We start from the raw sequence: 70,443 nt of genomic DNA, 5'->3' as shown, positions 1-70,443 counted from the left end.
GTCTGGGCTGGCTGGGAGCATAAGGAGAGGGCCAGAGCCATGGCTCTGGGCTTCCCTTCCCCCAATATGGACTTGTCTGAAAGTCACTGATTTCTATGCTAACCATGTCCTGTTCTACCCTGTTGTGGGATGTCTCGTCGTCCCATCCCCTCCAGAAACTTTTCAAGCTTTTTGTGTGTCTTCACTGGCGGGCGTTCAAACTGGGGCAAAGAGTGCAGGCGATGTTTCCAGGGGAACAGTGCAGGTGAGTAGGGACAAGATTGTAAATTCTGCCACCATTTTCCACAGGCGGGGGTCATTAAAGCAGATCTCTCACTGCTGACGGGAAGCAAGGATGCATCTACTACTTGCGTGTGGTTTCAGTCCCAGTCCCTATGCTGCTCACCGGTGTGCTGCATTGCACAAGCGATTGCCAAGTGGCACGGGAAAGTTTCCTACAATGGGGAAGGAACAAAGCAGCTCTGCCCAGGAATCTCCAGCAGAGGAATGGCCAGTACCTCCGGGAACGTTTCCCAGAGAGCTCTCTGGAGGATTCCCGTGAAATCTTGGTGTGCATTAACACACTGCTTATCTGCACAGGGGAATGTGGAGCAACTCAAACCCAGCTAGCCTTGCACATTTCCATCCCTTCACCCACTTCTACAGTATACAGAGCAAAGGACACCTGTACGTCCTATAACCGAGCAGCATCGACTCAAAAAGGTCTTCAGCTGCATCTTGCTCACTGGAGACCGACTGCTGGGATGTGGTTTGCTGGGAGCTTCAGGGAGCTGGCTTTGCTCTGGCTGCGGTAGATTTGGCAGAGAAACCATCTGATGGGGAAGAAAGGGGCCGAGCGCATCATGGGCTTCCTGGGGCTGCAGCCCCAGGCGCAGTTCCTCATTCCGCTCGCACTCGGGCCTCAGGCTCGGTGGATATGCAAGAAGTGGATTCGCAGGTGGAGCTGGGCGCCAGGTCATTGGTGGCAGAGCTGAGGAGCCCCCTGCTGCCCCATCATGGCATCTGCTCTGATGGTCCTCCTCCCCAGTGAGTATTGGAGACAGCCAGGGTGTGTGCCCATGGGGGAGGATATGAGACCAGGGCTTGTGCCCATGGGGGGGATCTGAGACCAGGGTGTGGGCCCATGGGAGGGGAGATCTGAGACCAGGGCGTGGGCCCATGGGCAGAGGTGAAAGTAAGCCGGTACGCCCTGGTACGGCATACCGGTAAGAGCCAGTGTGCCTTACTGGGGCCAGCTTTCCCAGAGAGCAATTTAAAGCCCTGGGGTAGTGGTGGCAGGGCTGTGGCGGGGATTTAAAGGGTCGGGCGGAAGTGGCAGCTGGAGCTCCGTGGCCCTTTAAATCCCCGCCAGAGCCCCCCCACCCCTACCCCAGGGCTCAGGCAGCAGGGCTCAGGCAGGGATTTAAAGGGCCCCGGAGCTCCAGCCACTGCTACTGCCCCGGGGCCCTTTAAATCCCCTGAGCCCTGCTGCCGAAGCCCTGGGGTAGGGGTTGGGGGTCTCTGGCGGGGATTTAAAGGGCTGGGGTGGTAGCAGCGGCTGGAGCCCCGGGGCCCTTTAAATCCCCGATGGAGCCCCAAAGCTGCTACCCCAGGCTCAGCAGCAGGGCTCAGGCGGGAATTTAAAGGGCTCCGAGCTCTGGCAGCCGCTACCACAGCAGAGCCCTGGGCCCTTTAAAGCCCTGCCAGAGCCCAGAGTCCTGGGGTAGTGGTGGCAGCCAGGAGCCCCCAGGGCTCCTCAGTGATTTAAAGGGTAGCAGCAGCTGGAGCCCTGGCCCTAAAGGGCCTGGGGATTTAAGGTCCTGCCTCTTCTGGTTAAGGCCACTCACCCTGTTCAGGACTCTGTTGTACCGGTAAGTCCTCTAACTTACTTTCACCTCTGCCCATGGCGGGGATCTGAGGCCAGGGTGTGTGTTGGGGGGCTGGATCTGAGACCAGGGTGTAGGATCCAGTTGCTCTGGGATCTGGTCCCTAATGACCCGTCTCCTCCCCAGGCTGCTGACTGGCTGGGCGAAACAGAGTGTCAGGACATGAGTATCTGTGAGGAATGGGGAAGCTGGGGGAATTTCCGAATTAAGGATGAGGGATGTGGGTGGGGGGTGAGGGGCACAGGTCACCCAAAGGGATGATCCTGTCAGACATCTGCTCCCTTCCACACCTGGATGGGGGGACTGAGACCTCACCCCACTCATTACAGGGATGGGCCCCACACAGGATGAATTCACCTGCACTCAAAGCTCTGCCTCCCAGCAAATAGGCACCAGCCTCCCCGCAGTGACCTGAACTCGGCCCAGGGAGCTGGCAGTGGATCCAGGGAACAGGTCAGGGCTCTAAGAAGTGGACACGCAGAGGGACTGGAGCAATGCACCGTTGTTTCTCAGCCCTCGGCTTGCTGTCCACGTGTGTTTCACTGCTTTGCTTGTGGGTCAGGTTCACCCCGACCCAGCCTTCTCAAGGTCCCCCTGAATAGTTCTGGCAATATCCTGACCCCGAAGGGGCTGCTGGCACCGTGCAGAGCGGAACTAAATCCCCAATGGCTGAGAGCGGTTTGGGGCAAAGGAGCAGAGCCACACTTTGAGTCCCAGGTGTGGACAGGAAATTGTTAGAACAACCGGGGGATTTTGCAAACATGTTGTTTTGGGGGGCCTGTCCTGGGAGCCGCTTGCTCAAAAGACCCAGATTTGTCCCATGAATCCTTCCAGGGCAGATCTCAATTCACCCTCAACTGTAATGGGGACAGAGCCGGATTGTGATCTCAGCCCCCCTGTGGTCAATCTGGAGTCACCCGTGATTGTTGCTCGGGCAAGGCTGAATTGACCCTGGAGAACTGAAGGAATCCAAGATTGGAAATCTTTCCCTTTCCTAAAAGAAAAGGAGTACTTGTGGCACCTTAGAGACTAACCAATTTATTTGAGCATGAGCTTTCACTTCATCGGATGCTGTAGCTCACGAAAGCTCATGCTCAAATAAATTGGTTAGTCTCTAAGGTGCCACAAGTACTCCTTTTCTTTTTGCGAATACAGACTAACACGGCTGTTACTCTGAAACCTTTCCCTTTCCTGTGTCTCTCCCCGGCTGTGAGCCATGGGTCTGGGCCTGCACCCTAGGGATGGGTGAGGGGTAAAATGTTGGAGGGACAGACGGTCAGAGCACTGAATCAGACGGGCGCAGTTTGTGTCACCCCCATTTACTGCCTGCTTGGTTGTGAATCCAGAGGGGTCCCTCCCCAAACCCTCCATCTCCATCCGCCCCGGTGGGGTGATCCCCATGGGGGGAAATGTCACCATCCGGTGTCGGCATCATTACCAGGAAATGAGGTTCCTCCTCTACAAGGATGGAGATGGGACCTAGCTGATTTACACAGGCCCTGCTGGCTCTGAGGCTGAATTTCCCATCACCAGCGCCAGACGGGAACAGGGAGGCAGCTACACCCTGCCGTTACAGTGACAGATCAGGAGAAGATGCCTACTCGGAGCCCAGCGACCCTGTGCAGATCATTGTAGCAGGTGAGGTGCCCAGCCTGGCACCTCGGCTCCCAGCCCCACACCCAGCAAGACTCCAGGGGGGCTCCGTGAGTCCTGGCACCCAACAGACAGGAAGTCCAGCCAGTGAAGTTTGTGCGGGGGGGAGATCTCAGCCCCCTGGATGTGGGAGCAGGGAGGTGAAAGATCTCATCTGATGCCTTGGTCCCCTGGATCCCAGGGAGACCCTGACCCTGTCTCTGCCCCATTGCTGATGCTCCATGCTGGGGACGAAACATGGTGGCCAGGAACTGTGGCCAATGGGAGCTGCGGAGCTGGTGCTCAGAGCAGGGGCAGTGTGCGAAGCCCCCTGCTCACCCCCCAGGGGCCACAGGGATCAGAGCAGGAAGTGAGCCTGCCTTAGCCCTGCCTTGCTGCCAATCAGAAGCCACTCGAAGTAAGTGCTGCCAAGCCGGAGCCCACATCCCTCACTCCCTCTCGCACCCCAACCCTCTGCTCCAGCCTGGAGCTCCCTCCTGCACCCAAACTCCCTCCCAGAGCCTGCACCCAACCCTCTTCCCCAGGCCAGAGCCCTCCCTCCCAGGCTGCGAGAAAAGGCTGCAGAATCAAACCCTCCAGTGCCAGGAAATGTGACAGTTATGGTTTCCTGAACAACATTAACTCTGTCCCCTTGTGCACATCCATTACGATGCCATCCTTTAATTGCATGATCATGTTAATACATGTTAATTTTACCCACATGGATCACCAGCCACTTGAACCCACATTGAAAAGAGGGTGGAAGTTTTATGGAAATCGTGGTTAGTCGAAGATGGAAGACCAGACCCTTTGGTTTTCAGGATCCCATCCCAGTGCACCTTCCCCAAGGCTGCAGGGTACACTGAGGGTGGCCTGTCCCTCCTCCGCACAGAGACATTGACAAGCTGCAAGCTGCATGATGATTGGCCAGGCTGATGGTCCCAAGGTTTTCTGAGGTTTGCAAAGACCTCTGCTTGCTTTGACTGCACTAGATTTCACCTGCAGATTAGAGACAAGGTGTGTCGGCCGCAGGAAGAGATGTTTCAGAGTAGCAGCCGTGTTAGTCTGTATCCGTAAAAAGAAAAGGAGGACTTGTGGCACCTTAGAGACTAACCAATTTATTTGAGCATAAGCTTTCGTGAGCTACAGCTCACTTCATTGGATGCATACCGTGGAAAATATAGTGGGGAGATTTTATCAACTGAATGCATCCGATGAAGTGAGCTGTAGCTCACGAAACTTATGCTCTGATAAATTTGTTAGTCTCTAAGGTGCCACAGGAAGAGATGACAGGTTTCAGAGTAGCAGCCGTGTTAGTCTGTATCCGTAAAAAGAAAAGGAGGACTTGTGGCACCTTAGAGACTAACAAATTTATTAGAGCATAAGCATAAGCTGCATTACAGACTGTAACAAGAGTGACCAGAAAAGGTGAGCTATTACCAGCAGGAGAGCGGGGAACGGGTGGAGGGGGGGTATGGAACCTTTTGTAGTGATAATCAAGGTGGGCCATTTCCAGCACTTTACAAGAACAGTAGGAGGGGAAATAAACAAGGGGAAATAACTTTACTTTGTGTAATGACCCATCCACTCCCAGTCTCTATTCAAGCCTAAATTAATTGTATCCAGTTTGTAAATTAATTCCAACTCAGCAGTCTGTTGTTGGAGTCTGTTTTTGAAGTTTTTTTGTTGAAGAATTGCCACTTTTAGGTCTTCACTACAAAAGGTCCGTTCCCCCCCGGCCCCCGGCCCCGCTCTCCTGCTGGTAATAGCTCACCTTTCCTGGTCACTCTTGTTACAGTCTGTATGGTAACACTCATTCTTTCATGTTCTCTGTGTATCTAAAATGCCCCCACTATATTTTCCACTGTATGCATCCGATGTAGTGAGCTGTAGCTCACGAAAGCTTATGCTCTAATAAATTTGTTAGTCTCTAAGGAAGAGATGAGCCATCGTCAGCTTCCTGTAGCTGGAGCCACCATCTGAGTTCCTTATTTGGGGCTTGGTGGAGCTGGGTGAGGGGCATCTGCTCTCATCCTCTTCCTCAGTGAGTATCTGAGACAGCCAGGCCGTGTGTCAGTGGGAGGGGGGAATCTGAAACCAGGGCGTGTGCCCCAAATAAAACTTTTCATTTGAATAAACAGTTTCCTGTTGTAGAGTTAGAACTATTAGCCGATAACTTTGATGCCTTGTGTCCTGAACAGTGTTCTGAGACAGATGGTCGTTTTCTTCCTATTTTAGTGTGTCAGATCTTTAACCCGTCCTCTGCTGGCAGCTTGAAATGTGTACGTGGTGGGCGTGTGAGATTCATTGGTACGTTCAGATGCGCACTCGTGTCAGTGTTTGCATGCGCACCTCTTTGGTTATTGGGTGTATCTTCCAGGCTAATCCGTAGCTTTCCTTCAACAGGCAGCTCTGCATATCCACACAGACTAGCATTTTAGCATAATACAGATCTCTCAGGCAATGTTAATTGTATTTTCCTAATAAAACAAGTTATTTTTGATATATTTGAATGATACAAATGAAGGGTGAAAACTGCAATAAACTGAATTTTTATAAAACCCGGGATTTTTTCCATAAAAATCAGTTTAAAGTGAGAACAAAAGGGCTTAGGTGTGTTATACTTACCACCAGGGAGCCTCCTTGCAGCCGCGTCTGGGGATTAGCTCATATCCTGTCCGACGCCCCCTCCTTCGGTCTCTCACCCTGGGGTCTCGCACTCACTGCCTAGACCCCGGCTGCTCCCTTTGCATCACTCTGGGTGCCCCCTCTCTGGGGCTTGGCCTCTGGCCGGTCGCTCTGGTCCTCCCCATCTGGGGTATCAAACTCCCACTGGGTGACTGGTCCAGGCAGGCTCCTGCTCCTCTGCCCGCTCTGTGCCACTGCCCCCCTGGCTGGTAGGGGAACCCCAGCCCGCCTGCCACTCCAGGGTCCAGCCCAGAGACCTACAACCAGCAGCCAACCTGTGTCCCATCCCAAACCTGGGCTGCTTCCTCTCCATCAGGGTCCCTCTCCGCCCTCCTCCGGAGCCCCTTCCCTCGGGGCCGGCATCCAGGGCATCTGTTCTCCTCGATTTCCCCCTCCCCTCTCTAGACCGAGAGACCTTCACCACCAACCCCTGCCTAGCTCCTGCTTTTCAGGCTTCAGCCTGCCCCGTGCTCAGCCCGGCATCATCATCAATTCAGAGTTGATCGGCCCCAACTCCCACCCAGGTGCCGCCTGCCACGAGGTTCATGGGCCCCTTCTCTGGACTTGGCCCTTAAAGAGACGAGGGGAGGGAAATTGGCTTCACCCTTGGGCTGCCACCCTCTGTACCCTGGGCCGTCCGGACCCTGCTCCGTGGAGGCGTCCTGAGCAGAGCGGCTGGAGAGAGGGACCCCGACGCCATCGCCCCTCCCCCGGCTGTACCCCCAACCCGGGAGGAAACGGGGTCAGACTTTAACAGCAGCTGCGGCGACACCGGCTCCAGCCCAGCTCCGCCGGCTCCTCTGCCCCCCCAGGACAGTCGCTAGCGTCTCTGGGGCCAGTGGGGAGACGCCCAGACAGGGGGATTTTCCGGCTAGAGACTCGCTCCAGGGAATGGGCTGGAACAAACCCCTCATTTCACACGGTGCCTGCCATGGCTCCCCTGGTTCCTGCTCTGCTGTGTCTGTAACAGCTGGTCCCAGGGGTCAATGGGGCGGTTGCCGCGGGGCTGAGCAGGCTGCAGGCTTTGGACCCTGCCCCCGGCCCGTGTTTAACCCTGTTCAGTGTGGGGCGGGGGCTGGGGCATGTTTGCACCTTGGGCCCTTTATTTCATAGAATCTTAGAATATCAGGGTTGGAAGGGACCTCAGGAGGTCATCTAGTCCAACCCCCTGCTCAAAGCAGCACCAATCCCCAATTAAATCATCCCAGCCAGGGCTTTGTCAAGCCTGACTTTAAAAATATCTGAGCAAGGAGATTCCACCACCTCCCTAGGTAACGCATTCCAGTGTTTCACCACCCCCATAGTGAAAAAGTTTTTCCTAACATCTAACCTAAAGCTCCCCCACTGCAACTTGAGACCATTACTCCTCGTTCTGTCATCTGCTACCATTGAGAACAGTCTAGAGCCATCCTCTTTGGAACCCCCTTTCAGGTAGTTGAAAGCAGCTATCAAATCCCCCCTCATTCTTCTCTTCTGCAGACTAAACAATCCCAGTTCCCTCAGCCTCTCCTCATAACTCATGTGTTCCAGTCCCCTAATCATTTTTGTTGCCCTCCGCTGGACGTTTTCCAATTTTTCCACATCCTTCTTGTAGTGTGGGGCCCAAACCTGGACACAGTACTCCAGATGAGGCCTCACCAATGCCGAATAGAGGGGAACGATCACGTCCCTCGATCTGCTGGCAATGCCCCTACGCATACATCCCAAAATGCCATTGGCCTTTTTGGCAACAAGGGCACACTGTTGACTCATATCCAGCTTTTTGTCCACTGTAACCCCTAGGTCCTTTTCTGCAGAACTGCTGCCGAGCCATTCGGTCCCTAGTCTGTAGCGGTACATGGGATTCTTCCATCCTAAGTGCAGGACTCTGCACTTGTCCTTGTTGAACCTCATCAGATTTCTTTTGGCCCAATGCTCTAATTTGTCTAGGGCCCTCTGTATCCTATCCCTACCCTCCAGTGTATCTACCTCTCCTCCCAGTTTAGTGTCATCTGCAAACTTGCTGAGGGTGCAATCCACACAATCCTCCAGATCATTTATGAAGATATTGAACAATACCAGCCCGAGGACCGACCCTTGGGGTACTCCACTTGAGACTGGCTGCCAACTAGACACGGAGCCATTGATCACTACCCGTTGAGCCCGACAATCTAGCCAACTTTCTATCCACCTTATAGTTCATTCATCCAGCCCATACTTCTTTAACTTGCTGGCAAGAATACTGTGGGGGACCATGTCAAAAGCTTTGGTAAAGTCAAGGAACAACACGTCCATCGCTTTCCCCTCATCCACAGAGCCAGTTATCTCGTCATAGAAGGCAAATAGATTAGTCAGGCATGACTTGCCCTTGGTGAATCCATGCTGACTGTTCCTGATCACTTTCCTCTCCTCTAAGTGCTTCAGAATTGATTCCTTGAGGACCTGCTCCATGATTTTTCCAGGGACTGAGGTGAGGCTGACTGGCCTGTATTTCCTAGGATCCTCCTTCTTCCCTTTTTTAAAGATGGGCACTACATTAGCCTTTTTCCAGTCGTCCAGGACTTCCCCCGATCGCCATGAGTTTTCAAAGATAATGGCCAATGGCTCTGCAATCACATCCGCCAACTCCTTTAGCACTCTCGGATGCAGCACATCCGGCCCCATGGACTTGTGCTCGTCCAGCTTTTCTCAATAGTCCCGAACAACTTCTTTCTCCACAGAGGGCTGGTCACCTCCTCCCCATGCTGTGCTGCCCAGTGCAGTAGTCTGGGAGCTGACCTTGTTCATGAAGAGAGAGGCAAAAAAAGCATTGAGTACATTAGCTTTTTCCACATTCTCTGTCACGAGATTGCCTCCCTCATTCAGTAAGGGGCCCACACTTTCCTTGACTTTCTTCTTGCTGCTAACATACCTGAAGAAACCCTTCTTATTACTCTTAACATCTCTTGCTAGCTGCAACTCCATGTGTGATTTGGCCTTCCAGATTTCACTCCTGCATCCCCGAGCAATATTTTTATACTCTTCCCTGGTCATTTGTCCAATCTTCCACTTCTTGTAAGCTTCTTTTTTGTGTTCAAGATCAGCAAGGATTTCACTGTTAAGCCAAGCTGGTCGCCTGCCATATTTACTATTCTTTCTACACTTCAGGATGGTTTGTCCCTGTAACCTCAATAAAGATTCTTTAAAATACAGCCAGCTCTCCTGGACTCCTTTCCCCCTCGTTATTCTCCCAGGGGATCCTGCCCATCAGTTCTCTGAGGGAGTCAAAGTCTGCTTTTCTGAAGTCCAGGGTCCATATTCTGCTGCTCTCCTTTCTTCCTTGTGTCAGGATCCTGAACTCGACTATCTCATGGTCACTGCCTCCCAGGTTCCCATCCACTTTAGCTTCCCCTACTAATTCTTCCCAGTTTGTGAACAGCAGGTCAAGAAGAGCTCTGCCTCTAGTTGGTTCCTCCAGCACTTGCACCAGGAAATTGTCCCCTACAGTTTCCAAAAACTTCCTGGATTGTCTGTGCACCGCTGTATTGCTCTCCCAGCAGATATCAGGGTGACTGAAGTCTCCCATGAGAACCAGGGCCTGCGATCTAGTAACTTCTGTGAGTTGCTGGAAGAAAGCCTCATCCACCTCATCCCCCTGGTCCGGTGGTCTATAGCAGACTCCCACCACTACATCACCCTTGTTGCTCACACTTCTAAACTTAATCCAGAGACACTCAGGTTTTTCTGCAGTTTCATACTTGAGCTCTGAGCAGTCATACTATTCCCTTACATGCAATGCAACTCCCCCACCTTTTTTGCCCTGCTTGTCCTTCCTGAACAGTTTATATCCATCCATGACAGTACTCCAGTCATGTGAGTTATCCCACCAAGTCTCTGTTATTCCAATCACATCATAATTCCTTGACTGTGCCAGGACTTCCGTTCTCCCTGCTTGTTTCCCAGGCTTCTTGCATTTGTGTATAGGCACTTGAGATAACTCGCTGATCGTCCCTCTTTCTCAGTATGAGGCAGGAGCCCTGCCCTCTCGCACGCTCTTGCTCGTGCTTCCTCCTGGTATCCCGCTTGCCCACTTACCTCAGGGCTTTGGTCTCCTTTCCCCGGTGAACCTAGTTTAAAGCCCTCCTCACTAGGTTAGCCAGCCTGCTTGCAAAGATGCTCTTCCCTCTCTTCGTTAGGTGGAGCCCGTCTCTGCCTAGCACTCCTCCTTCTTGGAACACCATCCCATGGTCAAAGAATCCAAAGCCTTCTCTCCGACACCACTTGCATAGCCATTCGTTGACTTCCATGATTCGACGGTCTCTACCCAGGCCTTTTCCTTCCACGGGGAGGATGGACGAGAACACCACTTGCACCTCAAACTCCTTTATCCTTCTTCCCAGAGCCACGTAGTCCGCAGTGATCCGCTCAAGGTCATTCTTGGCAGTATCATTGGTGCCCACGTGGAGAAGCAGGAAGGGGTAGCGATCCGAGGGCTTGATGAGTCTCAGCAGTCTCTCCGTCACATCGTGAATCCTAGCTCCTGGCAAGCAGCAGACTTCTTGGTTTTCCTGGTCGGGATGGCAGATAGATGACTCAGTCCCGCTGAGAAGAGAGTCCCCGACCACCACCACCCTCCTCCTTCTCTTGGGAGCGGTGGTCATGGAACCCCTATCCCTAGGACAGTGCATTTCATGCCTTCCAGTCGGCGGAGTCTCCTTCTGCTCCCTTCCCCCAGATGTATCATCTAGTCCACTCTCCGCATTAGTACCTGTGGAGAGAACATGAAAACGGTTGCTTACCTGTATCTGCGTTGCTGGTACATGAATGCTCCCCTTTCTTCTTCTGGAGGTCACATGCTGCCAAATTTCTTCACCGTCCTCCTGTCCCCGCAGTGCAGCCTGCTCTGAATCTTCAGAACATTGTGCCCATAGAAGCATCTCCATGAACACAACAGGGTGCAGAGGGATTTAGCCTCTGGCATTCTGGGCCCTGTATGGCGGGTGTTTGGGGGGAACCGGATGCGGGGAGCCTGGAGTTTGAGGGAAGTTAGTCGGGAGGGGGCTGAGGGGAGAGGGGCCAGGATGGAGTTTGAGAGCAGCCAGGCTCCCCTCCTCACAAGGTCAGAGCTGGGGGGCAGGATTTGGGGGGGGGGTTGAGGAGTGAGGAGGGAGAAGGTGCCCCCAAGTTCCCCCAGGCTCCCATTTCTACCCCCAGTAGCCTCCCCTTTCACTGCCCCCTGCTCAGCCCCACCCCAGCTCCAGCCCCCTCAGCCTCAGGGTTCCCCATTTTTTCTGTCCCCTCAGTTTCCCCCCCCCACATCCCCCCGCCCCACATTCCATGACCCGTAATGCCCCCAGCCCCACAGTCACCCCTCCCTGCCCCTATAGACACTCCAGGGGGGGCAGGATTGTTCCCCTCGCCCAGGCTGAGGCATTGGCCATCTTAGCCAGGGAGCAGCCTGGCCACCCTGCAAGGGCTGCAGGGGGTGACGGGGCGGCCATGTTAACTGAGGGCAGCTGGGGTCCCTTCTCTTGGGGAGCAATGGGAGATGGCAGCCATAGCTAGTGCGGGGCTCGCTGTGAGGGGGGACAGGTTGGAGATGCTGGGCTGTGCGGGGGGAAGGGGCCAGTGGTCTGTGAGGGGACATGGGCCAGGGGGCACAATGCGAGGAGGAGGGGTGTGGGGTGACATAAGCTAAACTGGGAGACTCGGAGGGGTCAGGCCTGGGGGGGGTCATGCTGAAGGGAGGCGGTCAGGCCATGGGTTGTGGGGAATGACCCTGCTTTGCAATGAATCTGCTGCTCGTCTCCCTTCTTCTCCGGGGCTGGGGGTGAAGGCTCCCGGGGGTCTGTTGAGCAGGGGGGTCGGGGTCCTGTGACGAGGGGGCTGATTGAAGGAGGCTCATGGGAACCCGTTGGCCGGGAAGCTGAAGCACTTTTAATGCAGCCCTGGCCTGGCCCAGTGCTGTGTGCGAGCCCTGGAGGGGCGACACCACGACTGTTACACCAGGAGTCCTGGCCCCAGCTCCACCCCCCGGCTCTAACCACTAGTCCCCACTCCTCTGCCAGAGCCCAGAACTGAGTCATGACCCCCAGCTTCCTCCTGCCCTCTAGCCAATGGCGTATAAACAAAGCCTGTGTCACGTCCCTCTCTAGGGGCCTGGGCACATAACCACTGACAGTGTCTCCTCCAGCTCGGGGGTAGGGTCTCTGCAGGGGCATTAGAAGGTCCCTGGGTCTCTCCCAGCTGGGTGCACGGGATGGAATTTCTCTTGCTCCAGTTTTCCTTTCAACCCGGTTTATTTAATTCACACGCTGAGAAAAGACCCTTTGAACCAGGCGTTACAGCGTAAAGCCGTCCTCCCTGCTCAGTTATGGTGCAAGGGGCAGCAAACCCAGGTGTTCCCCATCACGCCCGCTCCTCACACGGTGCCAGGGCAGGTGTTGTGCGTGTGGGCAGGTTTGCAGGCTGAGCAGGAAGGCTGCAGAGTCAAACCCTCCAGCACCGGGAAATGCAACAGATACAACCTAAACTCCACCCTCCCATGCACATGCATTACGAAGCCAGCCTTTAATTGCATGATCACGTATTAATTTTACCTACATGGGTCACCGGTGAGGTTTGATTCCAGAATGTAAGAAAGGACAGGATGGGAGGGGGGAATCTGCATGGAAATCGTGGTCAGGCGAAGATTGAAGACTAGACCCTGTGGTCTCCTGGCTCCCAGCCTGTTGCACCTTCCCCAAGGCTGCAGGAGAAATTGAGGGTGACCTGTCCCCGCTCCCCACAGACACAAACAAGCTGCGAGCTGCATGGTGATTGGCCAGGCTGAAGGTCTCAGGGTTTCCTTGGTTTTGCAATGACTGCTGCTTACTTTGGCTGCGTTAGATTTCGCCTGCAGATTAAAGACAAGATGTGATGGATGCAGGAAGAGACAAGACATCATCAACTTCCTCCAGCTGCAGCCACCGGCTGAGTTCCTTATTTGGGGCTTGGTGGAGCCAGGCACTGCGGCTTTGGTGGCAGCGCTGAGGGGCCCCCTCACTGCCCCATCATGGTGTCTGCTCTCACCGTCCTCTTCCTCGGTGAGTCTTGGAGACAGCCAGGGCGTGTGCCCATGGGGGGGAATCTGAGATCAGGCGTGTGCCCATGGGGGAATCTGAGACCTGGGAGTGTGCCCATGGTGGGATCTGAGACCAGAGTGTAGGATCCAGTCGCTCTGGGATCTGGTCCCTAACAAGATGTCTCCTCTCCAGGCTGCTGGCTGGCCGGGCAGAGCAAAGTGTCTAGAGGTGAGTATCTGTGCTGCTCAATGCTAAGTGTTAAGGATGGGGGGGGGGGAAGGTGGAGGGGAAAAGAGCAGCTGAGACCTGAACCTTCCCCCAAAACTCAGTTGGAGTTGACTCTGGATTGATCCCAGGGGACTGAGATCAGAACCCAGCCCTGCCTGCAGTGCAGTCAGGGGTAACTCCAGATTGATCCTGGGGGGCTGAGATCAGAACCCGGCTTTGCCCTAAGTGAAGTCAGGGGTGACTCTGGATCGACCCTGGGGGCACTGAGATCAGAATCCAGCCCTGCCCCCAGTTCAGTCAGGGGTGACTCCGGATTGACCCTGGGGGCGCTGAGATCAGAATCCATCCCACAGGTTCCCTGTAGATGCAGTGAGGTGTCTAACAAATTTATCTGAGCATAAGCTTTTGTGAGCTACAGCTCACTTCATCGGATGCAGGTGTCTGTTAGCCCTGGCGCTATCCCTGGGGCTGGGCACTAAGACACGTGGGGAGTAGTTTGTGTCTCCCCATCTCACTCCTGTGAACGCAGAGCTCCCTGCGCCCAGACCCTCCATCTCCGCCAGCCCCAGCGGGGTGATCGTCCCGGGGGCAGCCGTCACCATCTGCTGTCAGTGTCGGTGCGAGGCCAGGAGGTTATTTCTGTATAAGGATGGAATCCAAATCCAGGAGCTGGACGCTGCTGGGGACGGGGGTGAATTCACCATCCCCAGCGCCAGACGGGAAGACGCAGGGTTCTACCACTGCAGATCTCGCTCCAGATCGGAGCCGGAGCCCCATGATTACCTGCGGATTGTTGTAGCAGGTGAGGGTCCCGGGGAGCGGGGACAGAGTCATGGGGGGGGTTCCCAGCCGCTGTAGATTCAGGACTGACGCGGGGGGGATCCCTGCCCCCAGGGGTCCTTGGGGTGTCACTTACTTCCCCGGGCTTCCATTTCCCCTTGTATGAATCATCCTCCCTGCACCTTGTGTCTGGTTACAGAGTCGAGGTTGGCTTTAGGGTGGGGGCTTTTTCTCACTGTGCCTGTGCAGCTCCCAGCACCTCTGACTGCCAGGCCCCCCCAGCTCTAACCACTAGACGCCACTCCCTTCCCAGAGCCAGGGACAGAACCCAGGCGTCCTGGCTCCCAGGCTCGGGGGGACTATTAAGTGGATAGACAGGTACAGAGGGTGCTCTGGATTTAGGTCCTCAGGCAGTTTCGGTCATAGCTCCAAGAAATCTCTGGGATCTCGGAGAGGTTCCTCTGGCTGGGTTTTCTCCCAGGGGCCCCGGGTCTGGGACCGTGCGGCGAGGACAGGGCGCAGTGACTGTGCCAGGTCCTGTCTCACGGCCTGTCTCCTTCTCACTGCAGAGCTCAGCTACCCCAAACCCTCCATCTCCCTGAGCCCCAGCAGGGGAGTCACACTGGGGAGAACTGTGACCATCCGGTGTGAGTGTCGATGCCAGAAAGCGACGTTCCTCATGTATAAACTTGGAAACCCGGACGTACGGCGCTGGGCAGAGACTGCTGGGGACGTGGCTGAGTTTACCATCCACAACGTGAGCCAGAGACACACAGGGAGCTACAGCTGCCAATATGGCACCAAATTGGACCCCTCCGTCTGGTCGCATCCCAGCGACCCCGTGGAGCTGATGGTAGCAGGTGAGGGGCCCAGCTCAGTATCTTCGCTCTGTGAGAGGGTTCCCGGGGTGGGTCTATGGAACCGCTGGACCCTCTGTCCCACCAACCTGTGGTATCCCTCACAACTGTGATGCTGATGTCAAGCTACAAACCTCTGGCAGGTCCTGCACTTACCCAGCCATCCACAGCCAGGGACACACCCACTGGAGTTACAGGAATGATCTCCCAGCCTCTCACGAACCCTTAATAGGGTCGCGCCAGCTAAGTCCCTCCCAGATCCCGGGCCTGGTACCATCCTGCACTGGTCAGAAGCCTGGCCAGTGTCTGTTCATTACCCAGTCCGCCCCTCCCTCGATGGGGAGAGGACACGCACCAGCCTTTGTAACCTGAGCTGAGATTTCCCAGGCACTTCAACCGAAACACACTGTTTGAGATCAAATAGAAAAGAGATTTATTAACTCCAGAGAGATGGAGTTGAAGTGATTATAACTAGCAAGCAGAGATCAGAGTCAGTTACTTATGAAACAAAAATAAACTGGCAGTCTGAGTTCTACAAACTAACCAGGATTTGAATCAAACAGTGTCTCCCCCTGGTAGCTGGTACCCACAGGTCACAGATCTTCAGTACACAGACTGGAACTGCCTTCCTGCCGGGACCACCCTCCCCAGTTCAAAGTCTTTGTCCTCCAGACGTGTTTCCAGGGGCTGAGTTGTGCGGGGAGTGAGGCCAAGGGATGTTGTCACTTCCCCTCTTTATAGCTTCTTCCAGCTTACTGGGAAGATCTTCTGCTAGAGGTGGGTCAATGCTCTCTCTGCGATAGTCCTTAGGGGACCCACACTGAAGGGAATCCACTCTCCCATCACAGCCCCACACCCAGCTAGACGCTCAGGGGGTGCCTGTCCCAATGGGATGCTCAGAGCCGGCTCTGCCCTGAACCCTGGGCCCAGCAGAGGGGACACCCGGCTGGGGAGCTGGGACGGAGTCACTGGGAGGTTCCCAGCCAGGGGGGAGCAACAGCTGCTGGAGGTTCGGGGCCAAGAGAGGGAGGATCTCTGCCCCCAGGGGGAACTGCAGAGCAGGGACCTCTTCCAGGGGGATGCTCCCCCGGCTGCCCTGCTCTAGGGATGCACAAAGGAGCCAGGGCCAAGGGGCTGTGCAGCCAGCACTTGCCCCAGCGCTGAATTCACCCCCCACCTGCCCGGACAATTGAACCCATAACATACGCTGGGTGATGGGGTGAGTGGCCCAGTCACTGAGTCACCATTTCAGCCCCTTCCCACCCCAGGCCTGGGTGCTGGTTTAATCCCACAGAGGGAACTGACCCAGCTGGGCCCTGGCAGCCAGATCCCTCCCCTCCCCCTCCCCCCCCCAATGGAGCTGGAGGGAGAAGGTGGGTGGGAGAAATGGAACATTTCACCCCCCAGGGAACAGGGTTCCCGGATCAGACACCCACGGGGCCATTCAGGCTGTTTGGAGGGGGACAGTCCCAGAAGACAGAACTGATGGGTTCAAGTCTTCTACACAGAGGATGGTGGATTGATCCATGGGGACCTATGGTCACCAGTCTGTGGGAATGTGGGTCTGTGGGAAGGTAGGGTGGTGGACAGATGGGAGTGCGTCTGATGAGGGATAGAAAGATGGACGAAGACCTTGTCTACATGAAAACTGGACCCAAAATGATGAATCCAGTGTCATTCCCAATCTCCGCTGGTGATCTCAGAGCATGTCTGGGCTGTTGGAATTCGCGCCCCCTGGTTTGATACAGCCCTGTTTGGCAGACGAGCTCCCCTTTAGCTCTATAGACACAGGGGCGTCCTCCTCCGAAATAGGAACAGCCGTGCCCAGAGCTGCTCTGCAGTGACTCCAGGTGTGAATGGCATCTGAGTGGAGCAGTGACCGTCTCTGTGTCTGGTGTCCGTACAGCTCTGAGCACACGGGGCCCAGGACAGGGGCTCCTGGTAATTAATACTAGTAATTAATGATTGCAGTTCCAGTTCTGTGGAGCCAGGCAGGGGCTGTATCTGTGCTGAGGGTCTCGCTGGGCTGATCCTCCCCTCCTGCGATCCCTGGGGCACTGAGCCAGCCTGAATCCCTGGGTCCCATCTTCTCCCTCAGCTCAGGGAAAAGCCCCCATCACTGGTTTCCCTGTATAACTAACCCCAGACACCAGGGCTCCAGCTTTCTCACCCCTGCGCCCCAGACCCTGACAGACGCTGGTTCTACTCCCGCAGGGGGAACCAACCTGACTCAGCTGATAATGGTGCCGGCTCCGACTCACCCAGGCAGTGCGTGGCCAGGTACTGGGGCTGGGGGCAGGAAATCACCATCAACTCCCCCAGAAACAGGTTTGTGCTGTCCTAGCAGCCGCCCCCAGGGGGAGCCACAAAGGGCTGTTTGGGTGTGATGGGCGAAGATCTCCACAGCGAATGCCCTATCTGGGCTGACAGCCCCCCAACTCATTTCATATGCTGGGGGGATATCACGGGACAGATACCAGATTGGCTTGGTGAGGGCAGAGCCCAGGAGAGCTTCCCCACAATGCACAGCCCCACCCCGGGGGCCCCACAGACCGGGATGCTGTGCTACCCCCTGGCACCACAAAGCCACCCATGTGGGGCACAACTCGGTGCATATCCCCCTGGGAGAACAGGACCGGGGACAGAGAGCCGGGATAACAGTCCCATGCATCCCATCTGTCTGCCTGTGTCTGCAGATAGCCCGGGGGAACGGCTCAGAAGCAGGGCTCTCCCTTTGCAGGGTTCTGCCCAGCAGGGGGGTTAACTCTGGCACCTATCAATTCAGATAGACATGGTGTTAACACTTGAACCCATCCATTCAGAGTGACACGTTGTTGACTCTGGAACCTAATGACGGCTGTTGCGATGACAGCACCGTTACGTTTTCCGCTGATGATCGCTTCAGCGGAGCATAATTCTTCCAATGATCTCAAAGCACCCTCCCCAGCCACAAGCTCCACCCACTGCCGTCGCCCCACCCACATGATTGCTACGCAGAAGTGAGCTGAAGCTGCAGGGAAATTCCCGGGACAGGGGCGGGACCCAGGGAGCCGGGGTGTGGGATTCGGGCCCAGCTGGCTTCACTGGGTACATGGGGCCTGGGGTTCATCCCCCTACACACACTCTGCCCTCTCCCCAAGACAACCCTTTGTCATTGGCAGTGAACACCCCCCCAACCACTATTACCCAGCATCCCCTCTGCTCCTGCCCCTCCCAGCTCCATAGCATATTCTGCTGTGGGTCCCTGAGGCCTTGAGGGGGCGGGGCTGGGGTAGCAGGTAATGAACCAGCCGCTCTTCTTCCCAGGTGGAACGGAACCAAGCGCAGCACCGGAGCTGAGCAGCCCTGTCATCGCCGGGGTGAGCGCAGCGGCCGCCAGCCTCCTCGTTCTCCTGGGCATCCTCTGCCACAGAAGAACCCGAGGAAGTGAGTGCCCGGCCCAGCGAGGGAAGGGTTAAACCCGCTGCTAAGCCGGGCTGGAAAGGGGTCACCGCTTGGGTGGGAGACAGGCCAGGAAACCAAGGGGGTGGAGCAGGGGGCCCAGCAGGGGGCACTCTCCCCTGGCAGAGAGAGCTGGCGCCCCTAGGGGGCACTGTGCTGCAGGGGGCGGAGGACTCCATAGGGGGTGCTGTGCTGCAGGCAGTGGGGGGCTCCATAGGGGGTGCTGTGCTGCAGGGAGTGGGGGGCTCCATAGGGGGTGCTGTGCTGCAGGGGGCGGAGGACTCCATAGGGGGTGCTGTGCTGCAGGGAGTGAGGGGCTCCATAGGGGGTGCTGTGCTGCAGGGAGTGGGGGGCTCCATAGGGGGTGCTGTGCTGCAGGGGGCGGAGGACTCCATAGGGGGTGCTGTGCTGCAGGCAGTGGGGGGCTCCATAGGGGGTGCTGTGCTGCAGGGGGCGGAGGACTCCATAGGGGGTGCTGTGCTGCAGGCAGTGGGGGGCTCCATAGGGGGTGCTGTGCTGCAGGGAGTGGGGGGCTCCATAGGGGGTGCTGTGCTGCAGGTAGTGGGGGGCTCCATAGTGGGCACTGTGCTGCAGGGGGCGGAGGACTCCATAGGGGGTGCTGTGCTGCAGGCAGTGGGGGGCTCCATAGGGGGCACTGTGCTGCAGGGAGTGAGGGGCTCCATAGGGGGTGCTGTGCTGCAGGGAGTGAGGGGCTCCATAGGGGGCGCTGTGCTGCAGGGAGTGGGGGGCTCCATAGGGGGCGCTGTGCTGCAGGGGGCGGAGGACTCCATAGGGGGTGCTGTGCTGCAGGCAGTGGGGGGCTCCATAGGGGGTGCTGTGCTGCAGGCAGTGGGGGGCTCCATAGGGGGTGCTGTGCTGCAGGGAGTGGGGGTCTCCATAGGGGGTGCTGTGCTGCAGGGGGCGGAGGACTCCATAGGGGGTGCTGTGCTGCAGGGAGTGGGGGGCTCCATAGGGGGTGCTGTGCTGCAGGGGGCGAGTCTCAGCCTGTCTCTAGGGTATCCAGGCAGAGCGATGAGGGGGATTCCCTCCCTCCTGAGCCCCCTGTCCTGGCTGCCCTATGGGGCTGAGGGGCAGGGCTGGTACATGGGGATCCAGGTCGACTTATGGACGATTCTGCTTCCTGTCTCTGCAGGGAAAGGACCAACACCAAGAGAGAGCAGGTGAGACCCCCTCTGCTCCCCTCAATCTACCTGTTCCAGGACACAGGACTCCTGGTTCTCTCCCTGGCTCGGGCAGGGGAGTGGGGTCTAGTGGGTTGGAGCAGGGGGGCTGGGAGACAGGACTCCTGGGTTTGTTATGATCTCTCTCTCTTTGTCCCTGTAGAGAGTCCAAGGCTGCAGCCACAGTCGGTAAGTCACACACGAGGGGGCAGCCATGGGGAGGAGGGAAGGGGAGAAGAGGGGAGAGGTGGGTGTCCCCTGGTGGGGGCTGTGTCCTGAGCGGGGGAGGACACGCTGATGTGGGGTGCAGCCTGTGTGTTGCTGTGGGACGAGGCATCTCTGCCCTGTCTCACTGCATCCCCTTGGGGGTGCCCCTGCCTTGCTCTGTGCCTCAGTTTCCCCTGCTGCACCATGAAGCTAGTGACCCTGCCCCAGCCCAGTGTGCTGGGGGGAAGGTGGGCCACTCTGCAAAGGGCTGAGATGTGGGGTGGGAGGCCAGGCCCCGGGCCCTGATCTGGACCCAGTCCCTCACTGGGACTGTCTCTGTTCCACAGACACCCTTATGTGCCAAGGGAAGCAGCTGGATGTCCTGGTAAGTGCTCCCCACTCCCCAAGATATCCACCGCCCCACCAATCTGGCCCTTTGTGGGCCCCACTAGAGCAACAGGGATCAGCAACAGGGCTCCCCCCGGGATCGGGGGACAGAAGGGAGGGGGGAGACCCAGAACACTGAGAATAAGAGGCTGATCTTGCATCCCACAAACTCACCCCCCCCCCGCAAACCTTCCCCCCAAATGTTTGCATTTGTCTGAGGTTTGCAGAGGGTCAGCAGAATTCCAGGGCGGGCAGGTGCGGCACGGGCCAGGGAGGATTTCCCTGATCTCTGTCCCATGGGGCTCTATGGGCTGGAGTGTCCGTGGAGAGGGGGTGGGAGGAAGCGCTGCTCTCCAGAGCCCACCGCTGGACAGGACAGAGCGTGTCAGAGCAGCTGTGCGCGTGTGTGAACGTCGCTGCCCCCTGGTGGAGGGGTTGGGACTGCTCTGCTGCTGTGTACACCTGCTCCCTCAGGGAGGTGGGGGGAGCACACACATCTGTGTGCTACGCTGGCGTAAGTTCACCTGTGTGTGTGTGCAAATCTCTGTGTGTGCGCACATCGCTATGTGCAGTGTGGCTCTGTGTGTGTTGGTGTTGGCACACACACACACACACTACACACAGTGACTCTCTCCCCTCCCAGCCCCAGGAGCCTGGGACCGAGGGACTCACCTACGCTGAGCTGGACTGCCAGATGCTGCAGGTCAAGCAGGGGGGGCCGGCCCGTGCCCCCGAGCCTGTCCTATATGCCGCCATCAACGTGAGCTGGGGCCCCCACGGGCAGCACCCCCGGGACGCAGGGGGCACCCTCCCCCCACCCCCATAGTGTGATCCTGGGGGGGAGTCACCTCACACAGAGAACAGATTACGTGTATAGCCCCCCCGGAAACCCTCCAACAGCTGGTGCTGCCCCACCCAGCCCCACATGTGGAGGGTCATGGAGGTTCACCACCAGGGGAGGGACAGGACGCAGCAAGGAGGCTGTTTGTGTTATTTTGCATCCTGTTAATCTCCAGATTTGTAATAAACACAGAACCACAAACTGCCCCCCTCAGGTACCCCACAACCCCCCTGTCTCCGCACTGGCAGTGTGTGTCACACCTGGGGCAGACAGGATCGCTTCTCCCATTTTCCAGGCGTGCCCCTTACCCAGGTGCTGGATATAACTTGAGGGCTGGGTTAGGGGCCTGCCTGGGACATGGGAGAAGTGGGGGAACGGAAACTTGTGACCTAAAATTGGGGTTGTCGGAAATGAAGCTTCATTGGTGGATAAAATATTGCGGGGATGGGCTGTGCCATCCACCACCCTTTGGGGGCCTTAAAGAAAGAGACTCACTTCAACATCCTGGCTGCCAACCCCTGTCTCCTGGGCCCCCCGGGCCGTCTGGACCCTGCTCCTCAGAGACATCCTGAGCAGAGCGGCTGGAGAGAGGGACCCCAATGCCATCGCCCCTCCCCCGGCTGAACCCCCAACCCGGGAGGAAACCGGGTCAGACTTTAACAGCAGCCGCAGCGATACCGGCTCCAGCCCAGCTCCGCCGGCTCCTCTGCCCCCCAGGACAAGTCGCTAGCGTCTCTGGGGCCAGCGGGGAGACGCCCAAACCTGGGGGATTTTCCAGCTAGAGACTCGCTCCAGCGAACGAGGTTGGGGCTGGAACAAACCCCGCGTTTCACACGGTGCCTGCCATGGCTCCCCTGGTTCCTGCTCTGCTGTAACAGCCAGTCCCAGGGGTCAATGGGGGTTTGCCGTGGAGCTGAGCAGGCTGCGGGCTCTGGACCCTGCCCCTGGCTCGTGTTTAACCCTGTTCAGTGTGGGGCAGGGTCTGGGGCGTGTTCGCACCTTGGCTCTTTATTGCATTTCCATGAACACAACAGGACAGAGAGCGATTTAGCCTCTGGCTCTTCTGGGCCCCCCCATGGCCGGCGTTTGTGGGGAGCCAGGTGCGGGAGAGCCAGGAGTTTGAGGGAAGTAGGTTGAGGGTATTGGGAGGGGGGCTGAGGGCAGAGGGGCTGGGATGGGGGACAGGAGTTTGAGGGCAGACAGGCTCCCCCTGCAGAAGGTCAGAGCTGTGGGGGGCAGGATTGTTGGAGGGTCTGAGGAGGAGGGGAAGGCAGCACCCCCTGAGTACCCTCTGAGCTGCCACTTCTACCCCCAGCAGTCTCCCCTGTCACTGCCCCCTGCTCAGCCTCCCCCCCATTCCAGCCTCCTCAGCCTCAGGGTCCCCCATTTTCTTTTCTGTCCCCTCAGTGTTCTCCCCACACAGTCACCCCTTCTCCTCTGTAGCGGTGGTCCCGGTGGGAGCTAGCTGAGGTCACTCCATCAGGGTGAACTGCAAACAGAACGGGGCGGACAAACCCCACAAGCTGGTGGATATTCCAAGATTTAGATTTCCCAAGCCAGCACAAAACAGCTTCAGTATCACCTCCCTGGTTACTCAGAAGTCCAAACAACACAGTTCCCTTAAAGTGCCCAGCCTCAGGCCTCCAGCCAGTACCCACGTCAACATATGATGTTGTCATAAATATAAAGGGAAGGGTAAACATCTTTAAAATCCCTCCTGGCCAGAGGAAAAACCCTTTCACCTGTAAAGGGTTAAGAAGCTAGGATAACCTCGCTGGCACCTGACCCAAATGACCAATGAGGAGACAAGATACTTTCAAATCTGGAGTGGGGAGAAACAAAGCTTTCTTTGTCTGTGTGATGCTTTTGCCGGGGACAGAACAGGAATAGAGTCTTAGAACTTAGTAAGTAATCTAGCTAGATATGCGTTAGATTCTGTTTGTTTAAATGGCTGAGAAAATAAGCTGAGCTGAATGGAATGTAGATTCCTGTTTTTGTGTCTTTTTGTAACTTAAGGTTTTGCCTAGAGGGATTCTCTATGTTTTGAATCTGATTACCCTGTAAGGTATTTACCATCCTGATTTTACAGAGGTGATTCTTTTACTTTTCTTCTTCAATTAAAATTCTTCTTTTAAGAACCTGATTGCTTTTTCATTGTTCTTAAGATCCCAGGGTTTGGGTCTGTGTTCACCTATGCAAATTGGTGAGGATTTTTTTCAAGCCTTCCCCAGGAAAGGGGGTGTAGAGTTTGGGGAGGATTTTGGGGGGAAAGACGTTTCCAAGCGGGCTCTTTCCCGGTTATATATCTGTTAGACGCTTGGTGGTGGCAGCAACAAAGTCCAAGGAAAAAAGGAAAATAGTTTGTACCTTGGGGAAGTTTTAACCTAAGCTGGTAAAAATAAGCTTAGGGGGGTTTCATGCAGGTCCCCACATCTGTACCCTAGAGTTCAGAGTGGGGAAGGAACCTTGACACTTGCTAATAGCTGTTAGCAAAGAGAGCACACCCAATCAGACAGTGAATTCTCTTAAGCAAGAGAAGTCAGGGTTTGATCCTTCAGGACAAGGAGAAAAGGAGAGACCTTAATTTTGCAAGGGAGAGCCATGAGTTAACCCTAAAAGGCCCAAACCCCAGTGGTATTGAGCCAAAGGTGTGGCAAGACAAACATGATTGTAGATGGATACTTGCAATGAATTTGTTGTTGTTGCTAATGGTAATTTTTGTAACTAATGTGTTGCTATTACCAAGAACTGTAAAAATGTCCAATGTGCCTAATCTTTTGAAAAAAAACCTTGAACATGTTAAAAGAAATACATGAAAACACACTTTGTTAAAAGGCCTTGTTATACTGATGTTTCACAGTTAATACCTGTAAATGTTATTGAAACTTTTCACAGGGGAAAAGACATTCCAGACCTGATGTGCTGTATGAAAAGGGAGACTGAGGCACACTACCAGATTACTTTCATGGCTAAATGCCAAGATTCCTATTGTATGGACAACATTAATATCTACATTGTCTTGATATTAATTGGGTTCCAAACATTTGCCAGAGCTTGTATGGATAAAGTTGCTATGTTCTTTAGCTCTTGGGAAAATCACTAGACACACAGGAACCATGCTGCAAGAGCAGATCCAATCCACTATTGTTCTACCTTGAGTTTGTAAAGAGATTCAATCATGTTATTGAACATGACTTTGATAAATCATTTCTATTATACGCTGGTACGGCTTCTAACCCAATACTAGCTGTAGTAAAACAGAACCAAGGGTGGGGAGCTCTTGGGATGCAGTCAGTGATGTTTGTGTCATCCCTTCTTGCATCAATTTTGCGTTGGGGAGTGGGAGTAGGGGGGTGAGGTTATTCACATAACCTGTGACGGTATAGATCATTGTTGCAACCACTGTTATATATTTGCAGCAAATATTGTACAAAGGTTGTTGTGTAAGAGGTTCCACTCCCTGCTCTTGTGTTATGTCTGTTTTAACTCCTCGTCTCGTAGTTGACACCCATACCGATAAAAAAGTTAGTGAAGCACTATGATTTGCTAAAAGTTATCTACAATAAGGGGGGTAGATGAGCATGCCTATAGAGAAAGAGGATTTTAACTAATATAAGGGAGGGGTGGGCTGCTTTATGAACAAATTTGTGACGCGACGGAACTGTTTATAAAAACCTATTAGTTTTACTTAGAGGCTGCTGGTTCTCTTTGGAGACGGGCCGCTCTCTATTGTTGTGTGCACTCTTCAATAAAGAGCTTTATGTTCAGACCTTGCTGGTGTTGCCTGTCTCTCTCCGGTCAGACAACGAACCGTGATAATAATCGCTTGATAATAAGAGTTGGGGATTGTGGGTTTGAGTCCCCTTTCCACCTAGGATGGGACAATTTGGCAGTAAATGCCTGGGGGATGCCCCGTTGTTTCTGATACTCAGAGATTGGAAGGGAATCTCTGGAACTACTGGGTTAACTAAATCAAAGATGAATAATTTATGTCAGGTTCAATGGCCAGCTTTCACCACTCATTTGTCCCCGACTAAGGACTGGCCGGCCTGCGGAACTTTTTCCGCAGACAGGATGGATTCCTTAAAAGATATTCTGGTTGATCTTAGACCGGGACAAATGGATTATTTGTTTGTATGGTATAATTATAAGCCAAAAGAAGGACGTATGGCTTTCAAAGCTGTTTGTATGGAAGAGTCAAGGACGTCCTCTTTCCTCCTCCTTTTCTTATTCATCTCAGGGGTCTCCAGCCCCGCTCTGTGCTATGCCTGCTTCTGCCCCTCCTCCGGCTTACCCTCGGCTTTCTGACCTATGCCCAGGACCAGTTGCAAGCCTTAAACCAGGACTTCCAGGCAGAAAAGGAAGCACTGGCTAAGCAAGTACCAGTCCTTCAGAGACTTGTCAAAATGTAACCATTTGTGCTCAGGATATGCCGTAACAACAGTGTGTCTGCCATAAGAGGAAATTAAATAGTTAAACCGCCAATTGGCCGTGTGTTCTGTCCAGGTGACAAGCCTCATGGGGGAGGACTCGGGTAGCCCTTGTGAGTGAGAATATTTAAGAGAAGAGACCAGGAGGGCTGGGGTAGTTAAGAAGCCCAGCCTCCTTGTGAAATTGGTAGTGGAACAAAGCTGGTGCTCATGGAAGGGACAGTTCAGAGAGAAAAACAGGATCGGGCCCAAGCGGGCAAGCAACAGATAGAGAGATTGGAAAACAGGTTGGAAACTTGGAGGGCATAGTGAAAAAAGAGGAGTAAATAATTACAGGAATGGAAAACGTAAATCCCGGAATAATACTTGGAATGTTAAAATCTGAGTTGATTGGGGTGTCGTTTTGGAGAATAAGCAAGTGATTTAAGGAAAGAAAGTGAGACATTAACTCTGTAGTTGCTGGAGGGAATTATGCTAAAGAAAAAGAATTTTTGGTTTCTTTGCAGCCATTCTGAAGGGAAAATGGGCCTTTTTTTCAAAGAAATGTCTGTAAATAAATCCAGGCAAAGAGACTATATGATTGAAATAATTTGGCTATGAAAAATTTAGTCAAATTAGCTAAAAGAACATAAGGGGTTTTACTGGAACTTAACCGCCCAAATGTATAAAGGAATGTAAATATATAATGCTATTTAATTAAGATCCTATTAGACTCTAAGGGGCTACAATAGTTGGTGTTTTCCTTTTTAGAGTTGTGTGTTGTGAAAACAGGAGGTAAAAGTAAAAGTCTGGTAAAGTTTATTGTGCCCTTTTTAAAGTAAAAATCTTTAAGTTGTGGGTCCAAAAGCAAGCCGAAAAGCATTTGTTTTAATGTAAATTACCTAACTGATAAGGTAAAAGCCACTGAAACCTGGGCTGCCTATGAAACAAATACAAGAAAATATGGGTAATTCCTCTGTTTTGCCTGCAATTAACAAGGGTATTTGTATAAAAAGGAAATATTTTAAGAATGACTGACTGCCCAGAAGGGGTAGATCTATGTTCTTTTTGTCTTTCAGAAAATCAGAGAAAACTGATGCCAGATGAAAAGCAATTCAACATATCAATTTACTGGCACAGTAGGAATTCTGTTCTGTGTTCTATGTCCTGTCTTGTGGTGTTTGTCTTGTGGCCAGAATTGCTGTGTTTAATTTTTCATAGGACAGTTTAGTTTAAAACTAAATAGAAGGGTTAAATTAAAATGCAGATACTTGTTTTATTCAATTTGGAATAAAAAGTGTTTGGATAATATCAGGAAAATGTAATATACTAAAGTTGAATACATTTGCTTAAGAAAGAAAAATAAATTTCATTGGCCAGATCTTTTAATTGGAAAAAAAATTGTTGTTAAAATTCACACACCAACAGTCTTTGGAAGCAAGGACATGAAAGGTTAACCCACTCCCCGTATTATACATGGGATCCTTCTGGCTACCTCAAATTGCTAGCCAGAGGGCTGGGGAGGGAGGAAAGCTATTGGACGCCAGAGGTTGTACCAAGTGGACTCCTCAAAAGTAGGTGTGCTTGTCCTGGCTTGTTGCTCCAAAGCTCCATAATAAAGTCATTTTACTAGAAGGGTGTATGTGGTATACATTGAACAATAAGACTAAAGTGCTGTATAATGGGCAATGTATATGTGTTCATTTTTGAACAAAGGTGTGTGAGTGGAAAGTGAAAGTTTCCTTTGCAGGTTAATAGAAGCCAAGAAGGGGAGAAGAAAAAGAACAAACGGAGGACGAGCTACTTCAACGCAGTAACTGGCAGGCTCGGTCCAAAGATAAGACGCTGGCCTGCCCAAGGACACTACTCTCAGCTGGGATTTTGCTAACAGCCAAGAAAGAAGGGGGCTTGAATGTGCCCAAGCATCTGTGAGATCTGTAAAACACTGATCCTGTATCAATAGGTAACCGCTTGGCCGATGAGGCTGCTAGAACCGCTGCCTTACAAAATACTCAATTAGATTTACGTTCACCTCTTTTAACCTGGCAACAGCAAGCCCCAGATAGTAAAAAAATAATCTGGGAAAAATGGGGAGCTAAGCCCAATTCCATGGGAATGTGGAAGTGTAATGGTCATTTTGTTTTACCTAAAAACCAACAGAGTGCAGTGATGGAACAGATCCACAAAAATACGCACTTGGGAGCAAATAAAATGGCCCAGATTATGTTAAAACAGTTTGTTTCCTCAGGACTTTACGAACTAGTCAGAAGGACAGTAGAAAAGTGTGCTCTGTGTCAGCAGTGTAGCCCAAGGGGTGTAAATAAGCAAGCACCACCTAGGGGTGCAGGTGGGCTCACAGACCTATGCAGCATGTACAGATTGATTTTACTGATTTACCTCCCTCTGAAGGAAAGCGGCATTTATTAGTCATAATAGACCGTTGGAAGCTTATTCCACCACTCGAGCGACTGCAACTGCTGTATGTAAGGTATTACTTAACGAAATTATACCAAGATTTGTCCCCCCCCCCCGAAATAATTGACTCAGACCAAGGTACTCATTTTACTGCAAAAATTTGTAACGAACTGACCGGTAGGAACAAAATGGGCCAGGTGGAGTGGATGAACGGAACTCTAAAAAATCTTTTGACAAAATTATGCCGGGAAGTCAATATGAGATGGACTAAAGTCCTTCCTCTAGCTCTCTACACCATTCAAACAACTCCGAGTGCCAGAACTAAACTGACACCTTACGAAATCCTGTTTGGATATATACCCCCAACCTTCGCTCCTTTGATATCAGTTCCCAATGATACTGATATGACCAAAGCCACAGAGACTTATGTGAAAGAATTGCAGAGACATCTACTGACATTGCAACAATACTCTGCCCACTCCCAGTCCTTACCTTTGTGGGAATCTGTTCATTCTTTTTTACCAGGTGATCCTGTGTGGATAAAAGCATATCAGAAGACTCCGCTTCAACCACAGTGGCTGGGACTCTTTGAAACCCTTCTGGTGAGCCCTACCGCTATCCGACTGAAGGAGCTACCCACCTGGATCCATCATACCAGAGTCAAGAGGAGCACCGCTAGGGAACCTGACCTGTAAAAAGATTCCCCAGAAGCAGTTGGCGTCGGACTTTGAGGAAGCTACGCACATTCATCCCACCATGAACTGGGTGAATCAGAAGCAGACGACATCTGTGCTCAAGACAAATGGACTGCTACCCCTTTGGGCGACCTGAAGCTCCGGCTGCAGCTAAAAAAAACCTTGAGTTGGTGGTGCCCTCTCAGGGAAGGATGGCCCCGTTCTCTAAACTGGGTTCTTGTGTTTTTAATCTGTTTGTTATTTGTTATTTTTTTTTTTTTTGGTGGTATGGGGAGTTGAGACTATAGAATCACACAGTTCTAACACATTTATACGTCTTGCCCATGAAATGAAATCTCGTATGCCAGCCCTACAAAACACTTCATGCTGGGTGTGCCCATTAGTACCAGCAGATAGCCAAAAAAGTCTTCCCATGGTTCCTATTCCCCTTAGTGCAATGAATATGACCTGGACCCCGTCCTGAAAAAATTCTTCAGGCAATTGAAATATTACCTGGGCTGATACCGGCATCTCTGAAAGCAGGTATCTAATAGTTTGGAAACGAGTTGGTCAATGGTGCCTCTTAAGAGAAGGGAAAATAACTTTGGGTAATAGTGAGTGCACAGCCTACTTTAATGGCACTCATTTCGGGAGTAAAAGAGGTCCTAATATCTCTCTCCTGGATGGGGCAACCTCTTGCATCTCCGCGTGATATAGATTTGCAGGTAACAAGTGCAGTCTGCATGGGGAAAAACATTTTTTGTATAAAGATCATAAGTTGATTGAGCATTACGTTATAAATTGTACGCTTGGGTATAACCTGCCAACTCATACTTTGTGTTTATGTTCCTCTAACGCCTCCGCGGCTAAATTCTCCCTCCTCCCATCTTGGACCGGATGGTACGAACGTATTAATAATACCTGGTCCAAAGTCACTCCTACCCTTTTTGGAGTATACTGGGTGTGTGGTAACAAGGCATACTTAGCCCTCCCTCCTTCATGGAGTGGATCCTGCTACTTGGCTTGGTTAGAACCACCTGTAGTATATCGCACATGTCACCCTAAAGGGAAAATCAGAAATGTAAGAGGGGCTGAGGAAGATGCAAATGACTCTCGCCCCCTTACTTGGTGTGCCCTCAATGACTGGACGGGTGCTTGTGCAGGATTTGTCTTCGCCTGTGGAGGTGCCACTTGGAATATTGGGGAAGGAGTCATGAGACTTCAGGGAGTGTTGGAGATGATGGCAAATACTACTACCGATGCCTTGGTAGACTTGGCAACCGAACAAAAAAAATTAAGGCAGATGGTTCTCCAAAACCGCTTGGCATTAGATATTTTGCTGGCCTCTCAGGGAGAAACATGTACGTTAATTGGGCAAGAATGCTGTGTATATGTTCCGGACGTTTATAGCACCACCTGGGAAAGAGCAAACCACCTTGTGCAAGTTGCAAAAGACCATGGAGGAGAGCAAGTCAACTCATGGTGGGGCAATTTGTTCAATTGGGTTCCAGATATAGGTGGCTGGTTACATAACTTGCTTTGCAGTGCCGTTGTAATTGTTTGTGGCCTAATAGTTTTGTATGTTATGTTAAGATGTGGCTGTTAGATGGGTACCAAGCTGTGCCCTACCAACCAGTGAATATTTTTAAGTCACTCCACACAGAGACCAGTATGTCCCAAGAGTTCCCCTATGGCACTCTGGGGACAAAGGGGGGACTGTTAGGTGAGAAAAGCTAAACAGGAGGCAGTTATGCCAACCAAACCAAAGTCAGGCTAAGAGAGGCTGCTGGGAAAGTCTCTGAAAGTAGAATGAAGGAATATGTGTTTAAGTTACAGAGGGTGAGAAAAAAGGGGAGGCCTGCATTCCTGCATTTTTGTACCAGATGTGCTGGGAACAGTCCTTGAGATACAGAGGCGCTGTTTTCCACTCTGTCAAGGTTCCTCCCCTACTCTGAACTCTAGGGTACAGATGTGGGGACCTGCATGAAAAACCTCCTAAGCTTATCTTTACCAGCTTAGGTCAAAACTTCCCCAAGGTACAAAATATTCCACCCGTTGTCCTTGGACTGGCCGCTACCACCACCAAACTAATACTGGTTACTGGGGAAGAGCTGTTTGGACGCGTCTTTCCCCCCAAAATACTTCCCAAAACCTTGCACCCCACTTCCTGGACAAGGTTTGGTAAAAAGCCTCAATTTGCCTAGGTGACTACAGACCCAGACCCTTGGATCTTAAGAACAATGAACAATCTTCCCAACACTTGCACCCCCCCTTTCCTGGGAAATGTTGGATAAAAAGCCTCACCAATTTGCATAGGTGACCACAGACCCAAACCCTTGGATCTGAGAACAATGAAAAAGCATTCAGTTTCTTACAAGAAGACTTTTAATAAAAATAGAAGTAAATAGAAATGAAGAAATCCCCCCTGTAAAATCAGGATGGTAGATATCTTACAGGGTAATTAGATTCAAAAACATAGAGAACCCCTCTAGGCAAAACCTTAAGTTACAAAAAAGATACACAGACAGAAATAGTTATTCTATTCAGCACAATTCTTTTCTCAGCCATTTAAAGAAATCATAATCTAACACATACCTAGCTAGATTACTTACTAAAAGTTCTAAGGCTCCATTCCTGGTCTATCCCTGGCAGAAACCAGCATACAGACACACAGACCCTTTGTTTCTCTCCCTCCTCCCAGCTTTTGAAAGTATCTTGTCTCCTCATTGGTCATTTTGGTCAGGTGCCAGCGAGGTTACCTTTAGCTTCTTAACCCTTTACAGGTGAGAGGAGCTTTCCCCTGGCCAGGAGGGATTTCAAAGGGGTTTACCCTTCCCTTTATATTTATGACAGGGGGTAGATGTGCATGCCTATAGAGAAAGAGGATTTTAACTAACATAGGGGAGGGGTGGGCTGCTTTATGAATAAATTTGTGACGCGACGAAACTGTTTATAAAAACCTATTAGTTTTACTTAGAGGCTGCTGGTTCTCTTTGGAGACGGGCTGCTCTCTATTGTTGTGTGCACTCTTCAATAAAGAGCTTTGTGTTTGGACCTTGCTGGTGTTGCCTGTCTCTCTCCGGTCAGACAACGAACCGTGCCGTCTGGGATTCAAGTCCTCGATATGACCAAGGAGTGAGGTGCGCAGGGTGTGCTCCCAAGCCAGCAGGGTGGGGAAGATTCTGGCATCCAGGGAGCTCAGGTTTCAGGAAGCAAAGGGCTAATGATTTGCCATGGGCATAGCAGAGTGGTTAGGCAGCAAACCATCTTGCAAGCAGGGAATCTCCTGGGGGGCAGCCAAGGGGTGGAGCCCCCAAGGGAGGCTGTATATATGGGTCTGGGGCTTCGGGGCTGGGACAGTGGGGACAGGACAATGGCTTCACCTGCAGCTACGTGCGTCCTGGCCTGGGCTTTGGCACTGCTCTGCGAGGGGACCCAGGGTAAGGGAGGCAGGGGCTGTCTTGGGTCGGTGTGTGTTGGTGTGTAGTGTGGTAGAGTGTGTGGCTATGCAGCAGGGTGTTGTTTTATGTTGTGTAGTAAAGTACATGTCGTGGAGCAGTGTGTTATAGTGGAGTGCATGTTCTGAAGTGGTGTGTTGTTGGGTAGTGCTGTAGTGTGCACGTTGTGGAGCAGTGTGCTGTTGTGTTGTGGAGCAGGCTGTTGTGTAGTAGAATGCAAGTTGTGGATCAGTGTGTTCTTGTGCAGTGGAGTGCATGTTGTGTTGTGTAGTAGAATGCATGTTGTGGAGCAGTATGTTGTGTAGTGTAGTAGAGTCTGTGTTGTGGAGCAGTGCATGGTGGGTGTAATAGATTGTGTGGCTCTGCAGCAGAGTGTTGGTCTGCAGTGTCGGAGAGTGTGCACTGAGGAGCAGTCTGTTGTGAAGCTGTGTGGTGTGAAGTGTAACAGACTATATTGTGACAAGTTTCAGAGTGGTAGCCGTGTTAGTCTGTATCAGCAGAAAGAACGAGGAGTACTTGTGGCACTTTAGAGACTAACAAATTTATTTGGGCATAAGCTTTCGTGGGCTAGAACCCACTTCATCAGATGCATGTAGTGGAAAATACAGAAGGAAGATATATATACAGAGAACATGAAAAAATGGATGTTGCCATACCCACTATAACGAGACCAATCGATTAAGATGGACTATTATCAGCAGGAAGGAAAAAAACCAAACATTTGTCGTGATAATCAGGATGACCCATTTCAAACAGTTGACAAGAAGGTGTAAGTAACAGCAGGGGAAAAATTAGCATGGGGAAATAGTTTTTAGTTAGTGTAATGACTCATCCACTCCCAGGCTTTATTCAAGCCTAATTTAATGGTGTCTAGTTTTGCAGGTTAATTCCAGTTTTGCTGTTTCTCTTTGGAGTCTGTTTCTGAAGTTTTTTTGTTGAAGAATTGCCACTTTTAGGTCTGTAATTGAGTGTCCAGGGAGGCTGAAGTGTTCTCTGACTTATTTGTGCATGTTTTATAATTCTTGACGTCTGATTTGTGTCCATTTATTCTTTTTCTATATTGTGAAGCAGCATGTTGTGCAGTAGAGCCATATGGTGCTGTTCAGGGGACTGTTTTGTTGTGCAGTGGGGTGTAATACACTCTGTGTTGTGGAGCAATGGGTTGTGTTGTGGAGTAGGTTGTTGTGTTATGTAGTACAGTACATGTTGTGAAGCAGTGTGTTGTGTTTAGTAAAGTACGTGTTGTAGAGCAGTGTGTTGTAATGCAGTGGAATGGTGTGTTGTGTAGTGGAGGAGAGTGCATGTTGTGGAGCAGTGTGCTGTTGTGTTGTGTAATAAAGTCTCTGTTGTGGAGCAGTGGGTTGTAGTGTAGTAGATTGTGTTGTTCTTCAGCAGCGTGTTGGTGTGCAGTGTAGAAGAGTGTGTGCCGAGGAGCAGTCTGTCGTTGTGTAGCTGTGTGATGTAAAGTGTAACAGACCATGTTGTGGAGCAGCATGTTGTGTTGTGGAGCCGTATGGTACTGTTCAGGGGACTGTTTTGTTGTGGAGTGTAATACGCTGTGTGTTATGGAGCAGTGTGTTTTTGATTAGTATCGTGGTGTGGCGGTTGTGGCGTAGTGGATGCTGGGTGGCAGTGGGCATGTGTAGTGCAGTGGGTGTTGAGGGACGCGCTGTCGTTGTATAGAGTAGCGCAGTGTTTTGTGAAGCAGTGCGAGACATACCAGCCTGGTAGGGGGTCAGAGATGGACAGCAGGAGTCCTGGCTCCCAACGCCCCCGCCAACCACTAGACCCCTCCCCCTCCCTGAGCCGTGGCTAGAACCCAGGCTTCCTGACTCCCGGCCCAGGGCTCTCCCTGCTGGGCTTGGAGGGGCCCCCTGGTGGCCATCTCCCCCTTTTCTGATCTCTGCCCCTTGTTCATGGCCAGGTGCGGACCCTGCCCCCTGCATCTTCCCCTTCACCTACAAGGGCAAGGTCTACACGTCCTGCACGACCGAAGACAGCAGCCGGCCCTGGTGCGCCACCACGGCCAGCTACGACCGGGACAAGGCCTACAGGTTCTGCTCTGAGGAGGGTGAGCGCCCAAGGGTGGGACAGGGACAGGACGGGGGGACAGCTGGGGGACAGGACAGGAGAGAAGCCAGGGGACGAGAGTGGGACAGAGGCAGCCGGGGGGAAGGGATGGAGATGTGGGGCAGCCCGGGGTTGGGATGGGGATGGGGGGCAGCACGGAGGAGCGTCATGTTCCCCATTTGTGATCCCACACGCCTGGAGCTGGTGAGTCTGGCCCATGTCCAGGCACTCGGCCACCGTCTTCCTGGCACCTGCCCTAGTGACATCTCCAGAGCTGGGCAGGGCAGAGCCACCCAGTTGGTCTGTCTGTCTAGCCCCATATACCCTACTCTGTCTGTCTGTCTAGCCCAATACACCTCTGCCCATCTGTCTGTCTGACTATGGGTCAGACCCTTGCACGGTGGCAGCAGGGTCCCCAACTCTGGTGGTCCTTACCCTCCCCTCCAGGCTCTGTCCAGGGTGGGGTGAGGGGTCCGCACCCATCTGCGCTGCCCCCAGGGCTTCCCACCCCCTGACGGTCCCTGCCTGTGTCTCCCCCCAGCCTATGGCGGGAACACGGGCGGCCAGCCCTGCTTCTTCCCCTTCGTGGACCAGGGCCGCACCTTCCGCACCTGCACCACGGAGCGGAGCCAAGGGGCCCTGCCCTGGTGCGCCACCACAGCAAACTACGACACGGACCAGCGCTGGAGCTACTGTCCTGACACAAGTACGGTGCCTCTGGGGGCTCCCCAGCCGGGGGCATGGGTAGGGAACACGGCCACACCCAACGTCCCCCCACTCACCCAGCCCTGTTGGTGCCCTTCACTCCTGACCCACAGCCCCTTCTAGCCTAGCCCTGGGCTTCCCTCCAACTCAGCTCTGCCAGTGCCCCATAACCTAGTCCCCCATTCCCTGCACTATCCCACAGTGGATGGGGGACATTGACCAGGTTGCTGGGGGGCTTGGGGAGGTGAGGGGTTTTATTTACCTGGAAACAGGCTCAACTTGGGGCAATTCTGGTTTGAGTATGAGCCACATTACCCAGCATGCTCTTTGTCTCCCCCGTCCCATCTCTCCCAGTGCTTGGCGGGAACTCGGAGGGCCCCTGCACATTCCCGTTCAGCTACAAAGGCAGGGTGTACACGGCTTGCACCACAGATGACAGCAAGCGGCCCTGGTGTGCCACCACGAGCAACTACGAAGCGGACCGTAAATGGAGGTACTGCGGCACGGCAGGTACGTGGGGCCAGGAGAGGCTTAAGGGGTAGGTGGGCATGACACAGACTATGGGGGCAAGAGGCAGCATGGCCCAGTGGAGAGAGCACAGGAAAGGGAATCAGGACACATGGGTTCCATTCCTGGTTTTGACTGTGTGTCTGGGCAGCACCCGGCATGGCAGGGCCTAATCTCAGTGACTGTGTGTCTGGGCAATGCTCTATTCTACTCCAGGCGTTTTTACTGTCTCCATTACTGTGGTATCTGAACGGTCAAACAAAATGAGTGGGCAAGAAACATTCATTTGTATATAGGTCCTGTAGGAGCAAGGAACACCTCAGTACCCATATTGAACCAAACCAAACCAAAATTTTGCCCAGTGCTGCCGATCGACACCTTGGATTTTCTTCCAAGGTGTCAAAAAGCCGAGAAATATTTTTGGGAATTCAAAAATTTTCCCCTCTGGGATTGGAGGGGGAAAAAATGAAACCTCAAAAATATACATGAACTGAAAAGCCAAACTCTTTCAGTTCAGCTCAGTTGAAAAGTTTTGTTTTGAAACTTTCTGTTTCCATTTCAACCTTTTTTTCTTTTTTAAATGTTTTTTTTACTCTAATTAGCTTACATTTCTGTAACCCTTCTGCCAGTCAGAGCTGACAGCAACAAGGGCAGGGTTCAGTATCTAGGGTTCCTTTTCAACAATATAACAGAGAACCAGCTCGAGCCCCCACCCAGTGAGCTGGGACAATTACACAACACCTTCTGGGCACCTCTAAGAGGCAATACTTCCCCACTTGCAAGCACAGGGTCTGAGTGTAGAATAGAAACTTTTAATAAAAGGAGGGAAGTAACTCTGCATTAATTTGGGAAAACGCCACAAACAGGGTTCATAAGCATAAGCCATGAGCAAAAGACCCACCCCAAGTAAGTTGGGCATGTCCCTTTCCACTCAGGGTCTTAAGTCCAGCAACCAAAAGTTCCTTTAACATGCCCATCCCTTCTCTGCACCCCACTCACAGTTGTTGTCCTTGGTCAGTGCAGACCTAGATTTCAGAGGCACATCTGCAGAGTTCACCTTCCACCATGGGTGGAGGGAGGGTGGGTAAGGAGGCACCTTACTCGCTCCACTGCTCAGGAATTCACTTGCCACCCCTCTCTGCAGGGCTCTGCTCTGACCCTCTCCACCAGCTGCCCTGCTGGCCACTCACTAAGATGTCTTCAGGGCCCATCACTTAATACAGCTCTCAATGATTTCAGCTGTTAGTGGGGGAACCTCACTGCTCGTGCACACAGGTCAATCTCTTGCATCAGAGGCACTGTCCCAAAGCAGGTCTAATACTTAGACCTAGATATCAGTGATTTCAGCTTTACAGCATGTAACAAGACTCTCAGTTAAGTTTAAATTATTACACAATAGAGAGAGGAAGGGTCAAAGAGTGTCTGGGGCCCTTGGGCACAGCCCACACCACCACCCATAAACATCTGCCCCACCCTCCCTCAGTTCACTAGGCTTTGGAACCCATGTCCCCTGCCTGGCGAGTGTCATTCAGTTGAGGGTGGGTCCCTCTATTGGGATATGCCAAGTACAGTTCTGCTGCCCATGATTCACACAACAAGAATAGCAACGCTTTATTACTCCTGCCCCACTAACAAGGAGATTGGGGATCCCACACCAGCCAAAAGTGACCATTTGGGCAAGCAATCCCATCATGCTGAGCACCTAGGCAGGGTGGGTGTGCCCATGCAAGTGAGATCAGGTTCTGAAATCCTCTTCCACAGCTCACCACTAGATGTCAGGGGAGAGCTCATTCAGACTCTGCTTACATTTCAAAGCAAAAAGGTGCTCCCAACCGGGAACCCAGATCTTTTTCCCCCATTTCGAACACGTCTAAACGTTTCCACGCTTTTTTCCCTCCTACATGTTTTTCAAGTCGGGAAATGCGTCAAAACCAGCAACTTTCATCAAAATGCTCAAACACTTTCAATTCCCATGAATTGGCATTTTTTCAACTTTAAAAAAATAGTTTTGTTGGGAAAATTCGCACCCAGTTCTCCCGCAAATCGCCCACCCTGTGTCCTACCTTCTGCCCTGTTTTTAACCCTTTCCTCCCTTGCCTCTTTCTCCACCAGTGGCAGGGGGAAATTCAGACAGCTCCCCTTGCGTTTTCCCTTTCATCTATAAGGGCAACACCTACCACAGCTGTACGGCCGTCGATGACCAGATGGGAAGGCCTTGGTGTGCTACCACTCCCAACTATGACAAAGACCATCTCTGGCGCTTCTGCTTGAGCAAGGGTGAGTCCCGGTCACGACCAGAGTGCTCTGTGTCGGCACAGAAGTAACGGGTTTGTGGAGGACGTGCCGGTACATGGAGCTCTAGCATAGTTAGGGCTGTCACCCAGTCTTGCGGGCCAAATGAGCTCGCTGGAGGAGCTGCATGCCACAAATGGCTTCCCCTGTGCAGCCAGATTGCATGGCATCTCCTTGTGATGCGGCTGTCAGAGACGGGATACCAGGCTAGATGGGCCCCTGGGATGATCCCGTGCTCCTAGACACAACGTCATTCACCCACTGTAAAAAATTATCTTTGGCTTTTGCTGCAGCAGTGAGACGAGACACCCCCACCCAGGCTTTTCTTTTTTGCTAAGAAAACAGCCACGACGGTCGCTCTCTTTGGCATTCCTGCTGTTCATTCTGCTTTGCTCATTGCCTTTGTAGCCTACGGGGGGAACTCCAATGGCCAGCGCTGCACATTTCCTTTTGTCTACAAAAACCAGCTATTTTACAGCTGCAGCAACGCTGGAGACAAGATGGGAAATTTCTGGTGCGCCACAACTCACAACTACGACCAGGATAAGCTGTGGAGCTACTGCCCCGATACCAGTAATGTATCCAGTCTCTTCATATGTTCCCTTTGGGGCAGATCTGACTCTGTCTTTTCCCATACAGCTGGGCAAATAATTAATTTGTAGTGATTCTGAAAAATCGGGGTGGGGGGAGGAGCTTCTCATGGATTGCCATGAAAATGAATTTTTTGAAATTGTCATTGAATCAAAAAATCGGGGAGGGGGGGAATTATTTCAGGTGGATCATGAAAGATCTTTTTTTTAAAAATTGTCATTGCATTGCAAAGTCAGAAAAATGGTTTCAAGTGCATTCCTAAGATGAAATGTCTGACATTTTCAGTGAGTCAAAAAATTAGAAAAACATTTGTCTCAGGTTGTCCAGAAAACGAAATATTTCACAGTTTTTAATTAATCAAAAAAATCGGGGGACAATGTGTTTTGGGAGGATCCCGGAAACAAACTTGTTCAAAATTTTCCATCATTTGTAAGATCAGGGAAAAAAACATTTTGGGTGGATACTGGAATTGAAATTTTCTTTGATGCTTTTTGTGAATTAAAAAATCAGGAAACAAAATTGATTTGGGTGGATCCCAAAAACTATTTGTTTTAAATTTTCATTGAACTGAAAATACCCTTGGGTGGAATGAAACATTTCATTTCAATTTTGAGCATTTAAAAAACTTTCTAAATGTTGGTTTTAATAAAATAGAAGGAGATTTTGAAAGCAGAAGTTGTTTCAAATTGAAGAATAGACTTTTTCTGACTTTTTGGTCATTTTTCCGACACGAACAATCCCACAAAACTGACACAAATTCACAACACATTTTGGCTTCACTGAGTCCATACTTTTCACCAAAACATTTCATCTGAAAAGTTTCATCCACCTCTATTTACCGAATTGTTCAGGGGCCTCCAGATCTCCTGTATAATCTCATCACATCTCTGCTGTGCCCCGAGCCAGTGAGAAGTTGTGACACTTGGATGCCAATGCGAGTTGGGCAGTGGGTGTCTATTTGATTGGTGGGTGGGATAGTGGCTTACAACACGCCCCTCCCAGCAGCTAAGGATTCTTTCAGGAAAGGTTCAAGGCCAGGGTCTCGGAACAGCCATAGAATCAGATCCAGAACTGATGGAGGGTCTGACCCCAGTGGGATTTGGAAATCCAGGTTCCTGTCCCAGCCCTGTGTTGGCTTTCCTGGAAGATACTTTAGCCATGACAATGTCATAAAATCCAGACTGGATGCTGTCCTAGAAGATACTTAAGTGAAACCCAAGTTATTGGGTTCAACACAGAGAGAACCGGGGGACAGTCACTGGCCTGTGTTCCACAAGTCAGACTACATGATCACAATCATAGAATATCAGGGTTGGAAGGGACCTCAGGAGGTCATCTAGTCCAACCCCCTGCTCAAAGCAGGACAGATCCCCGACTAAATCATCCCAGCCAGGGCTTTGTCAAGCCTGACCTTAAAAACTTCTAAGGAAGGAGATTCCACCACCTCCCTAGGTAACGCATTCCAGTGTTTCACCACCCTCCTAGTGAAAAAGTTTTTCCTAATATCCAACCTAAATCTCCCCCACTGCAACTTGAGACCATTACTCCTTCTGGCCTTGGAATCTATGAAAGCCTACTTGAGATTTCTTGGCTGTTGGTGATGGGTGGCCGGATCATTGTGGGATGCAGCAGCTGTTAGTCCATAGGCAGGTGGGCGTGTTGGCAGAGTCTATAACCACCTATAACTATCTTTGCCTCCCTAGTCCTGGGTGGGAACGCGGCAGGAAAGAGCTGTGCGTTCCCCTTCCTCTACAAAAAACAAATGCACCACACCTGCACCAGCGACGGGGAGAGCTCAGGGAAACTGTGGTGCAGCACCACCAGGAATTACGACGTGGACAAGAAGTGGACTTATTGCTCCACGCCAGGTAAGGCAGGGGGCAGAGGAAGCTGAGCCTTGCGGTTAAGGTGTTCAGCTCACTGAGACCTGGTTCAATTCTGTCATAGACTCCTTGGGTGAGTCAATTAGGAACTGGTTGGTTGGTTTTTTGGTCCCCATCCCCCGCCCCTTAGGAAAAGCTGAGCAAGCTGAAGTTCATGGGGAGCAGTTCTTAAAACCATCCCCCAAATCGCCCTCGAGCAGAGGGACTCCTTCTATTGGCTGTTTAGATTGTCAGTGCTCTGAGACAGGGACTGTCGGTCTCTGTCTGTCTGGGCAGAGCCTGGCACAACCCCGATCTCAGTGACTCTGTGTCTGGGCAGCGCCCGGTGTGACAGGGCCCCGATCTCAGAGACTCTGTGTCTGGGTGACACTCAGTGCCCCAATCTCAGCAAAAGGGGCCCCAGTTCTCACACTAGTATCTAAAGGCCTTGACTAATGCATGTAATAACCACAGAGGATGTACTCCTAAAACACATCTGAGGTGTGGCTGTGTCTAACCACCTGTGCATATATAAGATGGCTAAATGAACTTCTCACGGACCCACAAACCACCTACCACATTTTGCATATGCAACCTCCAACAGCACAGACATTTTTTGCCTGTCCCCTTGGCATCTTTGGCTCATTAGCCCCATGTTGCAGAAGTGGGGAAACAGAGGCATGGAGCTGGGCCGTGCCTTCCGAAAGGTCACCCAGCAGAGCCAGGTATAGCACCCAAGTCTCTCATTGCTCAGCCTGGCGCCCCTGTCACAGGGCCACACTCTCCCCCCTAGCCTTGAGCTGCCTGGGGAACTATCTAACAAAGTGTTTGCTCGTGGTCTGATGCCACTTGTATTTGCTATGCGTTACCTGTGATTCTGGTCACAGTGCTCACCCGCTGTCGGTGTGTTTGGTCTGCAGACTATGACAAGCCCTGTGTCTTTCCCTTCATCTACAAGAAGTTTAAATTCCACACCTGCACCAACCTGGGGGCGTCTAGCGGGAAGTTCTGGTGTTCCAGCACAGACAACTATGACCGGGACCATCAGTGGAGCTACTGTCCTGCCTGAGGCAGGTAGGACAGGGCAATGGGATGGTTTCTGTTTATAGCATTCCCATCTGGACTAGGGGTGTGTGTGACAGGTTCGGTCACAGAGATCCCCTTGGACTGTCACCTGATGTGCTGAAATTACCTCTGAGCCTGTTTTCCTTGCCAACTTGGGACTACAAGAACCCTGCCTTGGTGAGCCAGACATGCTAGCTGGCTGCAACACAGACTCAGGGTCTGGGCCATACCCCCAAAGCTGCAGACTTAAATGAAAACAGCTCAGCAGGTACTTGTCTCCAGCACCCAGACACCCAGCTCCAAATGGGCTCCAAACCCCAAATAAATCCGTTTTACTCTGTATAAAGCTTATACAGGGTAAATTCATAAATTGTTCGCCCTCTGTATCACTGGTAGAGAGATATGCAGAGCTGTTTGCTCCCTCAGGTATTAATTACTTACACTGGGTTTATTAATGAAAAAAATGATTTTATTAAGTATAAAAAGTAGGATTTAGGTGGTTTCAAGTTATAAGAGAGAGAACAAAGTAAGTCACCAAGCAAAATAAAGCAAAAACATGCAACTCTAAGCTTAATACATTAAGAAACTGACTGCAGGTAATATCTCACCCTCAGAGACGTTCCAATAAGCTTCTTTCACAGACTAGACTCCTTCCTAGTCTGGGCCCAATCCTTTCCCCTGGTACAGTCTTTGTTAGTTCCAGCAGACATCTCAGGTGGTAAGCAGGGGTCTTCTCATGACTTGCAGCCTCTTTTGTCCTCCTCCACCCCCTTTTATAGCTTTGGCACAAGGCGGGAATCTTTTGTCTCTCTGGATCCCCACCCCTCCTTCTAAATAGAAAAGTACCAGATTAAAGATGGATTTCGTTATCAGGTGATATATTGTCACATGTCACTAAAAGACCCCTAGTCTCCATCCCACATGGGCTGGCCCACACGTACACAGGAAGGCTTTCAAGTAACTAAGGCCATTTACAACTGATTGTTTCTGGAGCACCTTTAATGGCCTCCACTTAATATGTTTACATCAGTGATACAAGTTTATATCTTATTCTCCTAACTCCAGATATAGAAATAATACATGCAAACAAATAGGATGAACACACTTAGTAGATTACAAGCTTTCTAATGACACCATATAAGGGGTATTTAGCATATTCCAGTTATGTCATATTCATAAGCGTATTTCCATAAAGTATGTGGAGCGCAACGTCACAGGGTGATCCTCCTTCCTTTGTCTATTTACACTGGGAACTCTTCCAGGCAGGGACCATCTGCAGCACCCGGTTCAAGGGGCCCCCAATCTCAGTGACTCTGTGATTGGGCAGCGCCTGGCGCAAGAGGGCCCCAATCTGGCAACTCTGTGTCCATCCATCTTTCATCATATGCATCCATCTATCCATCACCATACACACCCATCCATACATTCCCATATGCATCCATCCACGCACTCATACATCTCTATCCACAGTCACCCATCCAACATACACATCCACCAACCACCCAACTATGGAATCATAGTGATATAGGGCTGGAAGGAACCTGAAGAGCCCAGCTCCTGCCCCCCATGCTGAGGCAGGACCAAATATACCTAAACCATCCCTGACAGGTATTTGTCCAACCTCCAATGATGAGGATGCCACAACCTCCCCTAGGTAACCTGCTCCAGAGCCGAACTATCCGTAGAGCTAGCAAGTTTTTCCCAGTATCTAACCTAACTGCAAACTCAGCTAATTCCTCCTTGTCTTTCCCTCGGTAGCCATGGAGAACAATTGTTCTCCATCCTCTTTCTAGCAACCTTTTGCATATTTGAAGACTGTTATCAGGTTCCCCACTCAGCCTTCTTTTCTCAAGACTCAACCTGCCCAATTTTTTCAATCTCCCTCCTAGGTCAGGTTTTCTAAACCTCTGATCATTTCGGTCACTCTTCTCTGGACTCTCTCCAATTTGCCCACATCTTTCTTCAAATGCAGTACCTGAAACTAGACACTGTCCTCCAGCTGAGACCTCACCAATGCCTACTACAGCAGGACAATGACTTCCCATGTCTGACATATGATGCTTCCGTTAATACACCTCAGAATTATATTTGCCTTTTTCACAACCTCACCATGCTGTCGACTCATTCAATTTTTGATCCACCCTAACCCCTAGATCCTTTTCTGCCGTCCTGCTGTATAGCTAATGAAGTGGTGCTGAATGTCTGTCCTTCTGTCCTTTTCAGGTGACCGCCCCAGTGCTGGGAGGAGACAGAATGATGAAAATTGAAATTAAATGAAAGGAATGAGCCCCGCTCTGGACACCTCTGCCCTCCCAACAAAGATTGCTTCTGATCAACAGATGCCGGTGGCATAATCACCGTTGAATCCAAATCCAAATGTGCTCATTTCTCTAGTTGATTTTAGTAAATTCAGATAAAGCACCTTTTGAAACACGGTGTCTGTGAGTTCTGTGTCCAGGCAGAAGGCAATCAATGACCTATCCATTTCCCTGGGATGAGGACAGTGCGATGGCTTTTGCTTCTGATGCATATTGGGCATTTCCCAATGAACATGGCTTATTGGAAGGGTTATAAATCCTCCTGCTTCAGGGTTGAAGGTGATCGCTCTTAGTGGTCAGTGTGATGTTGCACTCCATATGATTTTATGGAAATATGCTAATGAGTGTGAATATAATGTAACTGGAATATGCTTCATGCAAAAGGTCTCTTGTAAGGTATCATTACAAGGCTTATAATCTACTGAGTGTGGTCATCCTATTTGTATGAATATCATTCTTGTATCTGAAACTAGAAGTATGAAGACAGGTTTCAGAGTAACAGCCATGTTAGTCTGTATTCGCAAAAAGAAAAGGAGTACTTGTGGCACCTTAAGCTCATGCTCAAATAAATTGGTTAGTCTCTAAGGTGCCACAAGTACTCCTTTTCTTTTTAGAAGTATGAAATATAACTCTGAGGTCCTATTGTAATTATGCAAAGTGTGGGCCATTAATGGTGGTTTGGAATCTTGATGGCTCCCATTTACCAGGACAATTGGTTGTAAATGGCTCTGTTTACTTGCAAGCCTTCCTGTGAGTCAAGCCAGGAAAAATGAAGGTTTCGGGTCTCACAGAACATGTGACCATGTCACCTGGAACTGGAATCCATCTTAAACCTGGTGCTTTTCCATTTAGAAGGGGGGGTGGGGGATCCAGAGAGACAAAAGATTCCCACCTTTTGCCAAAGCTATAAAAGGGGGTGGAACAGAACAAAGGAGGCTGCAGTCATGAGAAATCCCCTAGCTACCATCTGAGCTGGAACAAAGACTGTACCAGGGGAAAGGATTGGGCCCAGACTAGAAAGGAGTCTAGTCTGTGAAAGAAGCTTATTGAAACATCTCTGAGGGTGAGGTTTCATCTGTAATCAGTTTCTTACTGTATTAGGCTTAGACTTGCATATTTTTGTTTTATTTTGCTTGGTGACTTACTTTGTTCTCTCTGCTATTACTTGGAACCACTTAAATCCTACATTTTATACTTAATAAAATCACTTTTTGCTTATTAATTATCCCAGAGTAAGTACTTAATACCTGGGGGAGCAAACAGCTGTGCATATATGTATAAGCTTTATACAGAATAAAACCGATTTATTTGGGGTTTGAATCCCATGGGGAACTGGGTATCTGGCTGCTAGAGACAGGAGCACTTTCTAAGCTATTTTCAGTTAAGTCGGCAGCTTTTGGGGGACATGGTTCAGACCTGGGTCTGTGTTTGCAGCAGGAAAGCGTGTCTGGCTCAACAAGGCAGGGTACTGAAGTCCCAAGCTGCCAGGGAAAATGGGCTCAGAGGTAGTTTCAGCACATCAGGTGGCGGTCCCAAGGGGGTTTCTGTGACCCAGCCTGTCACAATCAGGAAGGGAACATCCTGGGAGACAGATTACCCCACATTTCTCCAGTGCTTTCTCTGAAGCTTGTCATGCTTCCATTGCCAGAGATACTGAACTAGACAGATCTTGGGTCTGGCCTGGTCTGACCAGTTTTATGTCCATGGTTGATGCATTGGAGGGAAATTACCCAAAATGCCCAGTGGAAATGGCTCCTTGTTCTTCCTGAGGTTGGGTGAAGTCCTGGCTCCAGTGACATCAATGGCAAAGCTCTGGTCAAGTTTTCACCTCTTATTTCGAAGGTGACAATAACACACAATCTGAGTTTTCAGCAGCGCTCAGGTCCTGTCATGAATCTTTAGGTGCCTTAACTGATCATTTCCGTGTTTGCAAATGGCAAGGGGGCCAGATCCCCAGCTGGCCTTAGTGGGTGTGGGTCAGTATTTAAATGATGGAGTGATGCCGACTTGATGGCAGTAATGGAACAGCACCCATTGACAGCAGCTGGGGGCCTGCCCCATTGACTCCAATGGAGCAATGGCTGGTTCATACCAGCTGGGGGCTCTCCCCATTGACGCTGATGGAGCTGTGGCCGATTGCCACCAGCCGGGGATCTGGCCCTATTGACTCCAATGCAGCTGCAGCTGGTTTAAGTCCAAATGTTCATAGATCCCATAGATTGGAAGGCCAGAAGGGGCCATTGTGATCATCTAGTCTGACCTCCTGTACAACGCAGGCCAGAGAACTTCCCCGAAACAATTCCTGTCTGAGCTACCACAGATCTTTTAGAAAAAACATTCAGGTTTGTTATAAAAATCCCCAGTGATGGGGAACCCACCGTGACCCCTGGTAAATCATTCCAAGGGTTAATTACCTTCCCTGTTAAAAATGTACGCCTTATTTCCAGTCTGAATTCGTTTAATTCAACTTCCAGGCATTGGATCTTGTTAGAGCTTTGTCGGCTAGACTGGCAAGTCCATTATTTAATATTTGTTCCTCGTGTAGGTCCTGATCCTCCCCCCTCCACCTCCTCTGTGTTAAAATAAACCAACTCAGCTCCTGGAGTCAAAGTTTTCCAATTCTTCCATCATGCTTGCAGCTCTTCTCTGAACATTTTCCAACTTCTCAGTATCCTTGTTTCCCTTAGAATAGTGGCCACCAGGACTGGACACAGGATCCCAGCAGTGGCCACCCCAGGGCCAAATGCAGAGGTAAAATAACCTCTCTGCTCCTACTCAAGATTCCCAGATTTGCTCATCCCAGGATCACATTAGCCCTTTTTGCCCACAGCATCACACTGGGATTATCCACCATGACCCTCAAATCTTTCTCAGACCCGCTACTTCCCAGGAGAGAGTCCCCCAGTCTGTAAGTATGGCCAATTTTCTTTGTTCCTCGATACATGACTTTACATTTTGCCATTTTAAAATGTGTATTGTTCACTTGTGCCCAGTTTGCCAACCGATCCAGGTCACTTTCTCAATGATGTCCTCTTCATCATTTACTTTCCGCTTCCCTTGGTATGTCTTGCAACACCTGGGTCATATCTGCAACTATTGGCACCCATTGCGGGGTCATCACATTGATTCTCCGATAGTCAACAGTCAGTCTTCATGAAACACCATCAGCTTTCCTCACAGGCCATACGGGGGAGTTAAGGAAGGAAGTCGTTCTTTTCACTACTTCCTGCTCTTCCAACTCTTTAACTATCTCTGCTACAGCCCAGCGTGCCACAGTGGGGATAGAATATTGTTTCTGTGGGGTGACCGCTGGTCCTTCTATTTTCACTGGTTCTCCAGTCCATTTACCACAGTCCAACTTGTGGGCCACCCATGCCTGGGGAAAACGCTTCCTCCATTCCTCCTTGCTATCTCCAGTCACTGCTGCCACTTCCAACATACTAAGTGTCAGCAATCTGGTATCTCCCTTCCTTACTTCAGGGGTCCAGTCTTTCTTTGGGGTCCTCCATAAACCTTTGTTAACACAATCAACCACTATTCCTCCCTCCCGCAAGCAATCTATGCCCAATATTGGTTCTGTAGTTATTGGGCTATAAATCCAGGACCATCTTTGGGTAAGATTCCCCACCTGGGTGACCAGTCATCCCAATACTTGCCCCTGCACCGAGGTGCTGTCAAATTCCTGGATCTCAATAGTTCCCTGGACTGGCAATCTCAGCACGGGGCAGGGAAGCAATGAGATAGCCGTGCTGGTGTCCACCAGCACCACAAAATCTAGTTCAGATGTCTCAGGGCTCTCATGTGGCCCCACCCCACCCGAAGGTGCACCTGCAACCTTACTCTCGAATCCACCTGCAGAGGTCCCACCAATCTCCATCCCTGGATGCTTTCCTCTCCCAGTGGACTTGGGGGGTCGGGGCCCCCCTAATCTTAAGTTGCTTTCTTGGCCCCTGTGTCACCCCCACAGCTCCAGGAGCTTCAGCCCAAGCTGAATACAGCATAGTGCTAGGGACTCCCTGGGTTTCCCAGCCCACTGGCCCATGAGTTCCCCATGGTCCTTTAAGGCCATTCACAACTGTGTGCGGAACCAACTGGTGTCCGATCGGGGGCACCTGTGTCAAGGCACTGGGGCTGCGGCCACAGCGACAGGAGCGGGAGCCCAGCTCCGGGCTGACCAACCACTCTGGTGGCCTGGGGCTCTGCTTTCTTAAGGTGTGATATGTCTAGGCACTCTCCATACCTCCACACTCCCATAGCCATCTGAATGTCTTTGGGCAATATTGCTGCAATAAGCCTTAATTTGGCTGTTGGAAACACAATCTCAAACAGGATCCTGGGGATCGCTCCCTGCCCCTCCCCACCCCCGGGAAACAGGTTGGATACTGCCCAGTTAACAATCCTGCTAATACCATTCTCTCCACAAAGACAGCAAGGGTCTCCCCAGGAGCAGAGGAGCCTGCTGCATACTGATGGCTGACCTCCTGCAATGCCTCTCCTTGAGCCAAATTGTGAACCAGTGCGAACGGGGACTACCACCGTCTGGTCACCTGCATCCGCAGTGCAATTCCCGTACCACACCCCGGTACTGTGAATGCCGTCCTCAACAGCTTCCTAACCTCCTCTGGGTTTAACCCTTGATCCTCTATCGCCGCCAAAAATTGATATGCCCATTCCGAGAATTTGCTTACCTTGGCCAGCTCTAATCCCTGGGTCAGAGAAGTTATTTCAGGGGGGGTCAAGGCTATTTCCTGCACAGTTACCCTGGTTATGGATCCGGAGCTCCCTCCCTAGGCCGGGGGACCGTGCTGGAAAGTTAACCATTGCGTAGCTACCACCAGGGCCAGCCGAGCTTCTACCCCATCTGGCAGCCATCCTGGGTCAGGGTCATACCCTATGTCCCAGTCTCCAGGGTCATATTGGAGCGGCATCTTTGTCCCTAATCCTGGAGGTCCTGCTGCTCTCCCGCCTGGATGGTTTCTCTGCTCTAACAGCAATCCCTGCAAACACTTCACCTTGACCTCCAACTCCTTCGATTGTTCCCTCTCTTCCTCGGCCTGTTCAGCTCTCTCCAGAGCCTTGACGGCTGAGATTGCTAGGTGCTGACAACTTGCCCCTGCCACTTGCGCTTGTGCCTTCCACATTTCCCTTCCCGCCCTCACTCACTCCAACTCCTGCTTCACTTGCATAGTTTCAGAATTATAATCCGCATTAGCAGTTTGCCAAGCACAACAAGTTTGCCACAACAACCATGCCACCGCCCAATCCTTAGTCTTTGAATCCAGATGATAAAACTCACAATATTTCTGGTACATATTTTCTATGTCCACCTGATGAAACCACCCTGGGACGCATGGGTCACCACCCTTGGAGTGTGCCCAGAGGAGGAGGAGGGGAATTTTTGCCACCTTCCCCTCCATTGTGGATTTGGGGGGGACCTCTTTGCCTTTCTGAACAGTGGCATCATGCCCAAAAACAGGAAGGGGGAGCAGGTGCACCGGGATTCCTAGGCTACCTGTAGGTGCTTTCTACTCCATGTCACCCCTTTCCTCTAGTGTACCCTATCGGTGGTTACCCGCATTCTCCACCACTAATGTTACCTAGATTTCACTAGAAACCAACCCTTGGGTTTACACTTATATTGGTTTTATTAAATGCTGCTATTGGATCAAATAGAAAGGGATGTAGCTGATTCATGCATGTACACATTCAACACATTCATATCCTCATGTACCCACACACTCACGCAGGCGGAGAGTTACCAGAAACAGCAGAGGAAGCTGAGAAGCCGAAGCATAGTAGATCTGGTATGTCTGCATGTGGTCATAGGTCTGGGCTGGCGACCAGGTCAAGAAGAGGGGCTTGTGAACATGCTCTCTTCCTTTTATTGGAATTGGGCGGCTCCTGTCATGTACACTTGAGTTTTCCTTCTGTGTCCGTCACCAAGAAGCATTCCCAGACCTTGTTCTTTTCATGCATACCAGGTTCTTCTTTTCTTTACAGCACCCTGTGATTGCCTTCTCAGGGCAGATTACATCAGGCACACCTGGCTCCTGTCTCCAGGCTCTTTTCTCCTTGCAGTTCCTCTCCACCCAGTCCCACATACACTCCCTTGTTCACACTCTCCCTGATTGCGTGATGGAATATTGCAAAGCTTGGAGGTTATACAAGTGGTCACTGAAAAGGTTACAAAGCTTGCAAAAGTTACAAAATTTAAAAGACTATGCTAACAATGACTAAAAGTTACAAAGTTTTCAAAAGGTTACAGAACGTAATGATCATACCTATGGACAAATTTCTAGGTGCATGATAGAAAAGGGCCATGACTGGGACACATTTCAGTGCAGGGTCAAAGTGAAGGAGCTGCGGAACGCCTACCACAAGGCGTTGGAGGCAAACTGCCACTCCAGTGCTGCACCCATGAGCTGCCGGTTCTACAAAGAGCTGGACGTGATACTCAGTGGTGACCCCACCTCCACTGTGAAGTCCCCTGTGGATACTTTATTGACTTCGTTGCCAGCTGAGAGTGGACTGAGCCAGGAGGAGGCATTCTTGGATGAAGAGGGGGAGGGGGACCCCTAGCTGCACACAGGCTAGCCTCATAGGGACCAGAGGCAGAGGATGACTCAGAGGTCAGAATTGCATGCAGCCAGGAGCTCTTCTCTACACCGGAGGAGCCTAGCCACTCACATCAGTCGGATCTTGGCGAAGCGCAAACAGGAGAGGAGGCCCCTGGTAAGTGGATCTGATTTGGGGAATTGCTGAAGCAAGTTGCTGGGGGTGGGAGGGTTGCAGAAAGCAGGCTTGTCTCCCACCTCCTGCCTAGTTTGAGCAGCAGAACTGGCTGTTGATACACTCCCTCACTTCACATGAATCTCCCTCAGAGATCTCCAGGAAACTCTTGTGGAGATATTGGGCAATCCACTTCCCCAGGTTCCTCAGCAGAGCTGCTTTGTTTCTTGCCCCATTAATGGTAACTTTCCTATGCCATTGTGCCGTCATGGTGGGTGGGGGGAGGGAACCAAAGCTGCACACAGGCTAGCCGCATAGGGGCCAGGGCGGAAGCCGCATGTTTGGAGAAGACCCTCCCTTGATTCCCTGCTCACCCTCAGCAGCAAGATATCTTCCATAATGATCACCTCCTGTGGAAAGTGTGGGAACAGGAATGATTATCAGGCCACTCTACAGTGATGCAGAGAAAAAGGATGCAGTTTGCTGCTGAGAAAAAGGAATTGAAGGAGAGGTGGAACAGCGAGAAGAGGGAACGAAAGGAGAATGAGGCACACCAGAAGGAAGCCATGGAGTGGCTTTTAGCAGTTATGGAGCGCCAAGTGGACACGCTCCAGGTGGTACTAGCTCTTCAAACCGAGCAGCTCTGCGCCCGCCCTCCCCTGCAGCTGCTGTTGTAAAATTCTTTCCTATGAGCTCCCCCCACACACCGCCAACACACTGTTATCGACCTCCTGGCTCCACTCTCTACCCGCCGCATTCCACTCCTCCCTCCTCACAGTCCAGCAGTGTGGACTCCCAATACCCCCTGCACTCAACACCCATCCCTCTGCAGTTTGGCCCCACTGCATCATACTCCAAAGGAGAAGGTTGGGTACAATCCCTGGACATACACAAATCTGTAGCCATCCCGGGACCCCTCCTCCTTTTGAGACCTTCCATTCCCTCATTCCTTCCATTCTCCCATCCCCCTCCCTGCTGATGAATTTTTTCATTTGGCTCTCTCCTCTGGTTGTTGTCTTTCAGTAAAAGAATTGTGTTGGTTTGAAAGCAATCTTTATTCTATTAAGTGAAAGCAAAAAGAGCACTGCAAAGCAACATACAGTTATGTTAAGGCCCCTTCTTGCATCATGTGCACCAGTAACCTCCTAGCATTACAAGCATTGCAATCCCGAGCATAGCAACAAATATTAGTGGCTTTCAGCTTCAAATTTCTGCCTCAAAGCATCCCTGATCCTTATGGCCCCGCGCTGTACCCCTCTAATAGCCCTGGTCTCTTGCTGTTCAAACTCAGCCTCCATGCGCTGAGCCTCTGTGGTCCAGCTCTCAGGGAAGCTTTCACCCTTCCCTTCACAAATACTATGGAGCGTACAGCACATGGCTATAAGCATAGGAATATTGTCATCAGCCATGTCCAGCTTCCCATACAAACTTCACCAGTGGCCTTTTAAACAGCCAAATGCACAATCCACAATCATTCTCCACTTGGTCAGCCTGTTGTTGAACTGCTCCTTACTGCTGTCAAGTTGCCCTGTGTATGGCTTCATGAGCCACAGTATTAAGGTGTAGGCGGGGTCTCCCAGGATCACAATGGGCATTTCGACTTCCCCTGTGGTGATCTTCTGGTCTGGGGAAAAAGTCCCTGCTTGCGGCTTCTTGAACAGGCCAGTGTTCTGAAAGATGCGTGCGTCATGCACCTTTCCAGACCAGCCTGCGTTAATGTCTCTGAAATGCCTACGGTGATCCACAAGCAACTGGAGAACCATTGAGAAATACCCCTTGCGATTAATGTACTCGGTGGCTAGGTGGTCTGGTGCCAGAATTGGAATTTGCGTGCAATCTGTCGTCCCTCCGCAGTTAGGGAAGCCCATTTGTGCAAAGACATCCACAATCTCACGCACGTTGCCCAGAGTCACGGTCTTTTGGAGCAGGATGCCATTAATGGCCCTGCACACTTCCATCAACAAAAATCCAGTGGTCGACTTTCCCACTCCAAACTGGTTAGCGACTGATCGGTAGCAGCCTGGAGTAGCCAGCTTCCACAGTGCAATCGCCACGTGTTTCTCCAATGGCAGGGCAGCTCTCATTTTCATGTCCTTGCACCGTGGGGCTGGTGAGAGCTCATCACACTGTCCCATGAATGTGGCATTCCTCTTGCAAAATTTCTGCAGCCACTGCTCATCATCCCAGATGTGCATCATGATGTGATCCTGCCACTCAGTGCTTGTTGCCTGAGCCCAAAAGCGGCGTTCCGCTGTGGTCTGCACCTCCGTGAATGCCACAAGCATTCTCATGTCATAGCTACTACGTGTGGTGAGATCAATGTCGCACTCTTCTTGCCTTGGTAGTTTAAGGAATAACTCCACTGCCATTCGTGACGTGTTGGCCAGTGCGAACAGCATTCTTGTCAACAGCTCGGGATCCATTCCTGCAGCCAGAAAGAGGCTTGCACAGTACACAAACCATTGAAAGATGGTGCCAAATGCGGACGGAAGGACAGGGATTTCTGGGATGTGAAGCAATGCATCACGGGGCAATTGGGACAGGATCTAGGATGCCCCGCGACCCCTTCCGCCTTCCCACAAGTCTTAGCGGCAAAAGAGAAAGAGATGCTGTGTGGGATTGCTGCCCAGAGTGCACCGCTCCGAATAGCGCCGCAAGTGTGAACGTGCTATTGCACAGGCAGCTGCCAGTGTGAACATGTGACGCAGCAGGGATGGGGGAGTGTTGACCTGGGAATGTGCCCTGGGGATGGGAGACCTGAGAGCCTGTCACTTGAGCCAGGAGGGGGAGGGTCAGGTAACACCTCTGCCCGGGGAATGTGGAGAGAGACTGCAGGAGAGAGCCTCTTGTGGAGATATTGAGTGGCGGGGTTTGATTTTCAGTTTGGTGCTGGGTGGTGGAATGCAGGGAACCCCAGGGCTCGGGTCTGAGCTCCCTGCTCCCGCAGAAGAACTTAACTGAGGGGGTCCTGGGTGTACCCACAAGCTGTGTTTTGGACTGTGTTCCTGTTGTCCAATAAACCTTCTGTTTTACTGGCTGGCTGAGAGTCAGAGTGAATCCCAGGAAGAGGGGTGCAGGGCCCGGACGTTCCCACACTCTGTGACAGAACACACAACAGCGGTTTTCCTTCGGCGCTATCTGAGAAGCGCTGTAACTGCCAGCTCTGTAACTTTGCCAGTGTAGACGTGCCCTTAGAATCAAACACATTGAGATACAAGTCACAGAGTCATAGAGTCATAGAATATCAGGGTTGGAAGGGACCTCAGGAGGTCATCTAGTCCAACCCCCTGCTCAAAGCAGGACCAATCCCCAAGTACATAGTCAGTATTCATAACTTCAAATACAAAAATGATACACACATACAGACAGCATAATCATAACCAGAAAATTGCAACCTTTTTGTAGACACCTTACTTGATCTCCTTTGTACAAGATTTTGGGCAACCATAGGATCTTGGTTGCAACACTGATCTATACGGTCACTGTTCATGTCAATAACATCACAGAGGGCCAATGGATCTGTAATACACAGTGACTCCCACCCCTGGGATTTTAGCAAATAATCTTGTGGAGAAGGAGAAGTGGTTGAACCAAACCCAACAGGGCCCTTTGCAGGGGGAGGGGGTGGGTTTGGCAGTGAGATTTGGCCAGGCATGGTGAGCAAGTTCCTGCATTTTAACACCCTACCAGGAAAAAAGCAAAACATCCTGGCTCAAATGCCAACAGTCCTGAGTCACGGAGCCACAGGTCCAGAGATCGGGGGGCCCCTTCTTCACTATGTCCCTAAGGGAAAGCGCATGGCTTCTCCACCTCCTTGGACCAAACCTCTGAGCCTCCAGCCCGCTGCCCTGTGCCCTGTCACCACCACCTACTACTGGCCCCCTTCCCTTGTCATACCCACCCCCTGCACTTCCCACAACATTCTGCTGTCACCGTCTGCCCCCAAGATCCAAGACCCAACCATACCTCACTCCCACAGGGAATGGGGCCTTCCCCAGCTCCAGCCTGGCCCTCCTGCCCCAAACCAGCCCCCCTGTGGGTCTGGGACATCCTGTTTCCCCCACCCTGGGTATATGGAACAGCACCTCCCCAGCTCTCCCAGACTGCAGCACACCAAGTGTTGGGGGAGGCTAGGGCTGCTTGCCCCATTGTGCAGGGAGGGAAACTGAGGCAGAAAAAGTGAAAGGGCCTGGCACAGCAGGGAATAGAACCCAGGAGTCCTGAGAATCAGGCTTTAGCCTCTAGGCCACACTGCCCCCTGGATGGCTGCTAAAGGTGGCTCAGAAAGGGGCAATCCCACTGCCCGCCTCTTGCCAGGGTGCTTGGTCCCTCTCATTTCTGCCCACATGAGGCACGCATTTTCTGCCCTCCACAGTACTAGAGGACCCTCCAGGGTCACCTGAACACCCAACATGGACCCAGCTGTGCTGCGTGCCCCTGGGCAGGGCCCCGATCCATGCCTCAGTTTCCCCATCTGTCAAATGGCCAGCCCAGCCTCCTTTGTGAAGAGCTGGGGAGAACCTTGGGATGAACAGCCAGGGCTCTAGCCACTGGGTGACACCACCCTGCATTGCAGGGGTTGAGGAGGGTGGTTGGGAGGAACAGAAATCAGAGTTTAAGGGCTGAAGTCAGGCTCCCCGCAGAGCCTGTAGTGGACTGGTGAGATCACAGGGCTGGAGCGGGGGAGAATGACTGGGGGATGGACTGGTTGGTGGATTGATCGATTGATTGGCAGCTCCTACAGCAGCCATAGATTACTGACCCAAGGGGGATATTGATGGGGGATTGATTGATTGTGTGGGCCCCTTACTGTGTGGAATGTGTGGGCCCCTTACTGAATGAGGGAGGCAACCTAGTGACAGAGGATGTGGAAAAAGCTAATGTACTCAATGCTTTTTTTGCCTCTGTTTTCACTAACAAGGTCAGCTCCCAGACTGCTGCGCTGGGCATCACAAAATGGGGAAGAGATGGCCAGCCCTCTGTGGAGATAGAGGTGGTTAGGGACTATTTAGAAAAGCTGGACATGCACAAGTCCATGGGGCTGGACGAGTTGCATCCGAGAGTGCTGAAGGAATTGGCGGCTGTGATTGCAGAGCCATTGGCCATCATCTTTGAAAACTCGTGACGAACCGGGGAAGTCCCGGATGACTGGAAAAAGGCTAATGTAGTGCCAATCTTTAAAAAAGGGAAGAAGGAGGATCCTGGGAACTACAGGCCAGTCAGCCTCACCTCAGTCCCTGGAAAAATCATGGAGCAGGTCCTCAAAGAATCAATCCTGAAGCACTTGCATGAGAGGAAAGTGATCAGGAACAGCCAGCATGGATTCACCAAGGGAAGGTCATGCCTGACTAATCTAATCGCCTTTTATGATGAGATTACTGGTTCTGTGGATGAAGGGAAAGCAGTGGATGTATTGTTTCTTGACTTTAGCAAAGCTTTTGACATGGTCTCCCACAGTATTCTTGTCAGCAAGTTAAGGAAGTATGGGCTGGATGAATGCACTATAAGGTGGGTAGAAAGCTGGCTAGATTGTCGGGCTCAACGGGTAGTGATCAATGGCTCCATATCTAGTTGGCAGCCGGTATCAAGTGCAGTACCCCAAGGGTCGGTCCTGGGGCCGGTTTTGTTCAATATCTTCATAAATGATCTGGAGGATGGTGTGGATTGCACTCTCAGCAAATTTGCGGATGATACTAAACTGGGAGGAGTGGTAGATACGCTGGAGGGGAGGGATAGGATACAGAAGGACCTAGAGAAATTGGAGGATTGGGCCAAAAGAAATCTGATGAGGTTCAATAAGGATAAGTGCAGGGTCCTGCACTTAGGACGGAAGAACCCAATGCACAGCTACAGACTAGGGACCGAATGGCTCGGCAGCAGTTCTGCGGAAAAGGACCTAGGGGTGACAGTGGACGAGAAGCTGGATATGAGTCAGCAGTGTGCCCTTGTTGCCAAGAAGGCCAATGGCATTTTGGGATGTATAAGTAGGGGCATAGCGAGCAGATCGAGGGACGTGATCGTTCCCCTCTATTCGACATTGGTGAGGCCTCATCTGGAGTACTGTGTCCAGTTTTGGGCCCCACACTTCAAGAAGGATGTGGATAAATTGGAGAGAGTCCAGCGAAGGGCAACAAAAATGATTAGGGGACTGGAACACATGAGTTATGAGGAGAGGCTGAGGGAGCTGGGATTGTTTAGCCTGCAGAAGAGAAGAATGAGGGGGGATTTGATAGCTGCTTTCAACTACCTGAAAGGGGGTTCCAAAGAGGATGGCTCTAGACTGTTCTCAATGGTAGCAGATGACAGAACGAGGAGTAATGGTCTCAAGTTGCAGTGGGGGAGGTTTAGATTGGATATTAGGAAAAACTTTTTCACTAAGAGGGTGGTGAAACACTGGAATGCGTTACCTAGGGAGGTGGTAGAATCTCCTTCCTTAGAGGTTTTTAAGGTCAGGCTTGACAAAGCCCTGGCTGGGATGATTTAACTGGGAATTGGTCGTGCTTTGAGCAGGGGGTTGGACTAGATGACCTTCTGGGGTCCCTTCCAACCCTGATATTCTATGATTCTATGATTCTATGTTAGCTCACATGGAAGCCATGGATTAAAGACCTGAGCTGGTTACTGCGTCAGGGATTGATTGATTGATTGATTGATTGATTGATTGGGTAGTGCACCCAGAACTCATAGATTACAGACCCAGGGCGGTTATTGATTTGGGAGATTGATTGATTGATTGATAGCTGATAAACAAACTATGGATTACAAAAGGGAGGAAGTTCTTCAGGCAGGGAGAAATTGATTGGTGGTGTTAGAGGGCTTTCCCTTCACCCTCTCTCCTGGTTTGTGTCACTCAGACAGAAAGCAGAAGACCAGGAGTGCAGGCAATGCAATGTTTTTTGGGGTTAGTTTCCAGCAAACAGGTGTCCCATAACTCCCACGCCACAGAGCCTTGTTTCCCAGTGTCCCACCCCCGCCACCTTAGCAGGCCTAATTGTACCTGAAATGCACCCTGTGACACTCTGTATCTCGGGGGAACACCAAGCACCCCATGTTCATCCACGTAAAATGATTGTGTGGTATCCAATGCAAAGTTTGTCATGTTGGGTGTCTTCGGAAGGCTCATGATGCACTGAGCATTGTTGTTATAGTGATGTTAATCATTGTTACAAGTAATGTTACCGACTGTAATTTCATGAATATAGTTATGAGGCTGAAAATGTATCTTCATGACCTAAAATAAGCCCAGGAAAAAACTCTCCAAGAACAGAGAGACAGTTCACCCCTCACCAGGACATAAATGGGACAAACCCAGCCCAGCCTCGCCTCACAGGAACACAGGGGGCTGGCCTAGGCAGCACAAAAGGATCTGTTGGACTCTCGAGTGAGTCACCCCCCTTCCTTTGGTCAGCTTGGGACTGCAATGAGGTAATGCTCACCTGATTCTGAAGGGCGGGGGTTGAAGCCAAGGGGGAAGAAAGAACATGATAAAAGGAGAGACGTTTTCCATGCTCTTCCTCTCTCTTCCACCTCCATCTACAGACACCACCACCAAGTGACAGATCAAAGGGGACAACAGGCTGAAGGACAACCAGCCAGCCTGTGGTGAGAAGCATCTAAGTTTGTGTGACAGGTTTCAGAATAGCAGCTGTGTTAGTCTGTATTCGCAAAAAGAAAAGGAGGACTTGTGACACCTTAGAGACTAACAAATGTATTTGAGCATAAGCTTTCTTGAGCTACAGCCCACTTCACTGGATGCATTCAGTGGAAAATACAGTGGGGAGATTTATATCCTTAGAGAACATGAAACAATGGGTGTTACCACACACACTGTAATGAGAGTGATCACTTAAGGTGAGCTATCACCAGCAGGAGAGTGGGTGGGGGGAGCTTTTTGTAGGGATAAACAAGGTGGGCCATTTCCAGTTGTTGAAGTATTGCCACTTTTAGGTCTGTAATCAAGTGACCAGAAAGACTGAAGTGTTCTCCGACTGGCTTTTGAATGTTATAATTCTTGACGTCTGATTTGTGTCCATTTATTCTTTTACGTAGAGACTGTCCAGTTTGACCAATGTACATGGCAGAGGGGCATTGCTGGCACATGATGGCGTATATCACATTGGTAGATGTGCAGGTGAACGAGCCTCTGATACTGTGGCTGATGTGATTAGGCCCTATGATGATGTCCCTTGATGTCCGCTTGCCTGCTGCGCATTCTCCTCCTCCTCTTCCTCATCCACAAAATCCTCCTCTGTGTTGCGTGAGACTCCCCCCCTTGCAGGTGTCCATGGACAGTGGTGGGGTACTGGTTGGGTCCCCCCCAGAATGGTATGCAGCTGATCATAGAAACGGCATGTCTGGGGCTCTGACCCGGAGCAACCATTTGCCTCCTTTGTCTTTTGGTAGGCTTGCCTGAGCTCCTTGACGTTCACACGGCACTCCTGTGTGTCCCTGGTGTAGCCTCTCTCCACCATGCCCTGTGTGATTTTGGCACATACATCAGCATTTCTTCTGCTGGATCAGAGTTCTGCCTGCACAGATTCTTCTCCCCATACAGCAATCAGATCCAGGGTCTCCTGTTCGCTCCATGCTGGAGCTCGTTTGCGATTCTGGGACTGCATGGTCACCTCTTCTGCTGAGCTCGCCATGCTGACCAAACAGGAAATGAAATTCAAAAGTTCCCGGGGCTTTTCCTTTGTACCTGGCTAGTGCATCGGAGTTGAAAGTGCTGTCCAGAGTGATCACACTGTAGCACTGTGGGATAGCTCCTGGAGGCCAATTCTGTTGAATTTCACAATGCTGCATCTGCACTACCCCAAATTCAACCCAGCCAGGTCGATTTTAGCGCTACTCCCCTGGTTGGGAGGAGTACAGCCGTCAATTTTAAGAGCGCTTTAGGTCGATGGAATGGGGTTGGTTGTGTAGCCGCATTGTTTATAAAATTAACCTAACGCGGCTAAATTTGACCTAACCTCGTAGTGTAGACCAGGGCTGAGACTGGAGATATTGGCTGGTGTCATTCGGTTGCACAATCCAAGCAGCTTACATGCCAGAGGCTGTGTGTGAACAGCCCGGGAGTGGGGGTTCTCACAGCAGAGCAGGGTACGGCTGGCTCCCAGAATCAAGGATTGGAGTGACCGAGCAGATCACCGATCCAGATAACACCAGAGGGGAACGTCACAGTGGTGCAGCGAGCGGGGTGTATGTGCAACTTGTTACTCCAACTGGAGTTCACACTTCAAGCACTGGATATTTGTGATTTTAAGTGAGTCTTAAGTGCAGTGCCTAGGAACAGCCAGGAAGAGGTCACAGTTTTGTTATTTCCTGTTTGCTTATTTAGGGAAAAGGGAAGTAAGAACAGTAAAGCAGGAAAATGAGGGAAAGCAGTGTAGCGATTGCAAAGTTGGAGCTTTTTGAGTGGCAGAAAAGGAGAGGGAGCACTAGAGAGCATTGCAACTGAAAGAACCTGAGCTAAAGGAAAAAGAGAGAGAGAAGAAAAAGAAAAAGAGGCAGCCAGAGAGGAGGCTGCACAGAGAAGGGCCAGGGAAGAAGAAAAGGGAATGAAAGAAGAAAGAGGAAGAGAGAGAAAACAGCAACTGGCCCTGCTAGACAAGCAGACCCAGAACCCCCCGACCCCAATCGCGCCCATCACTCCAAAAATCCGCAAATGGGAACACGTCTGTCCTGCATACAGTGAAGAGGATGATAGTGCTGAATATCTGACCACCTTCGACAGGCTGTTTGTAATATATGAAATCCCCGGTGACAAGAGAGTTCCTACCCTGATTGCGAAATTAACTGGTAAAGCTCGAAATGTATTCAATGGAATGCCTAGTGAAGATGCCTTAGACTATTGTAAGTTTAAAAAAGGAGGACTTGTGGCACCTTAGAAACTAACACATTTATTTCAGCTTTCGTGAGCTGCAGCTCACTTCATTGGCTGTAGCTCACGAAAGCTCATGCTCAAATAAATGTGTTAGTCTCTAAGGTGCCACAAGTCCTCCTGTTCTTTTTGTGAATACAGACTAACACCACTGCTACTCTGAAACCTGTAAATTTAAAGATACTGTTTTGCAAAGTTTTCAGATTACCCCTAAAACAGATAGAGTTAAATTTAGGAACCTTAAGAGGGATATTGGGATGAGTAATGGGGAATATGTGAACAAAATGAAAGATTTGTTGGAAAATGGGTGAGGGACAAAGAGGTGGCAAGTTTTGAGGGGATGTTGGATCTTGTTGCTCAAGAGCATTTCCTTAGCGTATGTTAGGCTGATGTGAAGCCGTGTCTATGGGACAAGGATGTAAAGTCTGTGGATGAGATGGCATCTCTTGCTGATGCCTTCGAAGAAACTCAGGCATCTATTGAGGGCAGGCCACAGAAAAGGGGGTTTAAAACTGGTGGGAAGGGAGGATCCCATTTTGCCCCTGGGAAGAGAGAAGGGGGTTGGGAGCCTAAACATTCCCTTACCCAAAAACATTCCTCTAACCCTCATCCCAAATCTCCTGTAAAAGCAGAAGAGCCCAAAAGGTGCGATCAGTGTAATTCCACTGACCACCTGAGGAATAAATGCCCTGTGCTAGGAGGAAGCAGGCAACCAATAGCTCATGTTAGTCCTGCTGTCCTCACCACAGAACCCCCCCAAGCAATTGAAACCTACCATATTGGTTCTCTGAGGGTAGCCTCTGCAGAACCAGATATGGAGCTTGTTAAGGCTGTCCAAATTAACAGCAGGGAGTACTTGGGGCAGAAGGATACAGGGGCCCAGAACTCTCTGGGTAGGCAGAGGGTGGTCCCAAAGGCCCATATGTTACCTGGCCAAATGGCAGAGATTGTGGGGGTGGGCGAAAGCAGATTCTTTGTATCACTAGCTAAAATCTATGTGGTGTGGGAAGGTTTGGAAAGTGTTTTGACTGTGGGGGTAATGGAACACCTCCTATTTGCCCTGCTCCTTGGTAATGATTTTTTCCATGGAGCTCAGGTTAAAGTATTTGCCTGCAGCAGGAGGGAGTTTTATGCTGGGACCCCTGAGAGAAAGGGTAAGGTCTCAGGAACTGCTGAGAGAATGAATCATAGAATATCAGGGTTGGAAGGGACCTCAGGAGGTCATCTAGTCCAACCCCCTGCTCAAAGCAGGATCAATCCCCCATTAAATCATCCCAGCCAGGGCTTTGTCAAGCCTGACCTTAAAAACTTCTAAGGAAGGAGATTCTACCACCTCCCTAGGTAACGCATTCCAGTGTTTCACCACCCTCCTAGTGAAAAAGTTTTTCCTAATATCCAACCTAAACCTCCCCCACTGCAACTTGAGACCATTACTCCTTGTTCTGTCATCAGCTACCACTGAGAACACTGGCTTTTCTTTCCCTCCAGTGTTCCCCTCTGTGTGAGCCCTCCAGTTGAGGCCTAATCAGTGCGGAGTAGAGCGGAAGAATTACTTCTCCTGTCTGGTTTACAACACTCCTGCTAATACAGCCCAGAATGACGTTTGCTTTTTTTGCAACAGTGTTACACTGTTGACTCATATTTAGCTTGTGATCCACTCTGACCCCCAGATCCCTTTCCGCAGTACTCCTTCCTAGGCCGTCATTTCCCATTTTGTATGTGTGCAACTGATTGTTCCTTCCTAAATGGAGTACTTTGCATTTGTCCTTACTGAATTTCATCCTATTTACTTCAGACCATTTCTCCAGTTTGTTCAGATCATTTTAAATTATAATCCTATCCTCCTTGCAACCCCTCCCAGCTTGGTATCATCCACAAACTTTATAAGTGTACTCTATGCCATTATCTAAATCATTGATGAAAATATTGAACAGAACTGGACTCAGAACCAATCCCTGTGGGACCCCACTCGTTATGTCCTTCCAGCACGACTGTGAACCATTGATAACTACTCTCTGGGAATGATTTTCCAACTAGTTATGCACCCACCCTATAGTAGCTCCATCTAGGTTGTATTTCCCTAGTTTGTTTATGAGATGGTCATGTGAGAGAATATCAAAAGCCCTACTAAAGTCAAGATATACCACATCTACTGCTTCCCCGCATCCACAAGGCTGGTTACCCTGTCAAAGAAAGCTATCAGGTTGGTCTGACATGATTTGTTCTTGACAAATCCAAGCTGACAGTTACTTATCACCTCATTATCTTCCAGGTGTTTGCAAATTGATTTCTTGATTATTTGCCCCATTATCTTTCCAGGTACAGAAGTTAAGCTGACTGGTCTGTAATTCCCCAGGTTGTCCTTATTTCCCTTGTTATAGATGGGCACTATATTTGCCCTTTCCCAGTCTTCTGGAATGTCTCCCATCTTCCATGACTTTTGAAAGATAATTGCTAATGGCTCAGATATCTCCTCAGTCAGCTCCTTGAGGATTCTAGGATGCATTTCATCAGACCCTGGTGATTTGAAGACATCTAACTTGGATAAGTAATTTTTGATTTGTTCTTTCCCTATTTTAGACTCTGATCCTACCTCATTTTCACTGGCATTCACTATGTTAGATGTCCAATCACCACCAACCTTCTTGGTGAAAACCAAAACAAAGAAGTCATTAATCACCTCTGCCATTTCCACATTTTCTGTTATTGTCTTTCTGCCCTCATTGAATAACTCTGTCCTTGGATTTCCTCTTGCTTCTAATGTATTTGTAGGCTGTTTTCTTGTTACCCTTTATGTCCCTAGATAGTTTAATCTCGTTTTGTGCCTTGGCCTTTCTAATCTTGCCTTGAGATAAGAGCTGAGGCAATCTGCAAGTGTGTACTCATATATTACACTCCCACCATGTCCAGTAACTCTTTAACTGCTCTTATCTGTAACAAACCCAGCTAGCCAGGCAGAAGCAACATACACAGTCTCTTTGTCCTTTGTTTGCATATATTAGTAAGCATGTGAAAAATCAAATAGGCAAGCGAACTCAAAGTTCAGGAAAGTTTCCATCTGCCAGCTGCCCCACATGTAACAGCCGCCACCTGATCCCTCCTCAGTCCTTTGGTCTTCCGGGGAAACCTGTCCAGCTTCCTGCAGCGGGATGGGCCATGGTCCTTAGTTGCTAGGTACCAAATGTCTGGACAATTGGCCTGACCATTGTCTTTGCTTACTCTCCATGACCCAGGGCCCAGGCCCTGGCCACCTGGGCGTCCAGCACACCTGGGTCTCTGCAGAGAGTAACCAACCTTTTCCCACCACCTAGATAATGCTGCATACAGGGGAAACTGAGGCAGATAGGCTATTCATACAAAATATTACAAGAAATCCCCACTTCATCACCCCCCATCCCTCCCGAATGGATCCGGCTGGGTTCTCTGTCAGGTTCTTCAGGTGGGGGCAGTATATATATATCCCATCAGCCTCTGCAGTGCTCCCCCATGTGGGTGGGCTTTAAGACAGCTGATTCTACTCTTCTAGCAAGTCACTGTCTGACCGTGAGCAGACTGTAGATCCCCAAAGGGAATTAGGCACCTGGATTGCATGGAAACCAATGGGATTTAGATTCCTAAGTGCCTTTGAGGTTTGAGGTTGCAGTGTGCCTCAGTTTTCCCCACAGGAAGAATTGGTTTCTTGGTTTGTGATGTAGAAGATCAGGGCTCAGCTCCCAGCACCACAAGACCTGAACAAGTCCCTCTGCGTCCCCATAGCCTCTGTTCTTCAACTGTAGTAGGGGGAGGAGAGTTTTCCTTTCATCCTATGTGCTGCCCATTAAAACTGTGAAATTCTGGGGTCAGGGACTGTCTCTTATTCTGTGTCTGTACAGCACTTAGTGTGATGAGGCCCCGATCTCGGTGACTCTGTGTCTGGGCAGCGCCCGGCACGACGGGGCCCCGATCTCAGTGACTGTGTCTGGGCCACACCCAGTGCGAGGGGGCCCCGATCTCGGTGACTCTGTGTCTGGGCAGCGCCCGGCACGACGGGGCCCCGATCTCAGTGACTCTTTGTCTGGGCAACACCCAGTGCGAGGGGGCCCTAATCTCAGTGACTCTGTGTCTGGGCAGCACCCAGTGTGAGGGGGCCCTGATCTCGGTGACTCTGTGTCTGGGCTGCTTCCTCCCTGCCATCTCTACAACCAGTGCCCTTCAATCCCAACCTACAGCCTCTGCTATCCTAGCCTTGCTCCCCACACCCCCAGCTGTTGCAATGTCTCTCCTTATATCTTGTAACCCCCCTGGTAACCTGGTCCTGGTCTCCTTCCTCTCCCCCGACTCCATCGGTGCTCCTCAATCCCGACCCACAGCCCCCTCGCACTGTTTTTCCCAGCCCTTGGTGGCAGGAACCATACACTGTGATGAATTCATTGTGACAGATGCTTTCCTCCTAAGGACCAGCTGCCAGACACCAGCTGCCAGGTTTGCTTGGTGGAAAGGAAATATACTCAGGAATTAGTGGGTGGGCATGTAAACAGACCTAGGTAATGCTCATGTTCCTCAGAATTGCCTGTTTGCCATGGAATGGTGCCAACTGCACCAAGGCCCCAAATTCTGGCAAGGAACTTGTGTAATGGGCGTGATCCAAGAAGGAGTGGCTCCTGGTGATAAACTGATTGTCAGAGATGCTGAGAGCAGCGTCAGTTGACTTTGACAAGCTGCTGCTTTCATGCAGGGGTATGGACAGCGGCTGGCATTCCTCCTTTAGGGCTGGAGAGAGGATAACAACCTACTACAGCAGAAAGCTAACCATGCTTGCTCCTGTAGTTTGCTGGGGAGGGGAACATGGCTCAGTGTAAAACTGCTGAGGAGCAGGGAGGGGCCGGGGAGCCATGGTTGCTATATAGATGTGGTGCAGGAGTAGAAGTGGGAAGGCAATGGATTTCCCCTGCTGTGAAAATTGTCGATATTTTGACAAAATTTCCCATCCTGAAAAGTCAAAATCTCCCAAATACCCCATCCTGCAAAGTCGCCATCTCAGAACAATTTCCATCCTAAAAAATTGAAATCTTGACAATTTCTTCTGTGCTGTTTCTCTTGCACAGGAGCTGTCTTTCCAGCTGGATATTTGTGGCAAAAATTCCCGGCTGCCGTATCCTGGAGGGATTGAATCTCTCCCTTCTGTGGATCCATGTGGGTATTTAAGCAACTAATTTCCACTGATTTTGAATCCCTTTGTGGATCTGGTCCCCTGGGCTTTGGGGGTGGCTTTGGGGAGGACAATGAGACAGCCTGGCTAAGGCAAGTGGGCAAGGGGGGCTCAGGTTTCAGGAAATAGAGGATTCATGATATGCCATGGGCATGGTAGTGTAGTGAGGTGGCAAACCATCTGGTGAACAGGGAATCCCCTGGGGAGCAGCCAAGGGGAAGAGCCCCCAAGGGAGGCCGTATATATGGGGCTGGGGCTCCAGGACCGGGACAGTGAGGACAGGACAATGGCTTCGCTCCCAGCCACATGCATCCTGGCCTGGGCCCTGGCACTGCTCGCAAAGGGACCCAGGGTAAGAGAGGCAGGGGCTGTCTCAGGTCGGTGTGTGTTGGTGTGTAGTGTGGTAGAGTGTGTGGCTGTGCAGCAGGGTGTTGGTGTGCAGCGGAGTGCATGTTCTGGAGCAGTGTGCTGTTGTGTTGTGGAGCAGTGTGCTGCTGTGTTGTGTTCTAAAGTATGAGTTGTGGAGCAGTGTGTTGCAGTGCAGTTGGGGAGTGGTGTGTTGTATAGTGGAGTGGAGTGCATGTTGTGGAGCAGTGTGTTGTGATGTGGAGCAGTGTGTTTTGTTGTGTAATAGAATGCATGTTGTGGAGAAGTGTGCTGTTGTGTTGTGGAGCTGACTGTTGTGTTGTGTAGTAGATTCTGTGATGTGGAGCAGTGTAGGAGAGTGTGAACTGAGGAGCAGTCTGTAGCTGTGTGGTGTGAAATGTAACAAACTGTGTTGTGGAGCAGCGCATTGTGCAGTGTGGTGTTCTTCAGGGTACTGTTGAGTTGCAGAGTGTAATACACTGTGGGTAGTGGAGCAGTGTGTTGCTGATTAGTGGCATGGCGTGGGGGCTGTGGTGTAGTGGATGCCGTGTGGCAGTGTGCTTGTGTAGTGCAGTGGGTCATGTTGTCGTTGTGTAGAGTAGCACAGTGTGTTTTCGCAAAAAGAAAAGGAGGACCTGTGGCACCTTAGAGACTAACCAATTTATTTGAGCATGAGCTTTCAATGAAGTTAGATGCATTGGTGGTATAGTGGTGAGCATAGCTGCCTTCCAAGCAGTTGACCCGCGTTCAATTCCCGGCCAATGCAGGGATGTGATGTTTTGGGGGAGGGATAGCTCAGTGGTTTGAGCATTGGCCTGTTAAACCCAGGGTTGTCAGTTCAATCCTTGAGGGGGCCATTTGGAGCAAAAATTGTGGTTGGTCCTGCTTCGAGCAGGGGGTTGGACTAGATGACCTCCTGAGGTCCCTTCCAACCCTGATATTCTATGATTCTAAGTGAGCTGTGCCACAAGTCCTCCTTTTCTTTTTGCAAATACAGACTAACACGGCTGCTACTCTGAAACAATGTGTTTTGTGAAGTAGTGCGTGACATACCAGGGGGTCAGAGAAGGACAGCAGGAGTTTCTCAGCCCACCCTGCTCTGACCACTACACTCTGCTCCCTTCCCAGAGCCAGGGAGAGAACCCAGGAGTCCTGGATTCCATCCCCCCTGCTCTAACCACTACACTCCCCTCCCCTCTCCTCCCAGGCATCCTGACCCCCAGCCCAGGGCTCTCCCTGCTAGTCTTTGAGGGGCCTCCTGGTGGCCATCTCCCCCTTTTCTGATCTCTGCCCCTTGTTCATGGCCAGGCTCCGACTCTGCCCCCTGCGTCTTCCCCTTCACCTACAATGGCAAGGTCTACACGGCCTGCACAACCGAGGACAGCGACCAGCCCTGGGTCTGGCCCATGTCCAGGCGTTCGGCCACAGTCTTCCTGGAACCCACCCCAGCAACTGGCATTTTTCCACATTAAAAAATTGTTTTGTTGGGAAAATTCGCACTCAGTTCTCCCAGCAAATTGCCCACCCTGCATCCTGCCTTCTGTCCTGTTTTAACCCTTTCCTTCCTTGCCTCTTTCTCCACCAGTGGTGTGGGGGGGAGTTCAGAGAGCTCCCCTTGTGTCTTCCCTTTCATCTATAAGGGTAAGACCCACCACAGCTGTATGGCTGTCGATGACCAGATGGGAAGGCCCTGGTGTGCTACCACTCCCAACTACGACAAAGACCATCTCCGGTGCTTCTGCTTTAGCGAGGGTGAGTCCCAGCTGCAATCAGAGCACTCTGTGTTGGCACAGAGGTAAGAGTTTGTGGAGGACGTGCTGGTATGTCCCATCTCCCTCCCCTAGCACAGGGAGTGCTGTCACCCGGTCTTGCAGGCCAAATGGAGCTCGCTGGAGGGGTTGTGTGCTACAAATGGCTTCCCCCGTGCAGCCAAATTGCCTAGCACCTCCTTGTAATGTGGCCACCAGAGATGGGAGAGCAGGCTAGATGGAACCCTGGGCTGACCACAATGCCATTCATCCATTGTAAAAAATTATCTTTGGCTTTCACTGCAGCAGTGAGATGAGACACACATACACACACACCCACACACCGGCTTTTCTTTTTTGCTAAGAAAACTTTTTCGCATTCACTCTGCTTTGCTCATTGCCTTTGCAGCCTACGGGGGGAACTCCAATGGCCAGCGCTGCACGTTTCCTTTTGTCTACAAAAAACAGCTATTTTACACCTGCACCAACGCTGGAGACAAGATGGGACATTTCTGGTGTGCCACAACCCACAATTACGACCGGAATAAGCTGTGGAGCTACTGCCCCGATACCAGTAATGTGTCCAGTCCGCTTCCTATGTTCTCTCAGTTGGGAAAATAACTAATTTGTGGCTTGATGATGATTCTGAAAAATCAGGGGGGAAACTTGTGGGTTGCCATGAAAATGAATGTTTTCGAAATTATCAGTGAACCCAAAAACCAGAGGGAAAAAATCATTTCAGGTGGATCATGAAAGTTCTTTTTTTAAATTTTTTTAATTGTCATTCCATTGCAAAGTCAGGGAAATGGTTTCGAGCGGATGCCTAAGACGAAATGTCTGAAATTTTCAGCGAGTCCAAAAGTTACAAAAATGTTTGTTTTGGGTTATCCAGAAAAATGATTTTTTAAAAATTTTCATTGAACTGAAAATTTAAGGGAAAAAATCCCTTTGGGTTGAGCAGAACATTTCATTTCAAGTTTGAGCATTTTTTAAACTTTCTACATTTGGGGTTTAAGAGAAAAGAAGACATTTTGAAAGCAAAAGTCATTTCGAATTGGAGTATAGATTTTTTCTGAATGTGTCTCATCATTTTTCCGATACGAACAATCTGACAAAACTGACAGAAATTCACAACACATTTTGGTTTCACTGAATCTCTGCTGTGCTCCTGAGCCAGTGAGGAGTTGTGACACTTTGATGCCAATGGGAATTGGGCAATTGGAGTCTACGTGATTGATGGGTGGGATTGTGGCTTGCAACACGCCCTTTCCAGCACCTGAATGAGCCTCTAAGGATTCCTTCAGGGAAAGTTCAAGGCCAGGGTCTAGGAGAAGCCAGAAAATTAGATCTAGAACCGATAGGGTCAGTGGGTTTTGGGAAGCCAAGTTCCTGTTGGCCTTCCTGAAAGATTCTTTAGCCATGATGATGTCTTCAAATCCAAACTGGATGCCATTCTAGAAGATACTTTAGTGGAACCCAAGTCATTGGGTTCAACACAGAGAGAATCGGGGAACACTCGCTGGCCTGTGTTCTACATGACTTCAGACTAGATGATCCCAGTGGTCCTGTCTGGCCTTGGGATCTATGAATCCATGAAAGCCTACATGAGATTTCTTGGCTGTTCGTGATGGGTGTCCGGGCCATACTGGGATGTAGCATCCGTTAGTCCGTAGGCAGGTGGGCATGTTGGCAGTGTTTATAACCACCTCCCTTTGCCTCCCTAGTCCTGGGTGGGAACACGGCAGGAAAGAGCTGTGCGTTCCCCTTCCTCTAAACAAACAAATGCACTACACCTGCACCAGCAACGGGGAGAGCTCGGGACACCTGTGGTGCAGCACCACCAGGAATTACGACGTGGACAAGAAGTGGACTTACTGCTCCACACCAGGTAAGGCAGGGGGCAGAGGAAGCTGAGCCTTGCGGTTAAGGTGTTCGGCTCACTGAGGCCTGGTTCAATTCCTGACTTTGCCATAGACTCCTTTGGTGAGTCAGTTAGGAACTGGTTGGTTGTTTTTTTGGTCCCCATCCCCTGTCCCTTAGAAAAAGCTGAGCAAGCTGAAGTTCATGGGTAGCAACTGTTCAACACTTCTTAAAACCATCACCCAAATCACCCTAGAGTGGTGGGGCTCCTTCTATTGGCTGTTCAGATTGGCAGCACTTTGAGACAGGGATTTGCCATCTCTGTCTGTCTGGGCAGCGCCTGGCACAACCCTGATCTCAGTGACTCTGTATCCAGGCAGCGTCCAGTGCGATGGGGCCCCGATCTCAGTGACTCTTTGTCTGAGTGGCACTCAGTGGTACTATCTCAGCAAACTCTTTACCTGGGCAGCACTCAGCAAAAGGAGCCCCAGATCTCACATGACAGGTTTCAGAGTAACAGCCGTGTTAGTCTGTATTCGCAAAAAGAAAAGGAGTACTTCTGGAACCTTAGAGACTAACAAATTTATTTGAGCATAAGCTTTCGTGAGCTACAGCTCACTTCATCGGATGCATACTGTGGAAAGTGTAGAAGATCTTTTTATACACACAAAGCATGAAAAAATACCTCCCCCCACCCCACTCTCCTGCTGGTAATAGCTTATCTAAAGTGATCACTCTCCTTACAATGTGTATGATAATCAAGTTGGGCCATTTCCAGCACAAATCCAGGGTTTAACAAGAATGTCTGGGGGGGTGGGGGTAGGAAAAAACAAGGGGAAATAGGTTACCTTCAATAATGACTTCATAGAATCATAGAATATCAGGGTTGGAAGGGACCTCAGGAGGTCATCTAGTCCAACCCCCTCCTCAAAGCAGGACCAATCCCCCATTAAATCATCCCAGCCAGGGCTTTGTCAAGCCTGACCTTAAAAACTTCTAAGGAAGGAGATTCTACCACCTCCCTAGGTAACACATTCCAGTGTTTCACCACCCTCGTAGTGAAAAAGTTTTTCCTAATATCCAACCTAAACCTCCCGCACTGCAACTTGAGACCATTACTCCTTGTCCTGTCCTCTTCTACCACTGAGAATAGTCTAGAACCATCCTCTCTGGAACC

At 50.8% G+C, this 70,443-nt stretch overlaps 2 protein-coding genes and 1 non-coding gene across 4 annotated transcripts; all 3 read left to right on the top strand.

The window, feature by feature from the left end:
* Positions 1–13,152: 13,152 nt before the first annotated feature.
* Positions 13,153–22,262, top strand: LOC140902208 (T-cell-interacting, activating receptor on myeloid cells protein 1-like). Its single transcript, XM_073322052.2, is given in 11 exon segments — positions 13,153–13,228; positions 13,400–13,435; positions 13,965–14,237; positions 14,785–15,075; positions 17,287–17,352; positions 18,379–18,498; positions 19,667–19,694; positions 19,858–19,883; positions 20,249–20,286; positions 20,932–21,087; positions 21,089–22,262. Coding segments are annotated over 11 exon segments (1,431 nt in total). The 5' UTR covers positions 13,153–13,197; the 3' UTR covers positions 21,455–22,262.
* A 9,628-nt stretch (positions 22,263–31,890) lies between these two features.
* On the top strand, positions 31,891–43,608 carry LOC140902221 (epididymal sperm-binding protein 1). 2 transcript variants are annotated; one of them, XM_073322074.2, is made up of 9 exons: positions 31,891–32,067; positions 34,010–34,156; positions 34,697–34,861; positions 35,215–35,370; positions 37,480–37,644; positions 38,068–38,232; positions 39,954–40,118; positions 41,033–41,182; positions 43,401–43,608. In XM_073322074.2, exons 1-8 carry the CDS (start codon positions 31,959–31,961, stop codon positions 41,179–41,181), a joined length of 1,221 nt encoding a protein of 406 aa, XP_073178175.1. In that variant the 5' UTR covers positions 31,891–31,958; the 3' UTR covers position 41,182; positions 43,401–43,608. The 2 variants fall into 2 exon arrangements, with proteins under 2 accessions (XP_073178175.1, XP_073178174.1); XM_073322073.2 differs by having other exon boundaries at positions 41,033–41,186.
* Positions 43,609–66,352: 22,744 nt separating this feature from the next.
* Positions 66,353–66,424, top strand: TRNAG-UCC (transfer RNA glycine (anticodon UCC)). The gene has a single exon. It is a non-coding gene; the product is annotated as a tRNA-Gly (tRNA).
* The last annotated feature ends 4,019 nt before the right edge of the window (positions 66,425–70,443 follow it).

The sequence above is a fragment of the Lepidochelys kempii genome, chromosome 23 (assembly GCF_965140285.1).
Source record: "Lepidochelys kempii isolate rLepKem1 chromosome 23, rLepKem1.hap1, whole genome shotgun sequence".
Taxonomy (NCBI): Eukaryota; Metazoa; Chordata; order Testudines; family Cheloniidae; genus Lepidochelys; species Lepidochelys kempii.
Note: the sequence above shows the minus strand (reverse complement) of the source record. Positions and strands in the feature narration are given on the sequence as shown.

Bases quoted from the DNA above. Each gene is read 5' to 3' on its own strand.
- LOC140902221 (XM_073322074.2), top strand. From the start codon at position 31,959: ATGGGTCTGGGGCTTCGGGGCTGGGACAGTGGGGACAGGACAATGGCT. The intron at 34,862-35,214 runs GTACGGTGCCTC...CATCTCTCCCAG, and splicing joins GAGCTACTGTCCTGACACAA to TGCTTGGCGGGAACTCGGAG. The intron at 35,371-37,479 runs GTACGTGGGGCC...TTTCTCCACCAG, and splicing joins GAGGTACTGCGGCACGGCAG to TGGCAGGGGGAAATTCAGAC.